This window comes from Eptatretus burgeri, chromosome 8 (assembly GCF_056783735.1).
Source record: "Eptatretus burgeri isolate ZD-2024b chromosome 8, Ebu_testis_v1, whole genome shotgun sequence".
In the NCBI taxonomy this organism is placed as follows: Eukaryota; Metazoa; Chordata; class Myxini; order Myxiniformes; family Myxinidae; genus Eptatretus; species Eptatretus burgeri.
In genome coordinates, this window is record NC_140968.1 from 44,295,291 (window position 1) to 44,367,379 (window position 72,089).

At 42.5% G+C, this 72,089-nt stretch overlaps 1 protein-coding gene across 7 annotated transcripts; it reads left to right on the top strand.

Moving 5' to 3' along the window:
* The first annotated feature begins 11,394 nt into the window (after positions 1-11,394).
* LOC147021630 (DNA-binding protein Ikaros-like) lies at positions 11,395-50,064 on the top strand. 7 transcript variants are annotated; one of them, XM_085891792.1, is made up of 8 exons: positions 11,400-11,768; positions 11,884-11,954; positions 13,559-13,787; positions 17,588-17,851; positions 26,176-26,343; positions 30,898-31,020; positions 32,092-32,220; positions 48,512-50,064. In XM_085891792.1, exons 3-8 carry the CDS (start codon positions 13,589-13,591, stop codon positions 49,252-49,254), a joined length of 1,626 nt encoding a protein of 541 aa, XP_085747918.1. In that variant the 5' UTR covers positions 11,400-11,768; positions 11,884-11,954; positions 13,559-13,588; the 3' UTR covers positions 49,255-50,064. The 7 variants fall into 7 exon arrangements, with proteins under 7 accessions (XP_085747920.1, XP_085747918.1, XP_085747919.1 ...); XM_085891796.1 differs by having other exon boundaries at positions 11,408-11,768; positions 13,723-13,787; XM_085891793.1 differs by having other exon boundaries at positions 11,406-11,954; positions 13,596-13,787.
* Positions 50,065-72,089: the final 22,025 nt, after the last annotated feature.

Here is a 72,089-nt window from a genome sequence, read left to right on the forward strand (position 1 = left end):
TGGTGTTTCACAGATCAGGAATAAACGGCCTTGAACTCACTTCACTCGGCCATGGCCAAATTATATTTTTTGAATGTGCTGGATCTGTTTTATTTTCTGCTAGTATGTCTATTGTAAGCGATTGAGCTTACGTAAAAGAAGATTTTAGGTTTACCACTCAGCTCGGCAATATTTGTGATTGACACAGCGAGAGGAACCATCTTCTGTACTGTTCCACATCATGACTTTGGGAGAGTCAATTGGACCCCGAAGGTGGTGTCAAGGCCCAGCTTGTACTATCTCACACACACACACACACACACACACACACACACACACACACACACACACACACACACACACACACACACACACACACAAACATGGAAGTGGATACTTTGAGACCTAGAAGGGATACGTTCCACCTTCTGAAACCTGCATCTGCAGACAACAACCAACGACACACACACTTTTGCCATTTTCATTCCAGTGACACATGTGATGATATGTATGCATGCCGCCATTCAGCATTGTCGGGAGGTTATTCAACACCTGTCGTACAACCCAGATTCTACCTCATCTGACTATCTTTGGCCCTGATGGATGCCCTCAAGGCAAGCATATCACATATAATAAAGATGTCAAGAAGGTTTTCCGATTGTGGCTACCCAGCATCACTAAATTGTTGAATGCTGCAGGCATCAGGAAGCTGACACTGACATGGGACAAAGGCATCACCCACTCAGTAAATATGTTAAAAGTAACCAGCCATATGTATCCCTCAATCAAGAGCTATGGAGAGCAAAGTGGCAAAATTTGCCTTTTTTTTGGCAAGTCTGCTGTTTGGTAAGTGGCACAACTCTGCATTTTCCTTTTTTATATTAAAAGCACCATCACAGAGCAGACTATCTATGTGCAGGTGTGTTTGCTTAATGTCTGCACAATAACCACTCTTTGATTCCTCCTTACTCCAGCATGTGACCGAAACTGGCATTGTCATAAGTATTGCAGCATCAATGGCTCAACTAACATCGAGCTCGGTGCAGCGGAAGGTTAAAAATCCCACGATGAACCGAATGCTTATAGCTCCTGTGGAGATGTTCCAAATTAATGGTGGACAATGCACGTCCTGGTCACAAGGAGAGACACGAGAACCTTGGCTCTTCTAAAACAAACGGGTTTATTCCTGAACCACAAGCAAGAGAAGATTGATTGGCGGAGGGAATACGACGGCTGGTTGGGAGGGAAGGAAGGGAATGCAACTAATAAACTAGATGGAATTCATAGAATACTTACCCTGCGCAGTCAATGGTTTTGGAGATATAGAGGTGCAACGTGTTTTGTTTTTTTTTCGAAGACAGCACCTGTACCATATCACCTATGACATCATGATTATCATTAAAATATTCTGCAGGAGGAGGTGCTCCGATGGTGAAAATTTCGTGTCCTTCAGACGAAGTTGTTGAGAAAAAAATTCATAATGATTGGATAAGTGTTGTACTTGGCGAATTATGACGTCATTACGAAGGCACTGATGACATCATCATTAGCATATCTTATTCCCCATGGAGAGTAGTTGGCAATGAGCCAGGTCTCAATTTCTCCATCTTGTGGTTACAGACATATAGAGGTGTGAATTTTTTTTTCAAGATGGCGCCTGTACTACGTGGCCTATGACGTCATAATTATAAACTTATTCTATAGGAGTAGGCGCTCCTACAGTGAAAATTTTGTGTCAATCGGACCAAGAATTGCAAAGAAATAAAATTCATACTGATCGAATCAAGCGTCGTACTTGTCGAATTATGACGTCATAATTAAGGTACCGATGACATCATTAACACATCTTATTCCCCTGGGGGGAGTACTTTACAATAAGCCATGTTTCATTTTTTTCCATAGAGCGGTTTTGGAGATTAAAGAGCTGCAACTTTTTTCGATTTTTCCAAGATGGCACCTGTACCATGTGACCTATGACATCATAATTATCATTTAAAAAAATCTACAGGAGGAGCTGCTCATATTCCGAAAATTTTGTGTCCATCAGACTTTTTTTTTCATACTTATCAGAGAAAGCATTGTACTTGTTGAATTATGATATCATAATGAAGGCACCGATTACATCATCATCAAAATATCTTATTCTCCATTGGGAATACTTGACAATGAGCTATGTTTCAATTTTTTCCATGGAACGGTTTGGGAGATATAGAGGTGTAATGTTCCAAGTTGGCATCCATACCACGTGACCTATGACGTCATAATTATGAATAAAAATATTCTGCAGGCGGATGCACTCCTATGGTAAAATTTTGTGTCAATCGGTACAACGATTGCTGAGAACATGAATTTTAAAAATGCAGACACATACACCGCGCGTACGCCACATGCACGCAATCGAACGCCGAACCCTGCTTTTTGCTTCAGGAGTGCAGGGTAACAAAAATAAAAGCTATGGCACCACACTCTGGACCCAATCACAGATGGGAAAGGGACAAAAACCGGGGAACTCACATTATTTACCTGTACACGGACCATGCTACTCTGTACGTTTCAATCTGCTCGAAGGTGATATCTCACCGCCCCTCCCCCCACCCCCCTCTGCAAAGTAATAGGATAAAGGTGGACACATGCTGAGGCCTGGGGTCTTTTGGCTTGTGGAAATCCATTGAGTTCGCAGATGAAACGTCACCTGAGATGAGATATGCTCACGCTTGTGAGTTACCAAATTGGCAGGGTGTGTCTTAGTACATTTTTTGATTGAATGCACTTTTTTATGCATACAGAGTTTAGTATACAGCCCCCAGAAGAGCGAGAACACAGAACGGATCAGGATGTAACATAACAAATGGAACAGCAGAAAGAGAAGGGGGAAATGTCAACAGAAGGGTTGAGGGAGAAAATAGAGACGTAGATGGACAAACAAAGGATGCGGGTAATGATGAGGGGTAGGGGAGAATGCAAGGAGTGGACAAGATGGATGCAGAAGCAAAATTTGGGAGGGGGTGAATGGTTTAACCAGTGTAGAAATACCATGGTTTTCAATGGGGGATTATCTGAGATGGTGGTGAACAGCTGTCTTGAAGACCTGGATGGAAGAAAGAGATTGAAGAGAATGTGTAAGTTGGTTCCACAGGCAGGAAATAAGAGGAACAAATGAGTAGTGGTGAACAGTGATTCTTGATTTTGGGAGTTTTACCAGAAGGGATTGCTGGTGGACTGCATCTTCTTCTTCTTGCATATGGCAGCTTAGCTGCTGGGGTAGCTATAATTTCTTGGAAGTGTGACTGTGTCGCTGATGCAGTGCCCCTCCACCAGTACACACTGGTACTCATTTCGCCCACCTCGGAAGGATGACAGGCTGAGTCAACCCCCTGGTGTATTAATTCAGCGGCCAACGGGGCTTGAACTCAGGACTCTAGGATCCCAAGCCACCACCCTAACCACTAAGCGAACACCAGGCTCCAGGTGGACTGCATGCATCCCTTGAACTCAGGACCCTAGGATCCCAAGCCACCACCCTAACCACTAAGCTAACACCAGGCTCCAGGTGGACTGCATGCATCCTGCAGATAAATGGGAGGGGGAGGCAAAGCTTAAGGCCCGGTCACACCTTGACGTATGCCGATTTTTGAATTTTTTTTCTAAAACGCTGGCACACGTTAATACGTTATGGGTAAGTTTTGATAACATTGAGAGCACTCTGAAAAACACTGCCATACGTCGTTGTACGCTGGCTTTAAGCGTTGTACTTTTTGGTTGTCCTCAAATTTTTTCATGCTTGAAATTTCACGACGTATGCCGGCGTATGACTCACACGTTCCGCTACGCTGGCCACAAGTTTAATGCACGGTCTGCGATCGTTGACAGATGTCAACACATGCTACTTGGAAGTTAATCATAAGTTGAGACACGCCGAGGTAATGTTTAGCGTACCCGAAACTTATTTCTAACCTATGATTAACGTGTTGTTGGCATGTTACGCGATCGTTGCCACACGTCGACAGACGTTACTTTTAAGTTACTCATAGGCTGAAAGACGTCGGTATAATGGATCGTCCTTGTGTCAGCGTCCACGGCCACGGCCAGGACACTTATTTGCAGCATTCTTCAAACTTTTCTTCGGCATGACGAGGATGTTCACACTTCGATGTCTAGCTTGGCCATGATTCCAATTGTCCATCGGCAGCATCTATTTAAAATAGTCGAGTTTGAGCGTTTTAACACGTTCAGAAGAAACGCTTCAAATTTCAAAACCCCAGCGTCAAAAAACAAAGGCGAGTGACAGCAATTTAAATCGTTCATTGTAAACAATGAAAATAGCTGAGTGATACCGTTTAAAAGTCGTTGAGTGTAAAAAAAATCGAATTGTTGAGCACAAGCGTCTACTTTCAATAGTGGGGTTTGAGCGATTTAGCACGTTCAATAGAAACGATTAAAATTTCCGAGCGCCAGCGTCAAAAAACAAAGCGGAGTGACAGCAATTTAAATCGTTCATTGTAAACAATGAAAATAGCTGAGTGGTACCGTTTAAAAGTCGTTGAGTGTAAAAAAATCCAATTGTTGAGCGCAAGCGTCTACTTTCAATAGTGGAGATGCAGCCATTTAAATCGTTGAGTGGCAGCCTATGAATAACAAACCCTACGTCACCGGCAAAGATAAACTGCCGCACGATATGGATAAGTTAGGCTATCGTTGGGCATAGTTTGTGAACGCCGGCTTCACGATAATTATTCGTTGGTATATCGTATCTATAAGTAATCAAAGCGCTCTATGCACATTATTAGTTCATTGTGCATTTGTCCAACCCGTTATGAATAGACCTAAATCGTAAAAACAAGCTATAGCTCATTGTTGAAAAAGCCCCATAAAAAATTAGCCGCGAAGAACTTCAAACAATGGTGAAAAGATGTCTCCTACCCGTGGACACGCGGACGCAAGGACGATCCATCATAACCCACACCCTCCCCCTCACACTCACCTACTACTGCCAACATGAACAAACTACTACTGATACTAATACTAATACTGATACTGATACTGTTACTGCTGACATGGACATCGACTCAAAAAGGACTCGAAAACACTGTTGGGTTCCCCTTTTATGAGCAGCATTTTTATATACCAATTCCCAAAACCGCTGGGAACACGTCTTTATATGGCAGTTGTAAGCTAGAAACACGTTCATTTATTTTTTTGTCGACCAGAAGACGTCATTGGAATACGTCTACATACGCCGATGTGTGTTGGGACTACGTAAAGAATTGGTTCAAAGCACGTCAAACATAAGTTAGAAATAAGTTTCGCGTAAAAAAGACATTACCGCGACGTGTTTCGACTTATGAGTAGCTTATAATTAGCCTTTGTGGACGTGTGTAAGCGTCCACATATCGTGTGTACAACTTATCCCCATCGCATGCGGAACGTGTGTCATACGCCGAGTACGTCCAAAAATTTTGAACATGTTTAAAATTTATTGACGTAATCTACTTACTACGACGTATGATAGCGTACTTTAGCGTTCTACTCACGTATACCAAACTTACTCATACCGTATTTGACGTGCCCCAACGTTTTAGACACATTTTTCTTAGGTCGGCATACGCTGGCAAGATCGCCAAGGTGTGACCGCGATGTTGACACTTCCATTTCTACGGCAGTTATGATTCGAATCGTTGTGCGTCAGCCTTTTAATAGGCTACGTCACGACATCGTCGGCGATGCGTGCAACGCGCTATGCCTAAGTTAGACTATCGTTGGGCATCGGTTGTGTAGGCCGACAACAGGTTCAGCATTCGTTGGTATAAGTTATCTATAACACAACGAAACGTTCTGTGTCCGTTACCAATGTGTTATACATAAGACCAAGTCGCTATGAATACGTCCGAATCTTTAAAAAAAACATCAAAAGTTCAACGTAAGCCAGCGTTTTACATACATTTTAATACGTTGCCATCGCTGGCTAAAACGTCAAGGTGTGACCGGGCCTATAGAGAGGACAGAGGCTGCAAGACCAGAAATAAGGCAGAAGAAAACAGAGCGACCACCGACCTGTTGGCGATGGTGAAGTGATAGGCCCATAGACTCAGCTTCGTCATGAGAAATTCCAATGATCTTGAAAGCCTTGCTTTCCACGGCATCAAGCTAGGAAAGGTGTGAGGCCAGGGTGCCGACCCAGAGGGGAGAGCAGTATTCCATCAGGCTGCCAAAGAAAGCCTTGTAGGTGGATAGGAGTTTAAGTGTGCCAAGGAAGGACTGACTTTGCTTGATGGAGGATACCTAGTCAGTGACTGGGTTTGGTGACCAACTTTGAAATGTGGTTTTCCCAGGAGAGATCATGACTGAGAGTGAGACCCAAGAGTTTGAGTGACTGAACTTCTTTGAGAGGGTTGTTAAGAAAGTAGATGGGAGGGTTTTTGGTAAGGTCCTGTTGGGAAGAGAGAGAGAGAGAGAGAGAGAGAGAGAGAGAGAGAGAGAGAGAGAGAGAGAGAGAGAGAGAGAGAGAGAGAGAGAGAGAGAGAGAGAGAGAGAGAGAGAGAGAGAGAGAGAGAGAGAGAGAGAGAGAGAGATTTCTCAGTGTTATAAAAGACATATTCCAAGTTATGTTCTTTTCTCGCATATGGCATCTTGGGTGCTGGGTACTTAGCATTCGTTGGAAGTGCAGCTGTGCTGCTGATGCTCTGCCCGTCTACCAGTAGACTGGAACTCATTTCACTGACCTCGGAAGGATGACAGGCTGAGTCAATCCCACCTCGTGTTAATTCAGTGGCCAACAGGACTCAAACTCAGGACCCTAAGATCCTAAGCCAGCCACCCAAACCATTAAGCTAATACCATGCTTATATTCCAAGTGCTTGACTAGTTTGTGGTTTTCTTTCAAGGTCTGAAGTTAGGAATGTCTGTGTCTGTGTCTGTGTCTGTGTCTGTGTCTGTGTCTGTGTCTGTGTCTGTGTCTGTGTCTGTGTCTGTGTCTGTGTCTGTGTCTGTGTCTGTGTCTGTGTCTGTGTCTGTGTCTGTCTCTCTCTCTCTCTCTCTCTCTCTCTCTCAAAGGACCTTACCACAAACTCTCTCTCTCTCTCTCTGAAAGAAAGTTGAGGGATGCCACGGCAGAGGGTGGCGTAATCAGCAAAGAGATTAAGAGGATTTTTCAGTGGGTGAGATCATTGAAGAAAATTAGGAATAGGACTGGGTCGAGAGCACTACCTTGGGGCACACCAGCGTTGACTGGGAGAGGAGAAGAAAGGATTCTGTTGAGAGCCACACATTGACTATGAGAGTGGAGGAAGTCACTCATCAAAGAGTGGAGTTGGCCTTGGATTCCATAGGCAGACAGTTTGGAGAGCAAGCAGGATGACAGACTTCTCAAAAGCTCGAGATTTGTCCAGAAAGACGGTCCTGATCTCATGTCTAACATTGAGGGTCTCCATCCATTGTTGGGAGAGTAGAAGCAGCATGTCCAAGATGGAGTGACCAGGTCTGAATCCGAATTGATGATTTGAGATGAGGCTGTTGGAGCAAAGATATGAGTTTCTGTCAACTGTGATGATGGATTCCATGACCTTGATGATGATTGGAAGTAAGTAAATTGGGTTGTAGTTAAGGGGAGCTGTTTTTCTTAACTATGGATAAATTCAAATATATATATATATATATATATATATATATATATATATATATATATATATATGTATATATATATATATGTATGTATATATATATGTATGTATATATATATATATGTATATATATATATATATATATATGTATGTATATATATGTATGTATATATATATATATATATATATATATATATATATATATATATATATATATGTATATATGTATGTATATCTTCTTCTTCATTCGGCTGCTCCCGTTAGGGGTCGCCACAGCGGATCATCCGTATGATCCGCATAGTGATTTGGCACATGTTTTACGCCGGATGCCCTTCCTGACGCAACCCTGGTCGCCTCTTACGACACAGGGATATGGTACACCTATTTTAACCGGGGTATACACCGGCTCAGTACACTGGTACTCATTTCGCCGACCTCGGAAGGATGACAGGCTGAGTCAACCCCCTGGTGTATTAATTCAGTGGCCCAACGGGGCTTGAACTCAGGACCTTTTGGATCCCAAGCCGCTGCCCAAACCACTGCGCCAACACCAGGCTATATATGTATATGTATATATTGTTGCGGATTCGCGCCCGCCGGCGTGCTGACGGCCACGTAACTCGAATCGCGGCACGTCGCCCACCGGACGGACAATCCAGTCGTGACCCTCTCGGACTAACGCCGGGAACCAGTCACGGGTGTACCTTTCGGTCTCACCGCGATCGAGCCAATCAGCCCCCGCGTGGGATAGGGTTGCTCGCCAAATTCGACCTACCTAAGTACCCACGCGGAGGGTAGACCGGGCGATCGCACCTCGCCGCAGGTCGACTTCGGACACGGGCCACTTAAGCGACCCGTTCCGTACTATCAGAATAACCGAGCGGTGTTATCGTCGACCTCGACGGTTCGATTAATCATCGGGCGTATTCAGCCCACTACCAACCCTTTACGTGAAGCAAGATGAGGATTCAATGGGAGAAATGACGAAGCGAAGCGGGAAACAGTTCAACACAAAAGCACATTTATTCGCGGCACACGGGAAGCACACATATACAATTCCACCAAATGCACACAGAAAAGACACAATGCAATTTACACAAAAAGCAAATGTAAAAGCGAAAACACAATGCAGAGCTAATACCGACTACCGAGCACACGGCAACACTTATACAATTCTACCTCACAGACGGCGCCGACAACACATACCCAAAACCAAGGAAAAGAATACCCCCAAGAATGAGGCGGGCCTGAGGCCGAGACCGGGTCGCGCCTACCCGTCTGGTGATGAGACGCGGAGCGGCGATGGCGCCCCAACCCCGCGGGCCTCGCAGGCAGTGTCTGGTAGGGGGTGGGAAAGGGGCCCCCTTGGTCGCACTATCTCAGCGCGGGGGGAAACAGGAGGGGGTTGCTGATGCTCGGGGTATAGAGGATCTTTATTATCCCTGGTGTGCGTCTCCACCTCGGCCAGGTCGCGCTGTCGGCCTCCCTCGGGTGCAGCTCCCTGCACGACGCGAGCACCCCCTCGTCTGGTGTCGCCGCCTTCCCACAGCTCGTCCCCTCCGTTCCGACTCCAACGCACACGACGAGCAGCTCCACCGCCCGCGAAGTCTTGACCCTCTGCTTCCGACTCTCCTACTCTCCGCCTCTGGACTCTCCACTCTGGACTCTCCGACTCTGGACTCTCCGACTCTCCACCCTCCGACTCTCCGACTCTCCACTTTTCCACACTCTTGACTGACGAACACGGTCCTTTTTATCCCCCCGTAGCTTCGCCTTTGACCCCCTCCCTTTGACCTTTCACCTCGCTCCCCATTGGCCCGAGAAAAAGTGGGCGTGAAGGCTTTTTGATCCACAAATTTGCATATATCGATCGTCCTGGAGGCGGGGCCAAATCGCCCCTCGCTCACCGATTGGACGGCAAAAAGTGGGCGTGTGTCGTTTTTGATCCGTTTTTGAAGCACAAAATCCGTGATTTTGTACACGCTGTTCGACGCGCGCCCTGCACGAGTCCAACACCGGTACCCACAGCGGGGCAAGAACGGTGGCGATGCTACGGTTGCGAGGTGTGACGTGAAGGTCGTGGCGGTTGTGGTGAAGCGGCGTTGTGGTTGGTGGTTGATATTGTGGTTGTGGTGGTAATCATGGTGGTTGGTCCAAAATAAAGATAGTAAAAGAAAAACGGCTATCCTGAAGAGTCGCAGCTCGCATAAATGACATGTATTCCCACTAGACAACGGGTTTGGGCCTAACTACACATATACTTGCCGAGATACCTCACCTAAGGGACCTGAATGGTGGTTTGTGAATTTGGTAACCACAACAATATATATATATATATATGTATATATATATATATTTATATATATATATATATATATATATATATATATATATATATATATATATATATACATATATATAAGCCTCCCAGAGCTGATACAGTATATACATCAACCATGCTTGGTGTTGGTCGAGCACGACTTTACAGAACGAGACAACTCTATGTGTGTACATGTATATGTAAACATCTTGTGAAAAATGTAATATACATGACATGGTTGGTTTTTTTAAAAGATGTTTTCAAATGCAGGTTCGTTTATGTTAAAATGTCTGAAAATACTGATTAATACTGATACACCTTGGTCCCTCCGTTCCCAGCCGCAATGGACAACCATTGAAGACAAGTTCTTGAAAGCAGACCTATTCATGTATAGTCCACGCTCTCTCTGTGCTGTATTCCCATTAGTGTGCCGTTTGAAAAGAAAACGAGCAGGAATGTAGTTATTCCGTGACAAAACACATATCCAAATCGCAATAAAGCTGCAATAAAAAATCCCATTACATGAGTTATTGCACTGTAATTACTGTAGTTACGACCATCCCGAATTCAAAACATCAGTCATAAGACTTCAAGCAAAGCCACCCCCCCCTACTAATCCGTCCCCCTGCGATTCAAAATGCTTAATTACATCCGATAATTCACTGCATATACTCCGAAAATTGCGGCCTGTAATTGCCTGCGAAACACTCGCGTGTGAATGAGGATCTCCCTGATTTGCTCGGCATCGATAAATGGCATCACGGATCCTTGGATGCCAGTGCAGAAAAATGGCAACCTCTTTTGGTCAACTCGATCTTCAAACCTGCAGCCATAAATGAAAATATAGTTTAGTAGTCTTGTTATTTAATATTCAAAAGGTGAACTAAATCATGGAAAGGAGCAACAATTGACTTACTGGGGCCGTTCAAAAAGTTATAAGAACGAGTGGCCAGAATCGATATTACAATTGGCAAATAAATAACGAAGTAGAACAAGGTGTCATTTTGAATAAAACGGTTTGATAATTATTCTCACGAGTTATATCTTCACTTGTATGAGTACATGCAGGAAGATTTTTGAAAAATTACGTTGGCGTCTCCTGGACTATTGCGAGCATCCCATTCGCAGAACTTTTGATTGAGTACGCCCCTGGAGAACACTTGGTAAAGCGTAGAGTTGATTCATCGCGCGTTAAAAAGTCTGGAAGCATTGAGCACGGAACGGAAAGAATATGGAAAATGTAACCACGGGTCGCCCTGAATAGAATAGAACACGCGGAAAAAATTCACACAAATTTCAAAGGGCAAACCAGGCGAGGGAACGGTACGGTTAATATATGGCATTATCATGAAAAAAGAAACGATAAACATGTGCCGAATGAACCGACTTTTCTGAAAGTTTAGAAGTACGTCATTTGAAATATGCTAATCAAAGTTCGGCACAACCACAAACGCGCGGAAACTTTCGTCGTTATCCCGGGTTGACGGGATCTTTCCCCCATCACCCCCTACCCCCTCCCTTTCTGTTCCCAAAACGGCTATCATCAGCCCATGGTGCGCCGAACGTCGAGGGATCGCGTGATATCCAAATAGAAAGGGGAAATGAGTAATGTTAAAACCAACTGTGGGGATTCCCCTGACGAAGGAGCCACGCGGTGCTCCCTCGGCGTGAGGACAAGATCGGGTTGTGCGCGACGGACTCGCACCAATGTGAAATAAACAAACAATTAAAAGTCGAAACGTTACACCTGACGAGGAGCCACTTGTACGGTTCCGTGAGACAGCCAGCGTCTCCCGGTTTAGCAACACCTCGGGCGACCCGGAGGGTTCCAGGACTCGTGGGAAGCGCCCCAGGTATCTATATCCCTGCGACGTGTTGTGATTCGAAGACGGAGTTTGAGGAAGAAGTTGCAACTCCAACCTGGAACAGTCTCTTTCCCACAGGCTCAGCACTGCTTTTCGCTTTCAGAATCCTTGAAGACCTGTGGGAGACTGTCACGCTTTAAGGAAACCCGTGCGTTCTTCTATCAAACTCGACAGGTGAGACCGTGTGTGTGTGTGTGTGTGTGTGTGTGTGTGTGTGTGTGTGTGTGTGTGTGTGTGTGTGTGTGTGTGTGTGTGTGTGTGTGTGTGCGTGCGTGCGTGCGTACGTGTGTGTGTGTGTGTGTGTGTGTGTGTGTGTGTGTGTGTGTGTGTGTGTGTGTGTGTGTGTGTGTGTGTGTGTGTGTGTGTGTGTGTGTGTGTGTGTGCGTGCGCGCATGTGCGTGCACACACATATATGTATATAATATTGAGGTGTCATGCAAAGGGTTTCTATGAGACTGGTCTCCACTACATCCAGTCCCGAGCATGCTCTCTCGTTACATTTTATCCAGTTGAAACTCCACCGGTGCAGATCATCTGGTTCGGTGACTGATATAGTTCTAAAAACATAACTTCACCTCCTCCCAGAGCCGTGCTGTTACCCCTGCACGATCATCAATCATCAGAATTGGGTGAAGCGTCTTTCTAACGACGCTAATGATTGGCCACATGACGTTTGCTACAAACGTGATATATATTTTATTTGGGTACTTTAACGTATATCAATGTATGTATATGTGTATATATACATATTATGCATTGCATATGTGTAAATATATGTGTCTGTGTATGTATGTGTATATATATATATATATATATATATATATATATATATATATATATATATATATATATATATATATATATATATATATATATATATATATATATATGAATGAGATATGCATCGCATCTTTGTCAGATATATAATCCATGCAGGAGTTGAAAGCAGACTTGTAATCATATTTGCTGCTCACACATATTATCGTACATCTCCACAATGTCCCAATTATATAGTATTTACAGGTATGGCTCAAATGATTTCCATAATGCGGGTCCTCATCATGCATCCACATTAACATATTGAAATATGTTTGGCGCGGATGGCCTGGAAGTAGAAACTTGTTATAACACTTGCGTGTATAAGACACAATGAAATTCCGTAATAGCCCAGGGGACGAAATAATGTGTATTGTAATCTTTTTGGCTTGATAAGCTCTCTTATAATAAGGTTAGCCGTGGCAGCCGAGTTTCCTTGCCGCCCCGTCCTGCGTTCTATTTTGCCGCGTGACTTTCCGCGCTGAGGTCCCCACTACATCAACAGTTCAGCGGACATGATTTAAGGCCGGCCCTTTCTTGCACGTGCAATAAATTACACTCTCAGAAGGCCTGTTCTGCAATGTGTATCTCTGACATTCCTTCTGGCAGACAATGACAGCAGTTAATGTGGAGAGATGCAAATCGGGGCGGCGGGCGCTTTGCCGTACAGTGGTGCGGACATCGCTTCATTTGGGCCGCATGATTGTACAAGTACCGGGGAGCTGACTCCGGCATCTTGCCTGCTTGTTCTGGAAATTACACACCGCATAACCGCAGATTAAGGAGCGAGCAAAATGGCATAATTTTAATTTTGCACAGTGACCTGCGGGCCATTTAATTTTCCATTTAATTTTTCTTGGCCTTTGTTTGCATTCACTCTGTCATTACGCGGGAAGATTTTACAATGCATTTTAAACTTCGCGGACCTCTGGCAGTAATTAAATTTCTGGAAATGACTGTAGGCGCCTCATGAATGTGCAGCCGTCATCCCGATGGCAGGTGGCAGGGTGCGGAAAGCGTGCGCCGAGGAGGACACTTCGCGCCGGGCGTCCCAGGCAAACCGTGTCCGCGCCGTCGGGTCGACCATCCGGAGGCGCAGCCAAGACGGAATGCTGTCTCTGTGCAGGTTCCTGGCAGATCCTTGGCAGGCCATGAATGCTGAACACCCTCCCGGTGGCTCCGGGAACTCCGGTAAGTCCTGCGGCATTTGCTTATTCTTGAGTTGGAAGTGATAATGGTCAGTAAGACCTCATCTTTTGCTTGATCAGAGCTTTGAGGTGCTCACTTGGTGTTGCTCTCCACATGTCCAGTTGGTTGTCCACATAATTCTGGTTCCTGCCTGTACTGCGATACACAAGTCATCACCGCTGGTCATTACCACAGCAAGCTCATCACTACTTTCATTAACTTACAGCATTTGTTCAAATAATTGTTTTTGGCATTGTGTAGGTGAGGCTGCACTAGCAGGATGGCTTAGAGGTACGCACACTTACCTCTAAACTATCTAGCCTCGGTTTGAATGTTGGCCCAGCTCTAAACTGTCATCCCAGTGTTTCACAGGCAGGGTGATTCATCAATGTGTGTGCCGTCCCTCGGATGGACGTTAAACCGGGCGTCACGTCTGCCGGCATTAGTTGGTGGACATTAAAGATCCTGCGGTGTCCTTCACAAAGAGTAGGTGAGCTATCACCAGCACCCTGAACAAATTCCAAATTCCTGCCCTAACTACTGCTGGGAAGGCAATGGCAAACCACCCAGTATAAGCCTTGCCAAGAAACTGCTTTGGCAGCACCAATGCTCTATCAGAGTATGGTTCAGCATCATCAGAACAGCTGAGACTAAATATCGAAAGAAGCATCCGTTCTGACTTACTATGGATCATAATTGTTTTGGGATGGGTGTTCAGGTGTAAACCAATTTAGTTCATCATGCTGGTATACCAGATCCTCGTTTTTCTGGATGACAAGTTAAGTTATAGCAGCAGTCAAGGAGCAATCAAGCTACCGTAACTTCATGAGTTTTAACTTGTTGTGGAGCATTCATAAATGTGACCAAAATTGTACTCTATCTTTGATGTTAACACAAAACCTAGTTTGTCAATGGTGTCCAATGAGCAAAAACCAAGCACAATATCACTCTGAAGATGATAAAGATAGCTGCTGAAGCGTATTGTCTGCTGCTTCATTTGACAAGCACCAGTACTCGTGGTATTAGGTGACATTACATGCAATTAAGGGAATGTGTTGGTGCATTCATTACACCTCTTCGGAAAATATTTCCTTGAAGTGTTTTGTTTTTTTGACACAATGATTCTCTCAGAAACACTGAGGTTAAAAATGCCTACCTTGTTTGGAAGTGTGTGATACGTGTCACTCAGTTTGATTATATGTCCTTCGGTGCAGATTCCAATAAAACGAGTGAATAGCAGTGATTTCATCCATGGTTTTTATCCTTGTAGTAGCCCTTGAATGTCCGACAGGATGGTGCAGAAGTAGCGCACTTACTTATGACCTGTATTCATCTTGGATGATTGCCGACCTAACTATAAACCTTCACACTGATGCTTCACATTCCAGGTGTTTATTCTTCACAGAGTTAATTCTCCAACCATTATCCCACTGAGTCTGATATGTATGTTTGTTTGTATGACCACAACGATTTCTGAAATATATATATATATATATATATATATATATATATATATATATATATATATATCTTCTTCTTCTTTCGGCTGCTCCCGTTCGGGGTCGCCACAGCGGATCATCCGTATGATCCGCATAGTGATTTGGCACATGTTTTACGCTGGATGCCCTTCCTGACGTAACCCTGGTCGCCTCTTACAACACAGGGATATGGTACACCTATTTTAACCGGGGTATACACCGGCCCAGTACACTGGTACTCATTTCGCCGACCTCAGAAGGATGACAGGCTGAGTCAACCCCCTGGTGTATTAATTCAGTGGCCCAACGGGGCTTGAACTCAGGACCTTTTGGATCCCAAGCCGCTGCCCTAACCACTGCGCCAACACCAGGCTCAAGTGTATATATATATATATATATATATATATATATATATATATATATATATATATATATATATATATATACACAAAAAATGTGTATATATATATATATATATACAAAAAATGTATATATATATATATATATATATATATATATATATATATATATATATACATATATATATACATTTTTTGTATATATATATATATATATATATATATATATATATATATATATATATATACACATTTTTTGTATATGTATATATATATATATATATATATATATATATATATATACACATTTTTTGTACATATACATATATATATATATATATATATATATATATATATATATATATATATATATATATATATATATATATATATATACAGTATATATTCCCTCGGATGGACATCAAGCTTGATATTCCTTCTGCTGGCGTTAATTGGTCGAGGGTAAAGATCCCACTGTGTGTTTGGTGAAGGATAGTGGAGTTGTCACAGGCATCATGAACAAATTACAAATTCCTGCCCAAATTAGTCCTCCAGTCAAACCTCAACCCTAACCAACTGGTTCGTGAAAGCCTTGGGGGAAAAATGTTCCCCACTGACACCACAAGAAGGTGGGCCATTGTTGTTGGTGTTGTAGTAGTAGTAGTAGTAGTAGTAGTAGTAGTAGTAGTAGTAGTAGTAGTAGTAGTAGTAGTAGTAGTAGTAGTAGTCGATCAGTCTGAGTCTGGAGTTCATTTTCGTTCTGTTATTAAACTGGAGATCATGGAAACCCACGAAGATCCTCCGAGTAGTACGTTTGCTTATGGCAGATACAAAGGCAACTGGATGATTGTCAGTTTACTCGTAATTGTTTCTCAGTTAATTTTTGAGCTAATTATTCAGCAAAAATATTCATTATTATTGAAACTCATTGTGACGTAGCTCACGGCAACTGTTTTCTTCTTCTTCTTCTTCTTCTTCTTCTTCTTCTTCTTCTTCTTCTTCTTCTTCTTCTTCTTCTTCTTCTTCTTCTTCTTCTTCTTCTTCTTCTTCTTCTTCTTCTTCTTCTCCCTCCTCTTATTCTTATTTTCTTCTTTTCTTTTTCTTCTTCTTCCTCCTCTTATTCTTATTTTCTTCTTTTCTTTTTCTTCTTCTTCCTCCTCTTATTCTTCTTTTCTTCTTGTCTTTTTCTTCTTCGGCTTCTCCAAAACAATGTTGATGTTGTCATGTTTCATGGTGGAAATAGCTTCTTTACGTATGACTGGTACATATCATCTGCTGAATTTTCTGGTATATCCAGTTTACAAAAAAAAATCTTTACATATCTCACGCTTTAACAATACTGTCATTAAAAAAATATGTGAAGTGGAAATATTTATCGAATCCACGATACAATTCCATATTTCTTGACCTGGCTTTCCGGTTTGATCACATTGCGGCACTTCAAGGTTGTAAGAATCGAGTTTGGATGCAACCGTCGCGGACGTAGTTGCGGCAAACAAATACAAGTTTTTATTTTTCAGAACATCTTGATCTTGGTGTTACTTTAACTGTCACTTTAAATATTTATTTTTAAAGGATGGAAACAGGTATGAATTTACTTTACTTTATAGGTTTTTGCTTCTTAAAGTGGAACTTTATGTAGAGCTTAGTAGGCAATATACACTGTTGGCATCGTTTCAGCATGTAAAATGACAAAAGTACCAACCAGGAGATTTCTGATGTTGATTATTGTACATCTCAATTGTTTATAATTTTATGAGCCTGAGATTATATATTTCAATTGTTGTCATTATATATTTTCACCAAGGTGTTTCTTGAGCTGATCTTCACCTTTAACATATTGTATTTTAACCAAATGGGGTTGGCTCGGGAGTTTCGTGTCTCGGGGCTTGCGTAACTGCTGAAACAAGGTGATTATGGACTGTCATGGTAGACTTGATTTGAAAAGACCGCTGCGTGTTTACAGAAGTTCCGACTTCCATCAAGGTGGAACACAGAGAACGCAATGAAGAAGATGGACGAAGCAGCGAGAGCGGTGTTGGTGATTCGCCCGCTGCGGGACGTGGAGTGCATTCTCCTGATGCTGAAGGGATTGCTGCAGCTTCTAGCAGCCCTGAGAATGATGGCAAGGATAAGGCTCAGATGTCTGGCATGCGTCTCACCTGTAACATCTGTGGAATGGCCTGTGCCAGTCCCAACGTGCTTCTTGTCCATAAGAGGAGCCACACAGGTACCACAATAGGCAAATATGGGTGGCCACTCTAATATCAGGGAAATAGAACTGGTGGGATAGCTTAAACGTATGTGCAGTTATCTCTGTGCTGCTAAGCCTGGGTTAAAATCCCGGTGTTCCACATTCAGGGCGATGCATCGATGTGTGTGCTGTACATCAGAAGGATGTTAAGCCAATGTAGTTGTCTGCCTGCCGCACTGGTTATTCAAAATCTGACTGTATCCTTAGCGAAGAGTAGGCGAGCTATCGCATGCACCCTGGACAAATTCCTAAATTGTGTCACCTTCAGTCGAATATCAGGCTTAGTCTGCAAGGGTGTGTTCAGTTACGAAGTTTATTGAAGAGCGCTTGCCAAGTGGCTGAAGCACTCAAGAAAGCACTCCATTCAAAACCATTGATAAGGAAAGGCTGGCATGGCAAGCGCTTGCGAGCTGCTTGGTAACTAAACACACCAGGAACCTGGCCTGGCCGACCAACAAGAATATGGGATTGATTGGGGCTTATAAATTACAAGGATAAGTAAACTAACTGCAGGGAAATGTGAAGACCTATTGGGATTCTGTGTATCTGAATTTTTTTTAACTCGTAATTAAGCAGGGAATTAAATTTAACTCTTAATGTGGAAGAAAATTATATATATATATATATATATATATATATATGAATATATATATTTATTTATATATTTATATATAGTATATATATTTATTTATTTATATATTTATATATATAGTATATATATTTTTATATATTAGAATTTATATATATATTTATATATATATATATATATGTATATATTTATATATTTTTATTTATTTATATATATTTATATATATATATATATATATATATATATGTAAATTTATTTTCTACCGAAGCAGTTTCTTAGATAGGGTTATAATTGGTGGTTTGCCATTACATTTCCAGCATTGTTGTCCATGTGCTATCCTTTTAAATACCGAGCGTCAAGCAAGTAAGCAGCATGGACTGTACCTTAAAAATATATTATTTGGTATGACTCGGCAAGGCAATTTAAACCACCCACCTCCCAGACTCAAAGCAGATGCTCCAACCATTATCCCACTGAGTCTGATATGTATGTATGTTTGTATGACCACAACAATTTCTGAAATATATATATATATATATATATATATATATATATATATATATATATATATATATATATATATATATATATATATATACATGTACATATACATACATATATTAGTTCAAAACAGGAAAGCTAGCAAATAACACAGGCCAACTTAATGTTTTCTCTGAAGGCCAACATACTGTGGGATGCAACAACGGAGTCATCGATGTCACAACAGCAGTCCTGGACCCTTCAATGAAGCAAAATCTTGGATTCATGGACAGTGACTGCTTGTAATTGGTTATTTCTTCTCCAGGACTCAAACCCAGACTTCAGATAGACAAAGATGATAATGAAGCTAAACACTCAGTGCAATAAATTATTGAATGGCAATAAGGAAACCATTGTAAAGTTAACTTTATTTGAATGAGTTTTATCAATTGAAAGCCGAAAATAATATGTTAACCTCCGTGGGAAGTGAGGTTTGACAGACGTTTTGAGTGTTCGCCCTTCACTTTTATGCTGATGAAGAGTTCAGGACTGCTGCTCTCACATCGCAGAAAAGTCGGTGGTCTCTCTGTTTTCACGGTCTCTCCTTCGTGCATTTATCTTCACCTGCTCTCCAGCCCTCCAATCCTCTCCAGCAGCACCAGGATGTTTGCATTCTTTCTGGTTAAACATCCAAAATCCAGACTGACTGCACACTTCAACTCTTTTATTGTTCACTTTCTCCCATACGTAGAATCTCCTTTCCGCATCTGTGCTATCCCACTCTTCCCTCCAAGGCCTCGAGCATGTCATCCCCCATCCTTACTTACAATCTTTATTACTCCGTGAATACTTCCAAACACAGCCCTCTTACTTGCGGATTGCAGAATTTCCTCCCAACATAGTCTGTGGTTGATCAGTGCCCCAGCCGAGATACTCTTCTAGTATTGGGGGATTTCAATGCATTGACTGGAACTGATAGGGATGGTTATGAGATATGTGTTGGTCCCCATGGAACTGGAACTGTGAACCAGAACAGCACGAAGTTCCTTGATTTTGTAAGAAGTCATGGAACTAGGGTGGCTGGTTCATGGTTTCACTGCCCACAGGCTCATCGCTGGACTTGGTATTACAACGCTGGTGGTGTGGCAAAAGAGATTGACCATGTGCTCGTTTATGGTCACTGGAGGATGATCCAGAACTGCAGGGTTGCCCAGAGTGCTCAGTTCCTCAATACCGACCACAGGCTTGTTGTAGAAAGTCTGAAGTTGCAGCTTAAATGCAGGAGAATGGTACCATCCCAGCGGAGGCTGGATGTTGGAAAGCTCAAGGATGAGAGGGTAGCTGAGGAGTTTGCGAACAGGCTGAGTGGAGATTTGGGGGGTCTGGGTGCTTTGAGGGTTCCTGAAGAGTTGTGGCGTGCCTTCAACACCACCGTCCTTGATGTTACCGGTGGATGTCTGGGAACTCACCGTGGTGCGGAGAAGAATTTTATCTCTCAAGGGACACTGGATACCATTGACCAGATTTGCAGGGCCAGGTTGAATGGCAGAGCTGAGCTGTTCAGGGAGCTGAGGCATAAAACTGTATGTGTTCTCAGGGTGGACAAAGAGGCCCATGTGTGAGGAATCTGTGAGGGGGTAGAGCATCACCTGTGGTCAAGTGATTCTCGTCCTCCTTGCAGGGGAATTTGCGCATTGCGTTCCACCAAGTCCATCCCTGGGTGTACTGCAGTGAGAGCAGAGAGTGGTGGGCTCTTGACAGAGGAATCTGAAGTGAAGGCCCGCTGGGCTGGTTACTTTGAGCGGCTCTACCAGGCTGATCCACCAGCTGTCGAGTTGGATGTCAGGGGTGTTACGATCCCAATTGCTGACACTCCAATCGACTGTGGTCCACCTTCGTTTGTGGAAACACAGACTGTGGTGAACCGGTTAAAATGGCGTGAAGCTCCTGGGATCTATGGCATCCATGTTGAACTTCTCAAGCATGGTGGAAATGCTGTACTCATGTCGTTGCATGCAGTTCTGTGCTCTGCCTGGAACACAGGCATCATCCCAACTGACTGGAAGAGGGGCCTTATTGTCACTCTCTGGAAAGGGAAAGGTGATCACCAAGACTGCAACAACTACCGAAGGGTGACGCTGCTCTCAGTGCCGGGCAAGTCCTTGCTCAGATAATTGTTGATAGTGTTCGCCACCATCTGCTTGAGCACCAACATCCAGAGGAGTCAGGCTTTACAACAAAGAGGTCAACGATTGACTGTATCCTTGCTCTTAGGATCCTCACCGAACGCAGATGAGTTTCGGCAGGGGCTGCTTGCAGCCTATGTTAATCTCTGTAAAGCATTTGATTCAATTAATCGGGATGCCCTCTGAAGCATTCTTGGCCTTCGTGGGGTGCCACCAAAACCGATCAAACTGATGTCTGAACTATACTCTGGTACTAAGAGTGTTGTCACATATGGTGATACCATCTCTGACTTATTTGCAGTTGTTCCTGGAATTTGTCAGGGGTGTATGCTGCACCCCACACTTTACAGCACTTGTTTGGACTAGATTCTGGGGAGGATGTCGGAAGGATAAAGCTGCAACGCATCGTTTGGGAATGTCAAGTTCTCTGACCTTGATTTCGCAGATGAGGCAGTCATCTTTCCTTAGACTCTAGATGTCCTTTTGGGGGTCTTCGAGGTGCTGAATGCCTGTTGTTGGCTTAATGGTTCGGCTGGTGGGCTTGGGATCCTAGGATCCTGAGTTCAAATCCCACTCGGCTGTTGAATTAATACCAGGTGGGGTTGACTCTGCCTGTCATCCTTCCGAGGTTGGCAAAATGAGTGCCAGCTTGCTAGTATCCTGTGTCGCAGTGGCAACCCATCCAGGATTGTGTCCAACAGCCAAGGAGACTGCTTCGGCAGCGCCAATGCTCTGCACAGAGTATGGTCCCAATGGATGGTTGGATGGAGGAGCTGAATGAGGAGTCATAGCCTGTGGAATTACGGGGTTCCTGGGTCAAAACTAAGATCCAGACTTTCAATGACATCTTGGATGCTGCTATCTTGTCTGTACCTATTTGTGGCAAGGATGTTGAGGTAATGGAGAGATTCACTTACCTTGGCAGTGATATTCATGTCTCTGCTGGCTGTGAGCCAGAGGTCAATTGACGTCTGCGTCGGGCCTGAGGTGTCATGGATTCAATGGATCATGGGGTGTGGCTTTGTCGGTACCTGTGTGGGAGGACGAAAGTCCGATTCTTCAGGTCCTTGGTGCTTCCATTCTTGCTTTGCAGATGTGAGACTTGGACTCTGACCAGGGATCTGAGACGGACACTTAATTCCTTTGTTACCAGGTCTCTTCGGAGAATCCTTGGCTATTACTGGTTGGACTTTCTGTCCAACAAGCCGTTGCTGAGAGAGACTCAAATGAGATTTATTACCTGCATAGTCCATGAGCATCAGCTGCAGCTGTATGGACATGTGGCTTGTTTTCCAGACACTGATCCTGCTCATGAGATTCTCTAAGCAAGGGAGCCTTGTGAGTGGAGGAGGCCAATGGGCCAACCACGTGACTCGTGGTTGCATTGGATTGATCAGCACCTCAAGCAGATGGGGATGGGCCAGGAATCTGCCTGGAGAATGGCCAGACGGAGGCCCCTGAAGTACTGGCGGAAAGTGGGCGCAGTGACATGCTGCTCCAGCACCTGCTCCCATGTCTGACCTGACCTCCCAACCTCTTCCTCTTCCTCTGTTTATTCACTCCTTTTGTTGTTCTTTCTAGGAATCACCCCACTGCCCAGTTATCAGTTTATACCCTTCATCGCCTTTCTCTTCCCTGAGCCACGATCTTGCGAAGATTAATTCTCGCAATATCATCTGCACCTTATTTTTCATGCCAGGAGACCTACTCTTATCAACTTTCAGTTTAGAAAATCCTTTGTTGCACTTGTCCACTAACGCTGACCAACATTTGTCTTCATGTCAACTTTTTTTCAATTAAGACTTTATTTCCATTCAGTTCAGTCCCATTCAGTATTGTCACTCGTGCTCACAGCAGATCTCCAAGGTTCTTGCTATTATGCTTCTTCGAGTTTCATATACATCTCTCGGCCTTATTTTTTTGATACTGTCAATCAAAGGTGTTTATTGCTTGCTTCTCGATCGCTTACTGTTGAGATCATCTGCCGCCAAAGTATAACCATGGCCTACTCTTGTGAAAATCACAATAACGTTTTTAGCCATCTACAAGTGAATGCTATCAGGTGAAACTGTCAACTTAATATACACTTCAACAGAACTGTGTACTCTATGATGCAGCATCCTGCTTACAAAGCCTTTGAGTGACAATTCGTTTTCCGTTGGGAGTTAAGCTAATATGAAACGTCTCAATGGCCATTAGTCTGTGGTATCCCATCTGAGTTGTGTCCATAGGGTTAACTTGCCAAGAGGTTAACATAGGGTTAATACTATTACTACAAAGGCTGAGGTCAAAGAATAGGCACGATCATTTACAACTGATGTAGTCTGAGAAGTGGTGCTTTATACATAATTGTGTCTGTGCATGCAATCAATCAATCAATCAATGATATTTGTTTCTTATTTAGCACCATTCGTGAATGAGAGAGATCGATCGGAAGGAAAGAGAGAGACATCGGAAGGAAAGACAGAGCGGGGTGTAGGGGGAGGAGAGCAAGGGAGCAGAAGAGAGAGAGGACAGGGGAGAGAGACTTTGGGGGGAGGGGAGAGAACAAAGAGAGGGGGAAAGAGCAGGGAGAGGGGGGAGAGAGCACAGAGAAGATAGAGAGCAAGGGGAGGGGAAGAGAGCAATGGCAGGGTAAGGGAGCAAGGGAGGGGAAGAGAGCAAGAGAAGGAGAAGAGGGCAAGGGAAGGGGGAGGGATCAAGGATAGGAGAAGAGAGCAAGTGTAGGGGAAGATAGCAACATGAGGGGAAGAGAGTAAGGGGAGGGGAAGAGAGCAGGAGGAGGGGAAAATAGCCAAGAAAGGAGAAGACAAGGGAAGGAGAAGATAGCAAGGGAAGGAGAAGAGAGCAAGGGGAGAGAAAGATTACGTTTGTCTTCTGTTTGTTTTGATTATACTTGGACCATATCCTGATGATGTTTCGACTGTGTTTCCCCACTGATGGACCTGTGGTAATATATATATATATATATATATATATATATATATATATATATATATATATATATATGTATGTATACGTATGTATACGTATGTATACGTATGTATACGTATGTATACGTATGTATACGTATGTATACATATGTATATATATATATATATATATATATATATATATATATATATATATATATATATATGTATATATATATGTATATATATATGTATATATATATGTATATATATATGTATATATATATACACATATATATACATATATATATACATATATATATACATATATATATATATATATATATATATATATATATATATATATATATATATATAGCCTGGTGTTGGCGCAGTGGGAAGGGCAGCGGCTTGGGATCCAAAAGGTCCTGAGTTCAAGCCCCGTTGGGCCACTGAATTAATACACCAGGGGGTTGACTCAGCCTGTCATCCTTCCGAGGTCGGCGAAATGGGTACCAGTGTACTGGGCCGGTGTATACCCCGGTTAAAAAAAATAGGTGTACCATATCCCTGTGTCGTAAGAGGCGACCAGGGTTGCGTCAGGAAGGGGATCCGGCGTAAAACATGTGCCAAATCACTATGCGGATCATACGGATGATCCGCTGTTGCGACCCCGAACGGGAAGAAGAAGAATATATATATATATATATATATATATATATATATATATATATATATATATATATATATATATATATATATATATATATATATATACATAGATTATATAGTGTGCATTTTTCTAGTATAATATATATATATATATATATATATATATATATATATATATATATATATATATATACATCTATACATATATATTGATTGTATATATATGTATATAGTGTATATAGACTTCTCGGGCAAGAAGAGCAGGGGGATTAATTATGCAAAGATTTTAGCTACTTGTGGATAATTGATGAGGTAAGAGCTGATTGGTTGTTCCCTCCATTCACATGAGAGAGATGTAATTCCATCTTGATATATATGTGTATATGTTTAACCTGGTGTTGGCTTAGCGGTTAGGGTGGTGGCTTGGGGTCCTAGGGTCCTGAGTTCAAGCACCTGTTGGCTGCTGAATTAACACCAGGGGGTTGACTCAGCCTGTCATCTTTCAGAGGTTGGCGAAATGAGTACCAGTGTTGCAGCCAAAAGGCTGCACATGAAGGGCAGGGGTATTGACGGATTCAATAAAAAAAATCTGGTATTGGTGTGGTGCAGGCATGATGGGCCGAATGGCCTCCTCCTGTGCATAATTTTACTTGTATGTATATATGCTATAAATGTGGGGAAAAAAATCATGATTTTCTTTATTCACGTTTTTGGTAAGTTCAATCTACCTATTCATTAGCAATCTACTGAATTGATATATTTCCTTTTATGGTCTATCACATTCAGTCCATTAATTTTTTTTATCATACTTATATCTATCTGTCCTTCATAACACCAAGGAGTTTTTTTTAATCATTAAACAACATACTCATGGTCGTCTTATTCATTCATTTGCAGCACGTCATGGCTGTGAGTTGGCATCATTTCTTGCAGGGGCACAGTAGTGGCACTGATACAGTTCCCCCTCAATGTTTGAGTAGTGATTAGTAATTTGTTTAAGTTCAGGGTGCCGGCGATAGCTCGCCTACTCTTTGCGAAGAATATCGTATGATCTTCGATTTCCACAACTAATGCTGGAAGATGAGACACGCAGTTTAACATCAGTCTGAAGGACGGCACACTCATTGATCCCTCACCCTGCCTACGAAACACCACTAAGGCAGTTTATAGCTGAGTTGAGATTCAAACTCAGGCTAAACAGCTCAGAGGCAAGAACATACTTATCTATTATTGTACATTCCATTATCTTACACACATTGGGAATCTTTGTATCATGAATGCATTCGATTTGAATGTATCGTCACCTTTTTGTACACACCGGTTGCTTAACGACGATGTAAAAAACATGCAGAGCCTCTAGAAGTCTTTAATGATGCCTCCTGGCAATACTAATAAAAATAGCAAAGGCCTATCAATAGCAGTTTTACTTCAAGCTTCTCCATGTGGCTGTTGCACTACCAGGAGAGCGTCCCTTTCAGTGCAACCAGTGCGGGGCATCGTTTACGCAGAAAGGCAACCTACTACGCCATGTGAAGCTCCACACGGGGGAAAAACCCTATAAATGCTCAATGTGCAGTTATGCGTGCCGGCGGAGAGATGCTCTCAGTGGTCACCTCCGAACTCATGCCGGTATGATGTCCTGCCTTTTATGCATTTGCATTACCAGTATACATTGACATTACCAGTATACTTTTATGCATTACCAGTATACATTGACATTACCAGTATACTTTTATGCATTACCAGTATACATTGACATTACCAGTATACTTTTATGCATTACCAGTATACATTGACAAGTTGATTTACATTTTTTATTACACACACACACACACACACACACACACACACACACACACACACACACACACACACACACACACACACACACACACACACACACACACATTCTGTTAGCACAGTAACCTACCTTGTATTAATATCAATTCTCTTTTATCCAAGCACTCTTACGATTATAACAACTTTCGATGTGTTGTCATCCTTTTGTCCATTTTTAAAGTTAATTTAGTCTGGTGAGTACAAATGGTGTGAAGATTCCATGGCATTCAGTTGTCAGGAGACAGTTACAACTACTATGTAAGACATGGTTAACTGGAGCAATTTTCGTTTGTGATGTAAGACGTGTGTAAAGGTTTCAAGAGAAGTTTCTAGCCCTGGAAGGTCAAAATGTTATCATGCAGGTGGAGACCACTTTCTGTGAACCTATCCTTTCCCCTTCAACCTGGGTCCAAAAAGGATTCCATGACACATCCAAGGACAAAATATAAGATGGTTGAAGAGCATGTTTTTCACTTAATGAACTGGAGTTCACAGAAATTAACTAGAGAGTTTATAGAACACCTTACCCTGTGCAATCTTGAGAAAAAAGGTCTTTTCAACTCTTGCTTTGCCTTTCAGAGCGCAATCGAGATTCGCTTGGTTCCTGAACTTTGAATAAAAGGCACGATGACAACCATAGGAAGCTGATGGGTCAAACAGAAGAGTCGGGAGCTGAAGCTTCTGCCAACTCTTCTCAGAGAAACTGATTCTTTGGAACAACCTTTGAAAATAAGATGCACAAAAGAAACAGATCTTGTGGACGAAGTTATCTCTGTGGTTGCATCACGAGATGCCGCCATTTTTGAGTGAATCTCGCTGTTACTCCACCATCAGAGTGCTCACAAATTTGATTGGTCGAGATATTTCTCATTATGGTGCAGACAAGCAAAATGTTGGAATGCATGAGAAAATTAATAATGTTGGCGCACAAAACAAAAGAGCAGTCCAAAGAGGTAAATAATGGGGCTCATGGAGGGGTGAGGTGAAAAATCATTTCAAAGCAGGTCAAGATGACCTACATGATGAAAAGGTTGATACCATGATTTAAATCAAATGTGGAAATACAAGATCATTCACTATAAGTCACAATGTAAAGTGCTGAGGTGTCGTCCACTAGACGGCGGTATCCTTGGGTTAACCTGAGGCAATTACCCACCCACCTTGGGGTGGGTGCTTGGAATGTCCTTTCCTTAAGAGAGGATGATCACATGTCTCTGTTGTCATCTGAGATCAAGCATTTGAACATCAGTGTTGCAGCACTCTCTGAGGTTCGGAGACCGGATAGTAGCGAGATCATGGTGGGTGGTTACACCAACTATTGGTATGGTTGCTCTGATGGTTACCATGCCCAAGGAGTTGCTGTCACTGTGTCAAATAAGCTGACTCCAACTCCAATGATAATTGAGGTAACACTGGTCAACGAGCATATAATGAGACCGAGGCTTCGTCACTCCTTGGGTGTCGTTTCCCTAATCTCTGTGTATGCTCCGACTAAGGTGAGTGATCTCACCATGAAGGACACATTCTATGCCACGCTTGAGTTTGTGGTTGATCAGTGCCCCAGGCGAGATACTCTTCTGTCTTGGGGGATTTCAATGCATCGACTGGAATTGATAGGGATGGTTATGAGAGGTGAACCAGAATAGCACGAAGTTTCTTGACTTTGCGAGCAGTCATGGAGTTAAGGTGGCTGTTTCATGGTTTCAGTGTCCATAGGCTCATCGCGGGACTCGGTATTCCAATGCTGATGGTGTGGCAAAGGAGAGTGAACATGTGCTCGTTGATGGTCGCTGGAGAATGATCCAGAACTGCAGGGTCTACTGGAGTGCTCAGTTCCTAAAATTCGACCACAGGCTTGTGGTAGCAACTCTGAAGTTGCAGCTGTTACCCCTAACCCTAACCTAACCTAACCCTAACCCTAACCCTAACAAATCCAGGAAAAGGGTACCATCCCAGCCTAGGCTGGATGTTGGCAAGCTCAAGAATGAGCAGGTAGCTGAGGAGTTTGCAACAGACTGAGTGGGAATTTGCGGGGGGGCAGTGTGGGTGCTTTGGGGAATTCTGAGGAGTTGTGGAGTGCCTTCAAGACCACCAATCTTGGTGTTTCCGGTGAATGTCTTGGAACTCACCACAGGGCGAAGAATAATTTTGTCTCTCAAGGGGCACTGGATACCATTGACCAGAGTCGCAGAGCCAGGCTTAATGGCAGTGCTGAGCTGTTCAGGTGGTTGAAGCATAAACCTGTACATATGCTGAGGGTGGACAAGGAGGCCTATGTGCGAGGAGTCGGTGAGGGGGTAGAGCAGAACCTGTGGTCAATTTTTGAGAGGGTTCACCACCGTCTGCTTGAGCACGAGCACCCAGATCAGTCAGACTTCACACCAAAGAGGTCAACGATTGACCATATCCTTGCCCTTCATGTCCTCACCGAATGCAGACAAGAGTTTCAGCAGGGGCTGATTGCAGCCGAAGTTGATCTCTTCAAAGCATTCGATTTATTGAATTGGGATGCCCTCTGGAGGGTTATTGGTCTTTGTGGTGTGCTACCAAAATTGATCAATCTGATGTCTGAACTATACTCTGGTGCTGAGAACACTGTGAGATGTGGTGATATCATCTTTGACTTATTTCCAGTTGTTTATGGAGTTCGTCAGGGGTGTGTCCTGGTCCCCACACTTTTCAGCACTTGTATGGACTGGATTCTGGGGAAGATTGAGGCATTGTTTATGCAGATTGAGATCAAGCTGCGGTGCATCGCTTGGGAATGTCAAGATCTCTGACCTTGATTTCACAGATGATGCAGTCATCTTTGCAGAGACTTTAGATACCTTTTTGGGGGCCCTTGAGACACTGAATGAGGAGTCTGAGCCACTGGGATTACGAGTATCCTTGGTCAAAACTAAGATCCAGGCTGTCAATGACATCTTGGATGTTGCTATCTTGTCTGTACCTGTTTGTGGTGAGGATGTTGATGTCACAGAGAGATTCACTTACCTTGGCAGTGATATTCATGTCTCTGCTGGATGTGAGAGAAGTCAATAGACATTTGGGTCAGGCCTGGGTAGTCATGGATTCACTGGATCATGGGTTGTGGCTTTGTTGGTACCTGTGCGGGGGGACGAAAGTCCGATTCTTCAGGTCCTTGGTGCTTCCAGCCTTGCTCTACAGATGTGAAACTTGAACTCTGACCAGAGATCTGAGATGGAGACATAATTGCTTTGGTACAAGGTCTCTTCGGAGAATCCTTGGCTCTCACTGGTCAGACTTTGTGTCCAATGAGTGGTTGCTGAGAGAGACTCAAATGAGATTTGTTACCTACATAGTCCGTGAGCATCAGCTGCGGCTGTATGGACATTTTGCTCATTTTCTTGACGCTGATCCTGCTCAAGAGATTCTCTCAGAGAGGGAGCCTCGTGAGTGGAGGAGGACAATGGTCCGACCATGTTCCTCGTGGTTGCAGCAGGTTGATCGGTGTCTCAAGGAGATGGGGATGTGCCAGGCATCTGTCTGGGAGATGGCCAGACGGATGCCCCTGGAGTACCAGCGGAAAGTGGACGCAGTGACGCACTGCTCCAGCGCATGCTCCCATAACTGACCTGACCTGTAAAGTTTCACGATATCAAATTGGTCTTGTAAAGTAGTTAAGCAAACATTGATTATCAAAAGAGCTTTATTATTTGTATGGAGTTACCTTGCATTTGATAGCACACAAAATCAAGTGTTGAATCCAGATCTGATCTCACATTGGAAGCTCACCATTGATTACGTTGCCAAAGAGGTTACAAACACACAAGAATCCTCATCTACTTTGTACTAAACTCCTCAGGTGTTTTTGGATCTGCTCAGGTGACCAACACAAATAATTTTGTAAACGCACCGTGACTCCTTTTATTCTATCTTAAAACTAAGCATGATACCACGAGGCTATCCTACCAACTTTTGTACTCATTACAACAAAATGTTTTGTCATCTATACTTTGGGATGACGTAAATTCCATTTAAAGCTTTATCCAACTCGGCAGTGACTTCTGGAGTTTCATTTTTTTCAACGCAATTAAATTTTTAATAGTTTTTAAAAGTCCCTCAGGTTGTATTGGAATGAGGCTGAAACCAATGCTATTACAAAGAGCATAACATACATGACGTGCAGCATACATTCCTCAACTAGTGACATCACCTTCATTCCTTTTGTCTTTCTCTCCCTTGTTATCCTTGTCATTATCAATTTTTTTGAAATGATGTGATTAATGAAATTATATCAAGAACCTCCTCCCCCACCCCCAACTTAAACACCAACAAATTTTCCTACCCCCCCTCCCCCACACCCCCACCTCCTTCCTGCAGTGGGAAAACCTCATAAATGCAGCTTCTGTGGTCGGAGCTACAAACAACGCAGCTCATTAGAAGAACATCTTGATCGCTGCCATGGTTACCTGCAGCGTTCCCACCTTCTATCTGCCTTTCCAAGTAAGTTTAAGAAATAGTTATCCTGCAGTAGTTATCGTGGAGTGTTGTTTTATGTTTTTTGTGATCTTCTTGTGTGATCTTTGGGCAAGCTTGGTGGCAGTTCAGTTGATCATGTTTGCCTGCCATTGAGCTGTCTTGGGTGGGTTCTCCGACTGTAGGAAGACTTGAAAAAAAATTACATTATGAGCCTGGTCATCAGGAGCATGCCTGGCGCAGTGCTCCTTCAGATGAAGAGGTAAAGTCGGCTGTCCTCCATTTATTTTGTAGATGTTAAAGATCCCAGGATATATTTACAAAGTAGTGGGACATTGCATCCCAGGATACCGTGGCAATACTCATTGTTTGAGTTCGCTGTATAATTAGCACTACTCACAGCTGTAGGTGCTTGGGTGTGCATGGCACAGGCACGATGAGGACAAGCCACTAAATTGTCTCCTCTTGTTGCTTCATTGTCTTGTATTTCTAGTAGTTCACCTGTAGGGGTTACAAAAGATGTGATGAACTCCGGACCTGTGATACAATACCTTGATAGACATGTATATACCATATATTGATATATTTTTGAAATACAAATATAGCAAAATACATGAAAATAACATTATTATTTCTGGTTGTGATTAGTAATAATAAAATCTCTGACCCACAAGGAAATGTTTTCCAGCAAAAGCACTCTTGTGGTGTTACAAATCCCTTACTAAGCACTTTTACTGCTGACATTGTCAGATTGCTAGGTGTTTGAGGCACCAAGAACAGCAATGATGTTTCATTCCTTATCTGATCAGAGTAAACGGTATTCACACTGTTTACCTATTTATTACGTGACGTTTGCGACAATTAAAAAGGTCGGTCTGTTTATTTTCACATTATCTGAGCACCTAATCCAGGACACTGGGATCCCAGCTTCAAATCCCATAGACCATTGTGTCCTTGTAATTCATGTCAAAAGTACACTGATATTTCCAAATATGTCCTTGTCGTGCATGTGATAGATGTACGACCTCTTCCATGAGCCTCAGATCTCGATGTTAAAATATGATGAATTTGCCAAATGATGTGCATTTTTGAACACAGGTGGGCCAGATGGTGGGGATTGTAACGAGGCAGAACAGGGCACAAATCCAGTACTAGAATCTTCTCTCTTAAACCACTTGGCTCACACCAGCACTAAAAGAAAAAGCTCAGTACCCCAAAGGATTGTGGGTAAGTGCATTGCATTCCATAGCCCTTCCTTTCACAGCTTTAATGATTATGCTTAGATAATGATTTGACTTTTATGATCGCTAATATTGTTGTGTGATGTCAGTATGTACTGTAGACGGTTACCTGCCACATCACTAACTAAAGTGATGACCCCCACCTCATCAACTATCTGCTGATGAGGTTGGAGGTTGAGCAGTATGCCCAATGGAACAAAAAATAATATTCACCATCTTCATGAAGGCGAACACAGTGTACATTAGGCTCCCCATCTGGAACATCCCGATCTCTGAGGCCAGCGTGTAATAGCAAGATCACATAATTCTGTTTCAATTGGAAAGAGGTCTTAGTCCAACCAAATTAATTTAGACTTTCAGAAATAAAGACTATTTCTGTTGCCCGAAACAAAACTAATTGTTTGACTGTACCCTTGCAGTGATAAGAAAGGACCTATCGACATATGTATTATTCATGCAAAATGGCAGAATTTTCACACTCACTGCTTCAGTTTGTTTTCTACATTCCCCTTCCTTCCTCTACTATCACTTCAGTCACCCTCTAGCCTCCTTTCCCTTCCTCACGCTTCTCTCCAACTTGCATACTCCTCTATCCTCTCACTCTGTAATCACTTGTATGAGAGGTGTTCAAAACGTTCTCGGAACATGGTACTCCAACCTTTGTCAATTTTCATCAGATGGACTAAAAATTTGAACAGGATTTACATATCAGGCCACTGAATTCAACCATCAATTCTTTTTAAGGTCATCAGCCAAAAGGTCAGCACAGGCCAAATTTCTAAAATTGTCAATTTTCATCCAATTGACTTAAAATTTGAAGTTGCATATTTGGTCATTCAATTCAACCACCAATTATTTTTGAGGTCAGCATAGACCAAAAGGTCAACAAAGGCCAAAGGTCAACAACTGAGGTGGAATTTCTAAAATCCTCAATTTTCCTCCCATTGACTTGAAATTTGAAGAGGATTTGCATATTAGGTCACTGAATTCAATGAACAAGTATTTTCGAGGTCAACGTAGGCCCAGAGGTCAACACAGGCTAAAAAGTCGACATAGGCCAAAAAGTCGACAAAGGATTTGCATATTTTGTCATTTAATTCAACCAACAATTATTTTTGAGGTCAAATTTGTTTTATGGATTCTGCAAGTATCTTTCTCCGCATGACGTCTTTCTTGTTTGTTACTTGCAAAATCGAAGATTTTTCAAGTATATTGGTCAGTCGATTTTGTTATTCTATCTGTCTGTCGAACACCTACAGGTCACAACTCTAAACCGATCGTCATGAAACTTCACCAAGTTGTAGAGGTAGCCTCAACTGAGAAGCCCATTGATTTTGAGGTCAAAGGTCATCTTGAGGTCAAAGGTCATCTTGAGGTCAAATTTCTAAAATTGTCATTTTTCATCCGATTGACTTGAAATTTGAACAACATTTGCATATTGTGTCACTGGATGGGGAGACAAACTATTTTTGAGGTCAAAAGGTCAACTCAAGGTCAAACTTCTAAAATCATTAATTTTTATCTGAAAAATCGTCAAATTTCATCTGATTGACTTGAAAAATAAACAGCAATCGCAAAGTATTACTGAATTGGGAAACCAACTATTTTTTAGATCAAAAAGTCAAAGGTAAACTCAAGGTCAAACTTCTAAAATCATCAATTTCAACTTTAAAACTAATCAATTTTCATCCAATTGACCTGAGCTTTGATTAAGATTGTCAATTTTAATCTTGATGAAATGGACAATTTGATGTATTCATGGCAACCTTTGGAGAGGTGGGTGGATTTTGCAAGTATCGTGCTCTGCCCATCTTTTTCTTGGTTGTTTATATGTCTCTTTGTGTGAGGGATATCTCAAAAAGTTGTGGACGGATTTGAATGAAATTTGCTGGGCTGTTTGGGTGTGTTACAAGGATGAGCTGATTATATTTTGGTGAGGATCCGGATCCAGATATGAAAATTTTTAATTCTTAAAGTGATTCTTCACCATTGAGAGATGGGTCCAAAAACGATATACAGTGCCTATAGAAAGTTTACACCCCCTTTAAAATTTTTCACCTTTTGTTGCCTCATAACCTGGAATTAAATTACATTAAATCATACTTTTCCCACCTTTATTTACACATCGTAACCCACAACTTCCAAGTGAAAAACAAATTTCAGAAAATTAATTAAAAATACAAAACTAGAATATATTGGTTGGATAAATGTCCATCCCCCCATATAATATCAACTAGCAGGGGTATCCAACGTTGCCAGGCAATGCCGGGTCCATCGTTCCACCCTATCCCTCCCCTTGCCTCCTCCCACCCCATCTCTTGAGAGACGAATTCATCGATATCGCTAAAATAATGATGCTATGGATGTTTATCCTCATTGCTATGTTATGAATCTGGGGTGTGTTCAGTTACCAAGTTTCTTGTAGAGCGCTTGCTAAATGGCTTAAGCACTCAAGCAAGCACTCCATTAGAAACCGTTGATAAGAAACGGCTGGCTTGGCAAGCGCCCGCTAGCTGCTTGGTAATTGAACACACCACTGGACATCTCAACAGCACACAGTACATACAAAACCCCGACAAAAGGACATTTTTGAAAAATTAAAGACTTTAAATGTTAATCATGAGTATTCTCATTGTAATGAAAACGTACCTTGTTCAGACCCACACATCCACCCATAGACACAAACTCAGCTTCATATGTTAGTTTAGGTGACAGTGAGACACCTCGCACGAAACTGCCATGTTTGCATGATATTTCCTACTCTTGTTAATATATTCTTCTTCTACTCCCTCTCATAGTAATCAGCAAATAATCTTTCTATCCTCTATGATGTCATTTTTCCATGAGTTTTCGGATGTTATAAAAAAAAGGCTCCAATTATTAGTGCATTCCTGCAAATGCAGACATCGCTGCGTGATGACGTCATGGGTAGGGACGTCTTTTTTCATACTTCACATGGACGCAAACATGGGATATTTTTGCTTGTAACAGTCATTGCAAATTCTAGTAAGCAAACATTGAGTTATAAGTGACACGTAAATGTCTCGCAGACAGAAAGTAACTGCTTTTGACGTCCCACAATTTTTTTTTTAATGAAATATCATTATTTTCTTTCCTTTGCATAATATGAGAATTAACGTTCCTTCATTGTGCAGTGTATATAAGACAGCTGCCACGATCGCTGCAGACAAAACATGCATTATCTCGTTTGAGCTGATATCAAAATGTGACTTTTTTTCCTCAAAACGGTATCTTAATTTAATAATAGAAGATGCGTTATTTAGTCTTCAAATGTATATGAGGCCTTTAAAACAATCTGAGCTACATGGCAAGAAAAAGATGGTGGCAATTTCTGGACGGCTGGACGGCGTGGCCTGTAGAATGGGTGGTGCTTATGACCCACAGACAAACAGAAAGACAGACCCACAGACACAAGCTCAGCTTTATATATTAGATAGTAAATTAGGTCAGGTGTAACCATTCACCTTCAAAACCACAAAAGTTAATTGGCCTCCAGCTGTGTTAAATTGCAGAATAAAATCAGCTATTCCTATTGGTTTCCTCTGCTGGGTAGTGCATTTCACAGAAAAGACTCAACCATGAGTACCAAGGAGCTTCAAAAGACCTCCAGAATAAAGTTGTGGAAAAGCACAGATCAGCAGATCGGCATAAAAATATTTCAAAGGCCTTGAATATCCCTTGGAGTACAGTCAAGACAATCATTAAGAAGTGGAGGTATGTGGTATTGCCAAGACCCTGCCTATATTAGGCCGACCCTCCAAACTGGATGACCAAGAAAGGAGGAGACTGACCAGGGAGGCCACCAAAGAGGTCAATGGCAACTTTGAAAGAGCTCCAGGCCTTTATGGAAAAAACTGGTCACTGTGTGCATGTAATAACAATATCCCAAGCACTCCACGAGTCTGGCCTGGATGGTGAGGTGGCAAGAAGGAAGCCATTACTCAAAAAAGCCAACCTTGAGCCCCATTTGGAGTTTGCAAAAACCACTTTGGAGATTTTGAAGCCATGTGGCAAAAAGTTTTATGGTCTGACGAAACCAAGATGGAACTTTTTGGCCTAAATGCCAAACATTACGTTTGGCACAAACCCAACATAGCATATCACCCAAAGAACACAATCCCTACTGTGAAGCATGATGGTGGCAGCTTCATGTGATGGAGATGTTTCTCATCAGCAGAGACTGGGGCATTTGTCAGGATAGAAGGGAAAATGGATGGAGCAAAATATTTTTTAAATCCCAAAGGAAAACCTGCTGCCCTCTGCAAGAAAGCTGAAATTGGGACAGAAGTTCACCTTTCAGCATGACCACGATCCAACGCACACAACCAAAGCTGCACTGGAGTGGCTGAGGAACAGAAAGCTAAATGTCCTTGAGTGGCCCAGTCAGACCTAAATCCAATCGAAAATCTGTGGCATAACTTGAGGATTGCTGTCCATCAACACTCCCCACACAACTTGATTTGGGAGTGTGGTGGGCTTGGGATCCCAGGATCCTGAGTTCAATTTCCATTCGCTGATGAATTAATACCAGGTGGGGTTGACTCTGCCTGTTATCCTTCTGAGGTCGGCAAAATGAGTGCCAGCGTAGTGGTATCCTGTGTCGGAGTGGTGACCTGTCCAGGATTGTGTCCAATAGCCAAGGAGACTGCTGAAGCAGCACCAACGCTCTGCATAGAGTATGATCCCAATCCATCCATCCATCCATCAAGACCAGACTGTGCAGAGTGTGGGTGCTCCTTCAGCAGTCTCCTTGGCTATTGGGCACAATCCTGGGCAGGTCACCCCTCCGACACAGGATACCAGCAAGATCGCACTCATTTTGCCGACCTCAGAAGGGTGACAGGCAGAGTCAACCCCACCTTGTATTAATTCAACATCCGAATGGGACTCGAACTCAGGATCCTAGGATCCCAAGCCCACTACCCTAACCATTAAGCCAACACCAGGAATAACTATTAACTCAGGCGATGGATACTTATCAAACTAAGGCATTCTAGTTTTGTATTTTAATTAATTTTCTGACATTTGTGGAATTTCTTTTTCACTTGGAACTTGTGGATTACAATGTGTAAATGAAGTTGGAAACGGTCTAATTTAATGCAATTCGATTCCAGGCTATAAGGCATCAATAGGTGAAAAATTTGAAAGGGGGTGTAGACTTTCTATAGGCACTGTATAATCGCATGATATTTCAAAAATTTATTGGGCCCGATATGTTCTATTGGATCGGGTATTGTGTGGCGGAGGTGTGTTCTACTGAGTGCCATTCCAGTTATATATAATTGTACATCTGAAAATAAGAAAAACTATGGCGTTTCTTCTACTACTGTGAGTATCTCATTTTGCTCACTTTTTGAACGCCTCACATACATAAAACTGATTGTCCATTGAACTGCTTGTGGAACTCTGTTCCACGCATCGTTTTCTCACTGTCAAATTATGTATCCCTCCCTCCTTCCCACTTTTCTCCCCCAAGCTTACTTTTCGACATTCACAATTACACAGTAATGTGACATTCATAGTCAACCGTCAAATTGTTTTATTCGGTAGAAAAATGGATGAAATCAACAGGACGTTGATTGAGGCTTGCCAAAACTGCCTTGTTAGGCAAGGAGAAGCTGGCACTTTGGCCGTTAATCCCTCTTTTGCTCCAATGAAGGGTTAACACCCAAAATATCAGCTCCTCCTTGTTTCCTATCAGCTTGCCTTCCTTGCTTCCCAAACTTCTTCACTTGATTAGTATTCCTCAATCAACGTTCTGCTGGTTTCATCCATTGTTATACACATCCACTGATGCAGATCGACACTCGTCTTCACCAGCAAGACTAGTTCTTCATTCTACATGTTTTATCAGAGAATTTGTTATTGCTGCTGCTTTTCCACAGTGAAAGTTATCATTTAAGTAAGATGTTATCAACGCAGCACAGAATGTAGTGAAATTATCTGTTATCCTGACCATCCACAAAGCCAATAACATTTTGCAAACATTTATAAGTGCCGCATTGTGTTGGCATCAAGCGAAAAGGGGTGATGTGGGAGTTGGAAGTGCAGGAGATGGAAAGGTGGGAAAATCCTTATGTACCTTTTATTACTGATCGGGAAAGCATTATTATGTAACATGTGTGGATGTACTCTCATGATGTGTGATGCATAATGTCAGCCCAGTGAATTGCATCCTGACATCATGCAGCTATAGGGTTCATACAGAACAGTACACTTACCTTTGAGTTGTCTATAGTCTGGGTTCTATTCACGACCAAAGTATAAACTGTCAGATAAAATAGTGCTTCGCAGGCAGGGCAGTTGCATCACTTGGGTGGACCTGAAGCTGGCCTAATTCCACATTACTGCTCTGACTACTACCACAGGGAAAGAAATGGCAAAGCACCAAATGTATTGACCAAAGCTGTCATGAGACAGCATTTGCCAGCATCAAGGGTTTTCACTTTAATGCACTGAAAAGGTTTTGGACTCTAAAAAATAAGCATCAAATGGTATCCTTTTGAAGGGCAGGCAGTTTGAGATTCTTCTTCTTTCCTATGCTGCACAAGGATGTGGGGTTGCATCATTGGCTGAGGATGTGGTTGTGCTGCTGATGCAATGCCCTCTGATTAGGACAGGAATTTGGAATTTGTTTCATGGTGCTGGCAATAGCTCACCTACTTTCCACGAAGTTCATTGTAGGATCTTTCACGTCCACCAACTCATGACGGAAGACGGGACACCCGTAACACCATTCAAGGGACAGCACACACGTTGATTAATCATCCTGCCTGTGAAACACCAAGGTGACAGTTTATAGCTGGATCTGGATTCAAACCAAGGCTAGACAGCTTACAGATGAGAGTGCGTATCTCTTGGCCATCCTGTCAGCCCAGTTTGTGCTGATGGCGCATCTTAATTGCAAATACATTAACTTAAAGGTTGGGAATGGAGTCGATAGCCCTGTTTCATTTATTCATCTGGATTTTGTAATTTTAAAAATCTTATTTTTTATGATACAATATGGACGCAATGCCTGGTGTTGGCTTAATGGTTAGGGTGGTGGGCTTGGGATCCTAGGATCCTGAGTTCAAATCCCAATCGGCTGTTGAATTAATACCAGGTGGGTTTGACTCTAACTGTCATCCTTCCGAGGTCGGCAAAATGAGTGCCAGGTTGCTGGTGTACTGTGTCGGAGTGGCGACCTGTCCAGAATTGTGTCCAATAGCCAAGGAGACTGCTCAGGCAGTACCAACGCTCTGCACAGAGTATGGTCCCAATGGATGGAATATGGATGCTCATCAATGAATGAAGTCATAGAGGGTAAAAGGCCAAAATAATTGACAGTGAATTAGTGAGGCTACAGTTGGACACAACAAGGAAGGGGATGGATGAATAGAGAGAGAGAGAGAGAGAGAGAGAGAGAGAGAGAGAGAGAGAGAGAGAAAGAGAGAGAGAGAGAGAGAGAGAGAGAGAGAGAGAGAGAGAGAGAGAGAGAGAGAGAGAGAGAGAGAGAGAGAGAGAGAAAGAGAGAGAGAGAGAGAGAGAGAGAGAGAGAGAGAGAGAGAGAGAGAGAGAGAGAGAGAGAGAGAGAGAGAGAGAGAGAGAGAGAGAGAAAGAGAAAGAGAGAGAGAGAGAGAGAGAGAGAGAGAGAGAGAGAGAGAGAGAGAGAGAGAGAGAGAGAGAGAGAGAGAGAGAGAGAGAGAGAGAGAGAGAGAGAGACAGGTGAATTCTTTGTGATGGTGAATGAATAATCCAATACTGTACCCCTTAGCGATCATTAAATTATCACATTATTTGGGAATAAAATAAGTTCAAAAAAAAAATTCAAGCCACAGGACCATATGTGCAATAACTTTATTTTGAATATAACATTTGTGGTGGAAGCATGATGAAATTCCCACGACATGCATGCTGCTGTGTGTGTATCATAAATGGAGGGTGTGCTGCTCTTCTATATGGCAATACGGAAACAAGAATTTGAGACCATGGTGCACCAAACGTGGGGGAGAGAAAGTATTTTAGCTTGCTGAGAGGGAAAGGTCATAGAACACACAACTGGCTCTAACGGCATACACCGGGATCATCGAACACCCAGACGTCATTATGGGGAAGTGATGACAAGATCAATTCAATGCATGACGGAATAAAGAGAGGTGTAGAGGACGCAAGTGTAGTCAGTGTGCACCTTCGATTTAGCGTCTTCCGGATTGCACCTAAAATCAGCAATTTCCTTTTTTCATATAAGTACCATCATCTTCCTTTCTTTTTGTCCTCAGTTCTATTATTTATTTTTATTTTGTTGCATTTGACCCCCACCCAATCTTTTTTTTAAGCTCTGTTGATTTGCATCCCACAGTAGTTGCATAAGCTATATTCATATTCATTATTCTCAGACCATTATCTTTTACACCACCCTTGTAAACTCCGCTTTTAATGGTTAGAGCATCCGCTCTGAGTCTGGGAGGTCGGCGCTTCAAAGGATTTTTTTATACAGGGTTGAGGCTCATAGAAGAGCTAGTACACTGAATGGATCAGGATGTAACAGGTAAAAACAGAATGAAAAACATGCAAAAGGAACAGTAGAGAGAGGGAGAGAGAGAGAGAGAGAGAGAGAGAGAGAGAGAGAGAGAGAGAGAGAGAGAGAGATAGAGAGAGATATAGAGAGAGAGACAGACAGACAGAGAGACAGATAGAGAGAGAGACAGACATATAGAGAGAGAGACAGACATATAGAGAGAGAGACAGACATATAGAGAGAGAGACAGACATATAGAGAGAGAGAGACAGAGATATAGAGAGAGAGAGACAGAGAGAGAGAGAGAGAGAGAGAGAGAGAGAGAGAGAGAGAGAGAGAGAGAGAGAGAGAGAGAGAGAGAGAGAGAGAGAGAGAGAGAGAGAGAGAGAGAGAGAGAGAGAGAGAGAGAGAGAGAGAGAGAGAGAGAGAGAGAGAGAGAGAGAGAGAGAGAGAGAGAGAGAGAGAGAGAGAGAGAGAGAGAGAGAGAGAGAGAGAGAGAGAGAGAGAGAGAGAGAGAGAGAGAGAGAGAGAGAGAGAGAGATCAACGGTTGAGTTGAAGGCCAAGATTGAGGCATACTTGGACAAACAATGGGTGTGAGGAAGAATCGGGGGCAAGAGAGGATGCATGGGGTGGACAAGATGGATACATATGGAAGCTCCAATGAGGGAAAACAGGAATATTGGAAGAATGAGGGTTTGGGGTTGGGGTTAACGAGGGTAGAAAAGATCATGGCTTAGGATTGTGGGTGATCTCAGATGGTGCTGAACAGCTGTCTTGAAGGCCTGGAGAGAAGAATGAGATTGAAGAGGATGTGGAAGTTGATTTCACAGGTGGTAAAAAAAAAGAGGAACAAAGGAGTGGAGGTCAGCAGTGATTCTGGATTTAGGTAGTTTCACCAGAATGTTGATGGTGGACTGTGTGAGCCCGAGGGAAATGTGGAGGGTGGGGAGGGGACAAAGCACAGAAAGAGCAGAGGGTACAAAACCAGAAAAGATGCGGTCCAAGATAGAGACCACCATCCTGTCTGCGATGGCGAAGTGATAGACAGATAGACTTGGCTTCATCACGGGAGATTCCAATAATCTTAAAGGCCTCAGTTTCCACGACATGAAGCTGACCAAGATGTGAGGCAGGGGAGCCAGCCCAGAGGGGAGAGCAGTACAACATAAAAAGATAGACCACAGACAAACAACCATGGGTTGGCAACCAATGCAAGGTTGATTGGGCCTAATGGCTTCCTTTTACATTGAAGTTCCTTGTAAGGAACCTCATACTGTATATTATATTCATATTATATGTTACACTTCTTTTATCTGCCAATCCTGCATTCATTCTTGATATTTTCTAATTCATTATATTTCCATTTCTTGTTAACTTACTGTTTAATGAACCCATGAATTGAATCGAAAAGGCTTCAAAGAGGGTTGACATCTTTGCCAGTGTAGTTGCCGCCATGTTCGTAATCGTGTTCGCGCTTTTGGTTGCGGTGGTCTTCTTTCATACGCAGCACATATTTGCGGGTGGCATCATTTGCTGTGGGTGCCGCTGATGCCCTCTGTAGGTTCGTACAAGAATTTGGAATTTGTAAGGGTGCCTGCAATAGCTCGTCTACTCTTCGCAAAGGACACAGTGGAATCTTCAATGGAATCGGTACACACGTTGATGTTGATGAATCATCACTAGTGTTGATAAAATATTGGCGTACGACTATAAAATCCGCTCTTTACAATGTCCAGCTTGAGTTTGTGCATTTTGTTTGATATTATTTTCTTTATTGGTTTGAAGCACATTATTGATTCATTTCGCAAATGAGCTACAGAAGAGTAAACTGCATGTTCGCATAAGGATTAAACCACCATGAAACAAATTTCTGTCAAAGAGGTTTCAAAGTTAAACTTGCCATTTAGAATGTCAGTCAACCCCATTGAACAAAAATCAGTGTCAGCCTTTCACGTTTTCTAGAAAACTACCATTAACACCAAATGCATCTTCTGACTTTGAAAGATTACCTTAATGCACTTAACTCAATTTGATTATCGATGTGGGATCGTCTGGTTTACATCTCATGGGTTCAAATAAGTTTTAAGCATTTGACAAACAAAGTGGGAAAGAGAAGATCAAGGGAATGGTAATGGAGTAATAAACACAGATCTGAGAAAGCAAGGGGGTGTGGTGATTGTGGTGGTATTGGTGGGGGTTGGGGGGGGGAGTGTGAGGGGAGGATAACTATATTTTAATTTCTGGGGAGAACCTTGTTATCGATGTGTAGGAAAGTTTATTCATATCTTGAAACAGCTGAGCTCCAGAATAAAAGGCCATTCTTTGGATGGTTCTGGTTTGTTTGTTTTTTTTGTATCTTATTTACAACAAAACAATACCAAGTGCTAAGCGACAACAGGAATATCAAAGATGATCAAACCAATAAGAGCAAAACATGACAGGCAGCTGTAAATGCGGGTAACGCAATTAACCCTTATAATGGAAAACTAGTCTTTATCGTGAAGGCGAGCATCGTTCTGGCCTTCAAATGACTTCAGGCATATTTTTGTCTGCATGTGGACAAAATGCACTTCTCAAAGGAAACTTTTCTTTTTTTTATTGGATTTCCTACTAGCTATTGCTCAATTAAACATCCTTGACAACATACACAAAATTTCCATGATATCCAGAGCACCGGCGATAATTTGCCGACTCTATCTGTGACGTCCACCAGCTAATGCGAGCAGATGAGTGAGGGTTGGCGCAATGACAGCACACTTCGTGATGCATCTCAGTGCTTGCGAAACACCAATCCTACAGTTTATAATCTGGTCAGGAATCAAACCCACTTGAGACGGCTCAAAAGTGATTATGCTGCCTCTGGTGACACAAATTCAACAATGACCTGAACAACAATTCGGCAACACCATATTTACTTGATGCTTGCTGGATATTTTCTTTTGGAGACAATTTAATAAGGGCTTCCCTTCCAAGTTACTTAATGTAACTGGGTATAAATGGGACGTTAGGTATTTCATGAAAATGGCATTTCACTTCTCATGGGACCCCAAGAGGAAATCACTGTAATTTAGTTAAGATCGGTATAATATCTAAATGTTCCTGTGCAACTACAAAACCAAGAATACATTAATGTCACGTTTGCAAAATGGGTGCTTCTGCCTCTTGCATAAACAACTGGAAAGTCATACTTATCCCTCCTACTGTTCTCATCTTAACTGTGGGCCTTTCGTTCGGTTGTGGTTTTGCCAGAACCGAGAGGAAGGAATCGAGGTAAGGGCCACGGAGTGGTCAATCTATTTGACTCAGGCACTTTTAATGTCTCTACCTTTAGGCTTTCAACTAGTTTGTTGAACATAAACATGAAAAATAACTTTTTGGGACATGGTCTAATGATATTTTGATTTTTAAAAGATAAAATGTTTCTCATGTCATTTCCAGATGGGATTTCTTAACAGAGAAACAATTAAAACTAGATATTTGTAATCACAAAGCGATCGCCAAGGGTAAGCCTCTCCCAGGTCAGGGGAGGCTTACCCTTGGTGATCGCCCACGATCCAATGATGGCTATATTTTTTTTTGGACCGCCATATGACCTTGACCTTAAACATTTCGGAAGAGTGGAAATTAAGAAAACGTGTCCCCATATACAATTTACCGATATATAACACTGTATTTGTCTGTCCCCATTCATAAGGACGATTTAAGTAGGGTTTTTAAAGGCCAATCTTTTAACATAACTGTGTGTTCAAAATGGTTTATTTTTAAGGACAAAAATACTAGAAAATTATTTTCCATAAAAGAGCAATTATTGGAATTATAGATGGTGACTTGCAAACCGAGCCTCAAGGGCAGTGAACAGAAACTTTTTTTTAAATACAAGGCGCAGGGAGGTGAAATTCGCTGCACATGACAAACTTTACTCCACATGCGCACAGAGTAAAACAAATGTTCATTTACAGCCGTAGGATGTCAAATAAATAAAGAAGATATAAGCACACCTGATGCCAAGCCGAGGCTTCAGAGTTTGGCACGCTCACGAGACTGTATCGTTGAAACAAAACGTCCAAGAAGATAAAGAAAATAGAGTCAGATCTGTACATGCAGTGTTATAAAATAACGTTTCTTGCTACAAAACATCATATCTTCCAGTCTCCTTGAATATTTTCAATAAAATAACTCCCCCAACCCATCATTTTTGACTTGGTTTTTATACTCGTCTTGCCATAAAACTCAACATCATGACAATCGGAAGAAAATTGTTCAACGTATGATCAAAAAGGTGTTTTTCGTTAATTAGGTCACAATCCGAAAAAAGTAGGTCAAGGACGCTAATCAAATATCAGGTGCACAACTTCAGTGCAGATCAACCATTACGATGCAAAAATATCTTGGAAAGCCAAGCGGTCTTTGAGATTCCACATTGGCAAAATTGAGTGGTGACAAAAAAAATTGTTTCCTTTTCCGATCGCCATTTGACCTTTACCTTTAACCCGGAGTGGCATGATGTAAATTAAAGTGTAAATGTGCCTCGCTCTAGGCCATCGAGAAAGGGCAATTTCATTCGTGTATATTTTGAGACCTGGGAGGACTCCGTTCCACCTTCTGAAACCCACATATGGAGATAACAACCAACAACACATATATACATGTGTGTGCACTGTGCATGCGCACATACGCACACACATATACAAACACAAATCGCCGACAGGTTGGTGGTCTCTGTTTTCTTCCGCCTCCTTTCTGATATAGAACCCTTTGCCCTCTCCATGCTTTTCCATCCCTGCCTCCCCCCTCCTCCTCCCCTCTGCCCTCCCCCCACCTCCCCTCCCCCCGCCCCACCAAGGTATCTGCAAGACAATTAATATTCTATTCCTTTTCAAGCGAAACCTCCATTCATTCATTCCTGCAAGTGAAGCTAAGAATCAATCCATCCATCTCTCACTCACCTCCATCAGCCCACCCCCTGTCGTCCCCACACACACTCATCGATCATTAAATAATTGTGGCCTTCCACAACGTAAGCCATTGTGAACTGGGAAGGAGCTGAAGTTCTCCATGGATATGGAGATTAAGCCTTTGTTTACCAATGGGACTTTAAAGTACCACCCTGTATTTCTTGTTTCCAAGAAATACGTAGCTACTTACTTCAACTACTTATTGAGACTCCTTAGTTGTTGTAGGCATTTAACAGAAATAATTTACAACAGACTATAATCACTGCATCTGCAGAATATCAACTCCTTATATGTGATGAGATACTGGAGAAGGATTTCTACCTATTATTCTCCCATTTATTTTCTCCATTGTTCTTCCAACAATGGATGGAGGCCTGAATATCAGACTTGAGATCAGGGCTGTCTCTCTGGACATATCTCGAGTTTTTGATACAGTCTGCCATCCTCCTGCCTTGCTCTCCAAACTGTCTTCCTGTGGAATACAAGGACAACTCCACTCTTCGATTCCTGAATTCCTCCGCTCTCGTAGCAATGTGTGGCTCTCAACGGAATCCTTCCCTTTCAAGGCTGGAGTACCCCAAGGCAGTGTTTTAAGGCCCCATATTATTTCTAATCTTAATCAATGATCTTACTGACTCTCTGGAAAAGCCTCTTTATCTCGTTGCTGATGACTCCACCCTCTGCCATGACATCCCTCATCCTTCTGACAGACAGGCAGCAACCCCTTCCCTCTCCTCAGACCTTGACAAAAAATTGGACCTATTACTTAGTCATCGCCGACAGGTTGGTGGTCTCTTTGTTTTCTTCCACCTCCTTTCTGATATAGAACCCTTTGCCCTCTCCATGCTTATCCATCCCTGCCTCCCCCCCCCCCCCCCGCCCACCAAGATATCTCCAAGACACAAGTGGTTCACCAGCATCCGCCTCCTCGTGAAACCGTCTAAATCCACAACCATTGATCACCTCTACTCATCCTTTTTTCCCACCTGTGGAACCACCTTCCACACTCTCTTCAATCTCATTCCTCCCTCGAGGTCTTCACGACAGCTGTTCAACACCATCTCAAATCATTCCCCATCCAAAACCATGATCTTTTATATACCCATTAAACCACCACCACGCCTCCCAAAACTATGCTTCTGTATCCATCTTTTCCAACCGTTGCGTTCTCCCTTATCCCTCATCTTACCTGCATCCATTGTTTGTCCATCTCACTCTATTTTCTCCCTCCACCCTGCTGTTGGTGTTTCCCCCTTCTTCTGCTGTTCCTTATGTTATGTTATATCCTCATCCATTCTGTGTTCCAGCTCTTCCATGAGCCTTTGACTGTGTATACAAAAAAACTACTCCATGTCACTGTTGTGGTATTAAATTAAAGGTCAAACTGGAATGATGCATATTTTTGTTACATCCTGAAGACCTCAGGCACATGCAATACAGCTTGGACTTGTCTGTGCACAAGGTGGTGGTTGTAGTACTTTAGCTACAAAGCAATTGTGGTTTCCCTTGAAAATCTTGGTAGGTCTGTTACAAGATAGCACAAATTAATAACCACAATCACATGCTGACACATGGGAATTCTGAATTTGCATGAGATGGACACACGAAAGCGGACACGTGCGACCTGGACATTATAGGAAGCAGGCATGCGGGATGAGACATGGGAAATGGTTGGGGAGAAGGCACGCAGAATTCAGATGTTATCAATTGGCAAATAATTGGGGAAGTATTCAGTATAACTAACAATGTGAAATAAAACGGGGTAAACCTGAGCCTAATGCATGTAATGTCTCTTATGATGCATTGACATGTTAAAAGAATGCTATATCGTGAAGCTGGAGGAATAACTAAATTCTCTTGTCGTATGGGAAATAAGTAAAGAACAAACTTTATTTTACCCATCACTACCGAGAGACCCTTAGACCAACTCAATTACAATTACCACATTGTGTTGAGTTATAAGCATGCGCTTGCATCAGCTGAGTATCTTTCTCAATGCTTATTGTGTAGTAAGTAAATAAGGGGGTCAATAATGACACAATAAGCTGTGTATATCCATAAGGAGGAAGGATCGGATAAAATACCATAAATTTTGGATACATTCAAACAACTTTTATGCATAAATAGAGAAATAGACTTGTGCACAATTAAGTAGGAAAGTTTGCTTCTTTGTATTTAAAAAGGATATAAAGTACAGACAAACAATCACGGGTTGGCAACCATTGTGCAGACTTGATGGGGTAATTGGCCTCTTGTGTTAAAGTTCCTTCTCAGGTATAACACATAATTTTTTTATTCTTATTAATTGTATTTTTATTATTACTATCTTTTCTGGGTTTTTTTTAAAAAGTCAAACATATTTGATATTTGTGAATCAGAGAAAATTGGTTTTGTGTAAAGAATCATTGGCATGCTCCTACACCTTTTGGTGAATAAAATGAAAATTGCACTCGGGCCACGTCTGGTAACATTCCATTGTTGAAATGGCTAGACAATTCATCACTGGCATATAATTTCAGAATATTTATTGATGACAGCCCTGCTCATCATTAATGTCATGTACGGCATAGTAAGTGTTTAAGAAAAGAAAAAGAATAAAAAAATTAACCTTATCACTATTTTCTCTGCAGATTTTGCTTTCCAAGTGATGTAGGTTTTGCTTTATTTTGTTAGGGGTCACAACAATAATGACCAGTTGCTTCAGAAAATACTACTTGTATTATTTGTTTTACTACCTTTTGAATTGCTAATGAAGGTGCATTGTTGGTCAGTTGCTTCATATTGCTTTTGTTGTTGTTAGGAACTGGAGACTGGCCTATGCTACTAAGTCCCCATGGATACAACGGCTTGTCAGAACAGGCACCAGCTGCTACTCGAGTGAGTGAGCCTTCAATTATGGGCTCCATGCCATATTCTGGCCCCGATTCCTTGAGGCCAGTCATTCAGATGCACAGTGCACCTTCACCAGACCTACAACCTTCATTCCCCAGCCTTTATTCTTTATTTTACCCACGAGGCCTGGCAAATCCACAGACGTGCACCTGTCCGTTCGGCCTGGAAAGTTATATTGCTAACGCAGGACACCAAGTGGGACTTTCCCAACTACAGAACGATGGGAATCAGGCCTTGTTGCAAGAAGATTCACTCGGACGAAGCAGCCGTGGTCCGACCGATCGTGAGAACGTACCACCACCAGAGCAATGGCCGACAGCTTCGCCCACAGACTATTCACTTGCTAATCGACAGAGAGGGCAAGATGTGGGTGAAGACAAATTAACCGCAGACGAGACGCCTCGCACAGCGAACGACTGGCCACAGGAGGTGTTCCGCGTGGTGAGTGGCAGTGGGGAACAGCTGCAGGCTTTTCGTTGCCGACACTGCCGGGTGCTTTTCCTCGACCATGTCATGTTCACTATCCACATGGGATGCCATGGTTTCCGTGATCCCTTCGAGTGCAATGTTTGTGGACACCGCAGTCACGATCGCTACGAGTTCACATCACACATGGTCCGTGGAGAACATCAAGCCAGTGGGCCCAAGTAATCATTCGAGACTCGAGCCTCTGTACTTACACCACAACTCTCTGTAAAGTGCACTTCATTTCACTATGTAAACAAATGCTACCATCTTTGTCAAAGTACTGTTTACAGCTGTAGGGGTGCAACAGGCGCAGGGGGCTCATCAGTGGTTCGAGAGATGATTTCACCTTGCTTCTCAACTCTGTAAACTGCCAAGCTAAAAAACATTCAGATCTCGAGAAAGGTGTCAGTTTTGCCCAATATTTCCCTGAAAAAAGGATTCGTTTAATGTTGATTTTTTTTTCCTTGTTCGAGAGGTATTTGAACTTTTAAATTAAGGCTTGTTTCCATTACAATAATTTTGGTCACCACTTTTGCTGCTGCTGGTTCCTTCTTTTGTCAGGCAATTTCACAACATCAACTGATATATGTTGCCTGAATTTTAAGGACAATTGTGTTTACAAAAAAAAGAGCATTAAGTAACATTCCAAAATACTCCCTTGTAATCGGCTTCTTCAAATGGTTGCCTTTTAGAAACCGACTTGGAGATACGAATGGAAAATCTCCACGGGTTGCATAGCGGGGTTGCTCCATTTTGGGTACAATTTTTCCAACTCGGTTACAGAAAGTGGGGGGCAGGGGGGTATAATTTACATTTATCTGAATTCCAGCTGGGTAGGAAATAATTTAAAGTTGTAAAGGAAACATAATTCAAGAGAGAGAGAGAGAGAGAGAGAGAGAGAGAGAGACAGAGAGAGAGAGAGAGAGAGAGAGAGAGAGAGAGAGAGAGAGAGAGAGAGAGAGAGAGAGAGAGAGAGAGAGAGAGAGAGAGAGAGAGAGAGAGAGAGAGAGAGAGAGAGAGAGAGAGAGAGAGAGAGAGAGAGAGAGAGAGAGAGAGAGAGAGAGAGAGAGAGAGAGAGAGAGAGAGAGAGAGAGAGAGAGAGAGAGAGAGAGAGAGAGAGAGAGAGAGAGAGAGAGAGAGAGAGAGAGAGAGAGAGAGAGAGAGAGAGAGAGAGAGAGAGAGAGAGAGAGAGAGAGAGAGAGAGAGAGAGAGAGAGAGAGAGAGAGAGAGAGAGAGAGAGAGAATGAGAATGAATCAAAAAAAAAAATTGTGGAACTTGAAAATTGGATTCTGAATAACCAGATATTCACAGATATAACCGATTGCAGGATGACGTAGATGTCTATTGTATATAAACAGTTAGATGGTTTAATAAAGAAACTCTACAAGTTATTATTTTGTGAAAAGAATACACTGTGAAGCTAAAAAAAAAATTCAATCTGGAGTATTAATTGCTTTTGCTGGGTGTAATTGCCAGCAAAGATGCTTTCTACTGTACGAGTCCCAGAGAACGGCGAAATTCAGGGAACATAATCAGTGTTGTAGCATGACTGTAAAACATAAAACTGCTGCTGTAACTATAAGCACAATACGATTATTCAAGCAGTGAGTACTTTTCTGGGAAATGCACAATGCGTTACGCAATGTACATGTACTTGTGCACACAGTGTTCTTGATTTTTTTTTTAAAGAAACCTACAATCCATACTTGTGGAAAGAAAAGGAGAGCGAAATAAAATGTAAGCATGCATGCAATAAGGATGTAACTTTTGGAGGTTTATCATACAGTATGTATAACAATATAGAAGAAAGGACTGGCAGGATAGCCTTGAGGTATGTGCAATCGCCTCTAAGCTGTATAGCCTGGGTTTAAATCTTGGCCCAGCTATAAAGCGTCATCCTGGTGATTCGCAGGTTGGCGATATGTCATTGCGTGTGCCGTCCATCGAAAGAACGTTAAGCCAGAGGACCCGTCAGCCAGCATCGGTTATGAGTGCAAGTTAAAGATCCCACAGTGTCTTTCGCAAAGATTAGGTGAGTTATTACAAACACCCTGAACAAATTACAAATTTCCATCACCTTCAGTTGAAAATGAGGTCTGGCCAGAAAGTTTGTGAAAGAACAGTGCTTAATGTTTCCTGGCCGGCTTCACAAGAAGGTGGGAACATTTTGGGGGCGTTAAATAAAGTGGTAGAAAACATAGAAAATATTAATAAAGCAATTTTATTGGCAAGCTTTTGAGCATCTATTGAGCTCATAAAAGACAGGTGATCTTTCACAGCAGCCAGTGTTTCATGAATATAATGATCCTGTAACTTGTAATTACAGTAATGTTCTTAGGAAAACCTATTTCCCATTTATTCCTCAAACAAAAAAAAACCTTTGAAAATTGGTGTGACTCCAATTTGTGTACACATGTGAATATGATAATACTGTATTATTTGTATGCAACTCAACTGTCGGAACTGTTGTACAGTACAATGTAAATGGTCGGGTTCTGTTGTACTTTATAATGTCCAGCTTTCTGGTTATGAAGCATTATTTATTTTTGTTGTGAAGTGCTGAGATAAGATTTTGAAGACATCTTTTATTACTGTTACCTGTGAAAATTGCTGGCTAGTAAAGCGGCGTGTCTATCCTCAAGGTGCGATACAGTGTTATCATTTGTACCAGTGAAAACTTGCTTTCCAAAGGGACTGTGGTTACGGTTGGAGTGGTTCAAATTTTCAGTCTTTGGAAAGAAGGTGCCAGACTCCATTCACCGACCTTCTGTGTTTGTGCCAGGATATTAGGCGGATTCTACAGGTCAGCCATTTTGAACTGATTGGTGCCATGATAGTCGTTATAAAAACAAAAAAATCTTGTCCCTGAAAATGATTCAATCTGTTGGAGGCAAGCAAGCTTTAATTAACAAAAGGTGTCTGCCTGGAGGTGTCGCTGCTGAAGCAGAACTCAGAGGGACAATTTTGACTTTAAATAAGCCCCGGTTGGTCAGTTGGTCGCATCGGACACCGTGGTGAATGTACATTGAATTGCCTTACAATGTTCAATTACTACTGGAAACGAAATTGATGCTGTTACCGTTGGCCCGACATTTTCAATAACAGCTCTCACAACTTATTGATTACGTTTGTTGAAATCCAATAACATCATCACCATTTAATTTTCCTTGTGTACTTATAGTATGTTTCAAGAAAATGCATTCGATGTGTTGGCACAAATAAATGAATAAATAAATGAAGAATGGCAACAGCTTTAACACCGATTTTATCACGGTATACACCAGTGCAATACTTGTTCAGTTGATTGTGCAGCCATGATATATTAAAGAAATGTTACCTGGTGAATATTTAATGTAGTCTCGGAAAATGTTTTCTTTTTCACTTTGCTTATATTTCCATCCACGTCGAAACGACACGGTGTTGCCTTTTTCTTATATTTGTGTACATGCTTTGTAAAAACACATTCCATAATTCTACTCGATCATTGAATTATTGGCACAAACCTCACAAACGCTTCATTGAAGACAGCCAATCACAAACTCGAATGCTGACAGCCAATCACAAGCCCACTACAAAAGAAAACCATAATGGATATGATGATTTCCATCAAGAAGACAGAGTGCAAGATGTTTCTTTTATGAACATATTCTCACTCAAATAAAATATGAATTGCTGGTCTACAAGTACTCTTGATTGGAGAATTTTTTTTGGGGGGGGGGGCATGCAAAAATCGAGGCTCATATGGAAGAGTGATTTGACAAAGGGGAAAATGCAATGTAGTGACAATCGTGCCACTGTTCGATACAACAAACAAGGGAAAGAGCTGAAAACAAAAGAGAGGAGTGGAGGAAACTATAACCTGCAAGTAAGAGGGTTGAGTGTGGTAGGGTTAATTGGGGGGGGGGGTAGAAAAGATTGAAGATGGGGATGGGGAATGGCATGAGATGGTGGTGCACTACTTGATTGCAGCCCTGGAAGGACGAGTGGAATTGTACAATCTCCAGAAGACAGTTCCACAAACAGAAGAAAAGAGGAACAAAAGAGTCATCATTAGTGGGTGGAAAGCCTGGATTTTGTAAGTTCAATATTAACAGGAAGGATGTGTGTGTCCTCGAGAAGCTGGCGGGAGAGAGAGAGAGAGAGAGAGAGAGAGAGAGAGAGAGAGAGAGAGAGAGAGAGAGAGAGAGAGAGAGAGTGTGTGTGTGAGCGTGAGATAGACAGGAGAAGCAGCAAATAACAGAGGCCATAGGATTGTCTATGATGTGAGAGTAATTGGATTATCTGCGATGTGAGAGTAAAAGGATTATCTGCGATGTGAGAGCAACAGGATTGTCTGCGATGTGACAGCAACTGGATTGTCTGCGACGTGAGAGCAACAGCATTGTCTGCGATGTGAGAGCAACAGCATTGTCTGTGATGTGAGAGCAACAGCATTGTCTGTGACGTGAGAGCAACAGCATTGTCTGCGACGTGAGAGCAATGGCATTGTCTGCGACGTGAGAGCAATGGCATTGTCTGCGACGTGAGAGCAATGGGATTGTCTGTGATGTGAGAGCGATAGAATTGTCTGTGACGTGAGAGCGATAGAATTGTCTGTGACGTGAGAGCGATAGGATTGTCTGTGACGTCAGAGCAACAGGATTGTCTATGATGTCAGAGCAACAGGATTGTCTACAATGTGAGAGTCTTGTGCTTCACTCATATTGGAGGAGATGCCAATAATGTTGAGAGCTTTCGATGCCAAAGATTTCAGGGGAGCCAGAGGTGATGGTGGGGCACCAGTCCATTGGGGGAATGCAGTGTTCCATTGAGATATGGACCATGCCTTGTTGGCTGGGAGTCGTTCTGTTTTATCAAGGAGTGACTTAGAATCAATCTGCAGCTGCGTTTGTTTTGACCAGTTTTGATATGTGGTCATCTATGAAAAGTTAAAATTCTGATTTTCATGTTTCATACTGTTTCAAATCGTCAGTGCTGCTGAAGTAATTTATTTGCAAGGTTTTTACTCGGTGGTTTGCCATTGCCTTCCCAGTAGTAGTTCAGGCAAGAATTTGGCCAGGGTGCTGGTGATAGCTCACCTACTGCCCATGAACGACACCCTGGGGTCTCTAAGGTCCACCAACATATTTTTTTTTTCATTTTACACCCTGGGGTCTCTAAGGTCTAAGGTCTCTAAGGTCCACCATAATGCCAACGGATGGGACACCCAGTTTAACGTCCATCCGAGGGATGGCACGAATCACCCTGTCTATGAAACACCTGGATGATTGTTTATAGCTAGGTCGGGATTCAAACCCAGGCTGGACAGCTTAAAAGCGAGTGTGCATATTCTTACCTCAAGGTGATCCTGCCAGCCCATAGTTAAAATACTTTTCAACAAGGAGGAAAAGACATAAAATGTCATAGTCCCTGTGGTTTTAGTAATTTAAGCTGTACAGAGTTAAAGGTGTAGCCCATATTCGATTGATGTGCATGTGCAACTGACTTGATTGGCCACGTGACATGGAAGAACATTTGTGGCAGCAACTCCAAATTTGAACAAAATTGGACAGTGCATGACCGAGAAATGGTTGGGGGACACTTTTAAGTAATAAAATGGCCACCAGTCGGCCATCTTAGATCGTATCTTGAAACAAAATTATGTGCTTATGTATACCATCATATGTTGTCTTTGGCCCAAGTATGAATAAAATCGGTCCATACGTGTCCAAAATATGGTTGCGGACGCACACACGGACATGAAAATCGAGACCAAATCCATAAGCCTCCGTTTCAGACTAAGTCTAATGGGGGGCTAATAATATATGTGTTTCACTAAAGCCCTGAGCAACTACATTTAGCCAAACGTCGAAGCAAATTACACAAAAACTCAACTGCACTTGTTTGACCACTTTTGTCTCAACGTCCCTTTATTTATCATGTTGCTAAAAATTAAAAAAAAAAACATTTATTAAACTATTCTCCCGTAGTCAACAAGCAGCTGAGTTCTCCCCAAAACGTTTTGCCCTGTTTACATCTCAGGATGAAATATTCCTCCTGAAGAAATCTTGTTTTGCAGCATATTTTTGTGCTCCAAAGAAAAGTCATCAAGCATTGTCCACCATTTTACCAACAATTTCATTTGATTTCCAAAAATACAATGCCTTTACAAAAAAAATTGCTATTGTTCTATGGAGTTCGTAGCCTCATGTATCGTCCAGTTTGCTCAGGCAGCAGCAATCTCATCACATGTGACAATATTAAATGTCTCAGAAGCAAAAAAAAAAAAAGAGTTAATTCAACAGGATTGGGTGATGGAGGTGTGTTGGGGAGGGGGAATGTGGTGGAGGAGGAGGAGAGGGTTGTTGGTCATTGTGGTTTATTCGTTAAAAGTTGGGGCCTTTTATGGCATGGTTATGATATCGACATAGCCTTCAGGAGACTGTTGAAAATATTCAAACATCGCCAGGTCTTGTGACTGCAGTGGAGCCTTTTCCAAACATGTTTAAACCTTTAACAGCAATGGACTTTTTCTCAAACTCATGAAGCAAGGAGCACCCTTTTGGTGAAAGGTAAAGACTATAGTCGTTTGATGAGGGTAACATGGTCAAAATGCATTTCTGAACATTATAGCTGATCAGACTTTGAAACGAAATGCACTAAGGTTCTCAAATCCTACTCTTGACATCCAATGTTTAGGTAGGAAGTTCAAATTTCACCTTCACTAACCTATAAAGAGGCCCTCGGGATTGCCGTGCGGTACTCACACACCCCTCTAAGCTGTCTAGCCCGGGTTTGAATCTCTGTCCAGCTATACAGTTACTCCGATGTTTTGCAGGCAGGGTGATTCAAGAATATGTGTGCCATCCCTTGGATGAATGTTAAACTGAGCATCCTGGCTGCCGGAATTAGTTGGTGGATGTTAAAGATCCTACGGTGTCCTTCGTGAAGGAGTCGACGAGCTATTGTCGGCACGGGGGACAAAATTCCAAATTCCTGTCATAATTACTGCCAGGAAGGCAACGGCAAAACACCCAGGATAACCCTTGCTAAGAAACTGCTTTGAAATCACCAATGCTCTGCAACAGACTATGCTACATCAGAATCTATAAATATACTTCTGCCTTTTGTTCAGCTCAAATTTGAACCACAGAAGTACTTCCCGATGATACAAACCTTTCCTTGAAAACATAAATGTTGTTGATTTTTATCTTGTTAACTCAGGTTATGTCTGTGTGTGTGTGTGTGTGTGTGTGTGTGTGTGTGTGTGTGTGTGTGTGTGTGTGTGTGTGTGTGTGTGTGTGTGTGTGTGTGTGTGTGTGTGTATAGTATATATATATATATATATATATATATATATATATATATATATATATATATATATATATATATATATAAATATATATATATAAATATATATATATATATATATATATATATATATATATATATATATATATATATATATATATATATATATATATATATATATATATATATATATATATATATATATATATATATATATATATATATATATATATATATATATATATATATATATATATATGTATTGGATTTTGTGTATGATTTGAGTGAATATCCTAAGTTCCCTCAGTGCATTTATAAATTAAACGATAAGGTATGAACTGGCACAACCTGTACATTAGTCTCAGAGGAGCAGGTGAGAATCTCCTTGTCGAAGAGCATTCATGGAGCCAGCTTGGATGTTTTTTTGTTTTTTTAAGATAGTTGACAACGATAGCGATGTGCTCATTTATGTGGGACTAGCTTGGTGTAAAGTGACATCCTTAACTCAAACCGCACTCGAACTGCGACATTTTTCGCAATTTTTTTCGCAACCGCTGGGGATTTTGAATTCTCCTCTCATGTCTTTTTTCTCTCGGGTCTTGCGCACATTTTGATACCACATACGTCAAAAGTGGATTTACCTGCCGTTCAAGTGTCCCATGACAATCAGTAGTCACGTCCTAAAAAAATTGCAATTTTGCAAAAACCGGCCAGGGACACAAGGGAAGGAAGCCGTCATATGTGTTTCTTGCCGTCAGAAATAATTTTCATCAAGAAAATAAAAAGGAGATTGACACTGGAAAAGAAAATGGTTGTTGAATGGTCGTTTTCCAAAAGTCTGTTTGTACTTTGTGCAGGTTTATTGGGTGATGTGGTGAGATGATGGTACATGTAATGCTATACATGTACTCTGAAAAGCTTGATGACATGAAAATATGATTGTGTTTGTGTGAACTGAAGAAAAACATTTCTCCCACTTCAAAATGCTACCTTGCACAAACTCACAAAGTTTCTATACTTTGTAACAGGAATAAAACAAAAATACTTCAAAAATTGCATAAATTATCATCTCAAATTACACTCATTGATTATTCTCATGTCATGAACATTTCTCTCTCTCATGCCTACACCTACGAACAGTGGAGTGTGTCCGATATTTTCAATTTTGTGCCTGTTATATGTTCAGAAATGTCAAATTCATCAATCGACATCATTTGTATATTCATAACTTATGCAAAATGAAACAAACATAACTTATGCAAAATGAAACAAAAAAAAAACATAACTCTTTTCTGTTGTACACTTTTTATGTAATCTCATCTATCTATAATTCCAGCAAGGTGTGTGTGTGTGTGTGTGTGTGTGTGTGTGTGTGTGTGTGTGTGTGTGTGTGTGTGTGTGTGTGTGTGTGTGTGTGTGTGTGTGTGTGTGTGTCTGTGACCGCTGTTTCTTGACAACCGCTGGTCCGATCTAATTGAAACTTGCCAGATATATTGCTGGGGACCTGAGGATGTGCCTTTTCAAGATTTGATATTAATTGGACAAGTGATTCCCAAGTTATGGCCATTTATTTACCAACCAATGACAGGACACGTGCTGCGTAGGCGTGGCCGATGCGCCATTTAGTTACCAATAACAGGACACGTTGCTGCGTGGGCGTGGCTGCGTAGGCCGGTGCACGGCCGGCCGACGATGACGTCACGTGCCGTGCTGGTTATGATGGGGATCGATCAGTGCCTTAGTTACCGTGGGGTAGGAGTGCCAATGGTAAGTGGCAGCGAATGTCATGGCAAGCAAAGACAGGGAGGTAAACTTGATTTTAATTAACTCTGTGTGTTTAAGTATCACAGCAGTTGTTACTTCAATGCAAGCAATAATTCGTGGAATGATGTGAATATTCTCTACGGGCACGCACTACTTTTGGATAGTGATGAGTTATTGTATTCAAATAATTTCTCGATTTCTTATCCGCATTTATAGATAAACACAATGCCCAAATCCAGTCGTCGTTTATGAGAGCGAAGGAATGGCCTGTGTGGTTGTTTGAAAGTTTGTTTTTTTTTTTTGCATGTACGGCCACGCACATATGGGCACGCGAGAGCGAGGGAACGGCCTGTGTTGTTGTTGTTTCTGGCACGCGGTTTGAAAGTTTTTTTTGTGTGTGTACGGCCACGCACGTATGGGCACGCACGTACGGCCACGCGAGAGCGAAGGAACGGCCTGTGTGGTTGTTTCTGGCAAGCGGTTTTAAAGTGTATATATACATACATATTTTTATTTTTATTATTTTTTTTGCACGTACAGCCACGCAAGTACGGGCATGTGAAAGCGAAGGAACAGCTTGTGTGATTGTTGTTTCTGGCACTCGGTTTGAGTTTTTTTGCCAGGGGGGGGGGGGAGGGTTTGCACGTACGGCCACGCATCTACGGGCATGCACTAGTAATTGATGAATGCAGGACAAGTAAACTCAATACACTTAAAAATAAGCTCTTTTTAATAGATGTAACTTGAAAAGTTTGCAAATGAAACCACTTAAAACATGTCAATACAAAATCATTCTACCCTGAAAATGGTACTTTTTGGCCATTTTCTGGAGACAAATGACACCACAACACGAATGAAACACATTCTAGAAAAAACATTAAAAAAAAAACATATTTAGAAGTCACCAATTATGCTTTCGTGTCATACTTCACATTGTTATGACATTGTAACTGATGAATCAATGTGACCTTGAGATATATGATGAGTCTGAATCGGAGCATTCTGTCTCACAAGATTCTGAATCATCAGATTCCGATGAATCCCCCCTCCTCCTTTGTTCATCATCATCTCCCTCCTCATCCCCTCCTTGCTATCATCTTTGTCGCTCTCTTCAGCTGGCCCTGGTGCAGGTAGATGGTTGGGAGCTCCTTGCTGCGAGTCATCCTGTGAAGGGTGACGGTGGCATTGATGGCGGTAGTGGTGGGTCGCTTTGTGATGTGCTGTGTGATGAGGGAGGCGAGAGAGAATGTGCTGGGAGACAGATCTACCCCCTTATTCCCCTGCAAAGCAGATAGCAACTGGACCAGAAGAGGCAAGGGTTCTTCCTCCTCTTCTAGCTCCTCGACTCTCGGCGACCACAGGGTGAGTTTGATTGACTTGACGTCATCCTTTAACCGCTCAGCCACTTTGCACACCAGTTGCAAACTGCTGACACCGATGGCGGAGAGCGCTGCTTCAACATATGAACCACCCCAGATGTGTCATAGACTAGGTCACTGGTTCCTCTGAGGGCGGGAGGGGAAGCTGATCTTGCCCTCAAACTCCTGGGTCAGGATATCTTTGATAAAGAATGACTTCACGCTAGATGTTGGGAAGCCATACCGAGATATGATAGAGCTGTAGTCTTTGAGGAGGTAGTCAAAGAGAACTGTTCTGATGTGGGCAAAGAAGATAGTCTGAGCCTCACGGAGATTGACGTGCATGCGTGGGAGTTTGTCATCTTCACTCATTTTCTGGTAACTACACACACATTTCAACTGGCATTTGTTGTGATATCTGATCTCAATTGCGTAGGGGTCATCAGCTGCATAATCGATCACACAGTTGATTCGATCTCACATTTTCTATTCTTCAAGGGCCACCGTGTGGCTCTTGAAAGCTGCCCATGCATGATCGTACAATATCAGGGACAGCTTTGATTCAGGGTGCTTGGCCGACTCTGGTTTACAGCACCACACACATTTTGTTTTTTTTCATGCATCAGTCCTTCTACACTCGATCGCAGCCGCTTGGCAGGTGGAGCGGCAGCTGAGGAGAAAGCCTCAGACATGGATGAAGACTGAGATTGGCATTCCTCGACCTCTCGTTTTTTGTCTCGTCTTTCCTGTTCCAGTTTCTTGGCATTCCATATGGTCAACTTACATGATTTATGGACACATTGTACGCCAGGACCATTATCCCAATCGACCATTGCGTAGACGTCTCCAAACTTGTCAAGACCACTCCATAACAGGGCCTTTTTCTTGAGATTTTCCCAACTCCCAACAGAGACAATGGTATCGGTGGCTTCATTGCAAAGCCCGCCACACTGGAGGACACACGGAACGGTGGGCATTGTCTTGACAGCTATCTCCTCAATACTGTGCTTCTCAGTGCTGACTCGTACGCTCGTACATTCCCTGGAAAGACAGAAATAAGTATATGAATAATATGTGCGTGATATGAAATTACACATATACAAAAAAATAACAATTCACGAAGCAGGGTCTCAATTCCATGACCATTATAGATTTAGCAGAAATAATGTGTTAATTCATGATCCTAGGTGCTCCCATTGAAAAGTTACATTTTCACTCTACTGGATGGCGGCCATTTGGATTTCTGGGTCAAAATGATGTCATAGTGTCAAACTAATGTCATATTCGGAATCCTCATGGTCGACTGACCCGAAAGGTTTCTTTGTACATGATTCTCGGTGCTCTGGTTCAAAACTCAAATTTTTTTAAGATGGCGCCACCAGCCATCTTGGATTTGGGCCTCTGGCAAAAAATGCCGGGATTTTTGGGTGGGACATGGGGGCTAAATTTTTTTATAAAAGCTCAATAGAAGTCAAATCAATCGTTAAACCTCACTAGCCAGAGAATGGTCACGGAATTGAGGTTCTTGACCTAACTACATTAGTTTAATTCGTAATGCAAGTCAAGGTTGCAGGGAAAGAGTTCATTACAAAAGGATGGGGGGTCTTTTTCGTCTTCAAAAATGTGAAAATTTATTTGAAAATATTTTGTTCAAAAGTCAGTTATTGGTGTGTTAAGCACCCTTTGTAACTTCACAACCTTTATAATGCAGTTAAAAACTTTATAACGCAGATTTTTATTAATACAGTCTATCGAGCTTAAAACTTACTAAAGAAAATACACCGCATAATATCCAGAAACCTGAAGATGTTTTTTTTTTAACATTCGTTTAAGGTTTACAGTGGATATTGTACATAATTTACATGAAAGGCATAGATACATGTAGATTTTAGTGGATGTACTTTAATATGAATTCCAAGAATGGGAGTCGATAATGGACAAACACATAAGATTTGAAACTGAGTTTTGATCATCATTTAGCCCTTGGTCCAGGTGAGGATGTTAAACACGAGGTCGACCGATTATCCAATACGTTTTGTCAGATATCAATATCATTGCATCATGCTGTCTTAATCAGTTTTTAGCCAGCAACTGAGCGTTAGCCCAGGTGGGAGCTTATATTTTGGGTGCTGGCTGTCCATCAAGAGCCTCGACTTGAAAATGACTGGATGCAATTCTTAACGACATCTTCGGCTCATTTACTGAACAACATCTGGATGTGAGGCACATCAAATGATTTTACGATCAGAGCCAAATGGAAGTTTTGGTAGTTCACTATTTTTGATCAGAGACAATGGTACAGGATTGGATTTGCTTTGAGAACTATGTAAGTACAAAGGGAAAAAGCCTGCCAAAGTGATGGGTGCGCAAAACTCTACACAACACAGAGGATTACAGGAAATACAAAGTTATGGACTACGTTGGATGAATTATTTGCAATGAATAATTCAGTCCAAGAATGACACTTTCGCTGGGGAGGATTCACAGTGAAGTGAGCAATTTGTCAAAACATTGGATATTGGAATGAGTGCATTGTCATGGCCCAAGTCGAGGAGATCACTGGACAGCACAGACACAGACCTTCCATTCACTCTTCTTGTTATGACAATAGGTTGTGCAGCGAAATGCTCTTCCTTTTTTGAAGAAAACAACTGTCATTAACCCAACAGGTGTGTGTAAGGGAATACACACACACACACACACACACACACACACACACACACACACACACACCTGAGACGGCTCCATTCCACTTTCTGGAACCCATATTTGGAGATACCAGAGATTGGATGTGTGACAAGGATGAAATGATTAGATTTTGGTGAACATCCAGATCCAGATCCGGCTAATCGAATTATTTTGTGATTCTTCATCATTCAGAGATATTATGTCAATACCGATACAGTATATATCATGATATTTCAAATAGTTGTGGACGAGTTGGGAGAAAACTTGGTGGATGAGTTGGTAAGGTGACAAGAACTAGCCGATTCGATTTTGGTTCAGGTCCAGATTCAGATCCGGCCTTTCAAGTGGGATACAATCCGTAAACTAAGGTCTGTGCTCAACCGAGTGCCCTTCCAGTTGTATTATGTATTGACTATGTGTGTGTGTATGTATATATATGTATATATATATATATATATATATATATATATATATATATATATATATATATATATATATATACTTGCCCATGGACTGCGTCCCCCCCCCCCCCATTGGTTGGACAGCTTGCCCAATTCCGCCCCCATTCAAAATCATGCACTGTTATATTGTGAAGCAACATAGGCCACAGGCTTTGGCCTTAGGCTTGGGTGTGAGACCATGTCCTTGTGCAATTGTAATGATCCCAGGTATATAACCACGATGTATTATGTAAGCAGTACGCATGTTTTTGCTTCAGGTATGTACACCGGGTTATTTTTGTTAATTTTGGGACCAATCACGACAGCGATCTGTGGTATTATATATATATATACAAAGCCCAAATTAAGGGATCAGCAAATTATTGTCCAACAAGTGAAGTTTTTTTTTTTTAAACGTAATTTTGGTTTGAGCCCGACGTTTTAAGGCTGAATGGTGTGAAAACGCAGAAGGGGATGTAAGTGATGTAGCGTACGTAATTCAAGTAAAGTGATGAGCAACTTGTCTAATTTTTATTGCTTGTGGTTGTTGTTGTGTGTGTGTGTGTGTTTGTGTGTATGGGTTTCATAATGTGGAATGGAGTCCTCCCAGGATGGGTTCAAAGTACCCACCTTCATTTCATGAAGGGGTCATGATTCATGGACCAAGCTGTGAAGTTTTCTGTTTTCAAAGTTTTGTGTACAGCTGTTCTGACAGGTTTTTTTTCATGTTCAGTCATTAAGCATCACATATCATTCTCTTTGCGAACCCCTCCTTGATTCCTCACCTATCCTTTTTTTACCCCTCCACTCCACCCTTCTTTCTCACTCTGTCCCCTCCTCGCTCCCCCCCCTCATAAAATGTAGCACTCTCCACCCACACTTCTGTGTCTCTGTCTCTGTCTCTCACCTTCCTCCCGCAGTGAATAGCAACATTTGGTGAGGTGTTGCTCTCCCTACCTCCCCCTTATTCATCTTCTCTGCCTTCTCTCCACCCTCTCACCCCACAACTGGTCTGCGTCTGTGTCTCTCCCCTTTATTGTCCCCATCAGCGAAGCGACAGGTTGTAAATTGCTGGTATAATATGTAACGCATGGCACAGATCAATTCCCATCACAGCGCTTGCTGCACGACCTGTGAGCACACCGTCTCTGCCCTGCTGGTCACCAGTCAGGAGGTTTGCAGCCAGGAATATTAAATTCAACCAAAGAAACAAACCGATTGTGACACGACGCTGACGTCATGTATATAAATTATACCAACACGTCACCTCCAAACTAGGAGGCATCTGTATAGTATTCAAGCCTTTGTAGACCGAGATTAAAGCCGATGATCACGAACAGACAAAACCAGAGATGTCGATTTGGATTTCACCCTTGTTGTGTGCTCGTCAGGACAACATATTGCCAGCCAATTTATTCGTGACCATATTAGGCTCATTCAAAGGGAAAACAAATTCAAATTTCACAAACTGCTGACTATTGGACCTGATTGTTGTTTAATCTTTCATTCTCTTTTTTTTTTACTAGATGCAGACAGACCTGTCTTCACTTGGAGGGTATTTCATGACTTTCCCAACCAATCAGGGACCTTCAATTGCACCATAAATTGCAGTGAAATGTAAACAGTGGTGTTTGCTTCTTAACCGTTCATTAATTACCTTCACCACCGAAGCTGGACGGAGGTTGTTTTCATCCCTGTCTGTCTGTTTGACCGTGAGCAGGATACTTCAAAAGGTTATGGACGGATTCAGACGAAACTTGGTGGGCAGGTTGAGCGTGGGACAAGGACGAAGTGATTCGATTTTGGTGAAGGTCCTGTTTCAGTGATTCTTCAACATTCAGAGAAAGGGCCAAACACGATATATAATATAGCAATGATATGTCTCAACCTTGTGGACAGATTATGATAAAACTTTGTGGATGAGTTGGGTCTGACAAAAACAAGCCGATTCGATTTTGGTTGACGTCGGGATCCAGATCCAGGATCCCATCCCTTAGTTGGATACTGAACGCGGTAAACTGTTCAACCTGCCGGAGCCATGCGCTCTGCTGAGTGCGTCGCTCGGACAGGCTGAACAGCTCACTCCACCGAATCATCTCATTTTTAAGGTAATATTGAGAATTTAAAATCCCATCATGTTTAGATCTGTAGTAACTCCCAGTTCCCAATTTACAGTTCCATTTCTCTTTAACCTGCAGTGCCAGATTGATCCTTCTTCTTCTTTCTTTAACGGCCACAATTATTCCCACGCTCTTGTGGAGTTGGCCAGAGGAGGTTTTTGGCCCATGTCTTTCACGAACAGACTGGCCAGTCGTGACGTTCGAAGAAGTATAGTTCGGGCAGGAATTTCGAATTTCGAATTTAGCCATGGTGCCGGCGATAGCTCGCCGCTCTTCGTGTTTGGCATCTTTCATATCTACCAACGAATGCCGCAGACGGGATGCCCAGTTTAACGTTCATCCGAAGGACAGCACATACATTGATGAATCAGTTCTGTTCTTGCGTCTGACAGCTATCATTTATTGGAAGCGTGGCCATGCTGCTGATGCTGTCCCCCCTCTACCAGTATACTGGCACTCATTTCGCCGACCTCAGAAGGATGACAGGCCGAGTCAGCCCCACCTGGTGTTAATTCAGCAGCCAACGGGGCTTGAACTCGGGAACCTAAGATCCTAAGCCATCACCAGGCCAATGAATCAGAGCGCCAGATTGACACTGCGAGGGAATATTTTACACAATCACGTGGTACAGTTCGGTACGACTCGAAAACCTGATACAATTGTGGATTGTCCCTTCTGACACCTTACCCCACTCCCTTTCGATTAGAAAGATACCACTTCCTAATATTTTTCTTCTTCACAGAATAATGGCACACCGATGTTCCTAAATCCCCTTGTTTTCATGAATTGCGTAATTATAAAACTGCCTTCTTCCTGCTGTAACTTCAATCGATTTGTTCCCCTTTCGCAAGTTTCTCACATATATCGCTGAAGGTTTTCCGAAGCCACTGCAACACTTCATGTATTGCAATAATAACCAGAGCGAGAATTCAATAATAAACTAGAAGGGCACTCGGTAGAGCGCATACCTCCGTCATGTAATGCCTGATCCACGAGAATATATCGAGCACATTACATGTTTGAAATATCATGCTACACAGTACTATATCGTTTTTAGCCCTCTCTCTCAATGGTGAAGAATCACTTTGAAAATTAAATAATTCTCGTATCCAGATCCGTATCCGGATCTTCATCAAAATCGAGGCAATTCTTCCTTGCCACACACCCAACTTGTCCACCAAGTTTCATCCAAATCCCTACACAACTTTTTGAGATATCCTGCATACAGACAGACAGACAGACAGACAGGCAGAGAGGGGTGAAAACATAACCTCCTTCCACCTTCGGTGGTGGAGGTAATGAACAGGCAAACAAACTTAATATGTATATGTGGGAAAAATACGTTCCGAGACAAGGAATACCTGGGTTCGATTCCTGGTCTGGGCGCATATTTTTTCCCACACATGCGTATTAGAAGTGAGAATTGATTTGCAATACATGTCCCCCGACCAATGTGATATTTTCATAGTCCAAAAAAGGCAAAACGCTGAAAAATTGACGAAACACCCTGAAACTCGAACTTGTTCTGCAACTTATCATAACAAAACCATGTACCAAGTTTCAGTTGAATATGTTAATGGGTGTGGGTAAAAAAGTATGAAAAACCATTGATGGGACAGATGGACGGACAGACAGACAGAGAACAAACTGAAGTGCCCTCCGGTAAAATTGGTAGGGCGACTAATAACTAGCAGGTTCCCGTATAAATCCCACAGAATGGAAAATATGACTTCGACAATATTATGTAAAAAAAAATAGTTAAAAGCAAGGGAATTTTATACTGTGCGCTCCTTAAAGATGTTGCTTGATTAAATGAATTCTTCTCCCCCCCACCCCCCCAGCCACAAGTCCTCAACCCCAGGTCCTCAATACCCTCCTCTCCCCCCCTCCCAACCCCACAGATTTAGTCCCCTTCCCACTCCAAGTCTTTAAACCCCCACCCCCGACAGAACACTAGGGATTCAATCCCCTCCTCAATTCAAGTCTTCAAGCCAACTCCCCACCCCAAGTCCTCACCACCCCTCCCCACACCAAGTCCTCACCCCTCCCCCCTCCCCACCGCCAAAGCATCAACCCCCTCTGCTAACTGTATGTACCTTCTCTTGACCCCACCCCAACTCTGTCCTCCCATCCCCCTTTCTTCCCATCCTTCAAAGCAAGAGCATTTTTACATCATTACATATTGTTGTAGTCATCGGACTCATCCCAATCGCCTGGTTCGAATCCGGGGAGTCACGTCAAAGTGACCGCAGCAGGCAGGTGAGTCTGTGCTTCCAGGCCGGATCATGGCCTTTCCATTTCCAACACCGTACCGATAGGACTGCCGAGCGACCCAAGTCCGATGTCGATAGGCAATCATGTGACTGATCTGATCTGGGACAAGCGAGCGTGAGTCACGTGATGCGGTCCAGCAACAATAATGGCACAGGGGAAGGAATTTACAAGAAGAACTCACAAATAATCAAAAATTAATCCTCACTATCATTCACAGACCGGTGTGTGTGAGTGTGTGCGTTGTGATACATCGACAGTTCTGGGCTGATTACATCCAGATTTGCTACATAGGATCACCATAACCCCAGTTAGTGCATGGGGGTGTTTTTTTCATCTTTGTCAGTGGTCTTGGGGGGAGGGGGAGGGGATGCAGATTCTCTCGGTAAATGTGTATCGTGTAGCGCCGCCTCCAGATGGGTGAAGGTATTACAAGTCTCCACCATTTACAGTGCAGTCTTCCTGTCCCCACGTTTTCAGTACAGTGAGGTGTTTTGCATTATAAGCAGTCGGTATGTTTTTTTCTTCATGCATGTAACCCCGTTTTTTTTGGGGGGGGGGGGATTTGCCTACACAGAGCTGTCAGTTTCTTATATACCACGAAAATAAAGGTTTGCTTCAGAAGAATGTGTTGCATGCTTGGAACAAGATCGCCCATAGGACGGGTACTCTGCGACTCAATAATAAAACCCTTTACCCTCTACTGAATATGTGCCCTCAGTACCAAATGAATAATCGGTAGATTCTTAATTATTCTAACTTATCAAGGCCCATCCGACATGCCACAAGAGATAGACAGACAGTAAGTTTTGACAAGACAGGAAGAGATGGTCGTCAATCCCGCCAAGGCTATGGGGGAGTTTTGGAGGCACTTAGACTCCATGGCAGGTCAATAATTCCATGGCTAGAGGGGGGGGAGAGAGAGAGAGAGACAGACAGACAGACAGACAGACAGACAGACAGAGACAGACAACGTGGCTAGATTCGTGGGTCATGATGCAGCCGTTACCCTCGTTGGTTTGATGCAGCGAGCCATCCAGTGATCAAGGAAAATTCTTCCATTCAACATCAGCACAAGGCTTGTGACAAAACAAGCATCACCGGTGTGCAGCATTCTGACTTCCAACCATTTGCAAATGGAACACAGCCTGATGTCGGGTTGCAAACATCTGCCTTTGTTATCACTTCTGTCATGTGCTCTGTCTTCTCATTGCCGTTGGCGGCGATTGGACTGGTGGGCGGGATAACTCGGCTATCAGCACAAGTCATAACTGCTGCAGCATGATTCATAATGGCATTCACCTCGAGCTCTCTGAGATGATCAACCTGTCATCAACTGAGGTTGACTTGTGCTGCAATGCCTAGCAAGTGCTTTAAAGAGAAATAGTTAGACAGATAACAGGATTAAAACATTAAATAAATGAGGACAAAGGGGTTGATAATTCCAGACACAGACATTATGGAAGGTGGATATCGCCGATCTAAACATAACAGCAACTCATCGAAAAAGACAATTACTTCTAGGTTTATGTAAAACACAAAACTAAGAAACAACTAGAGTTATATTAAGCATCTATTCACCCCTATGAATCATTCCCACAACACTTTATGAACTCATTAAAATTATGGCATATTTAAAACCCTTTCGGTAAAGGTTTGAAGGACGAAGAATAGGATCATACATCCCTGGTGTTGGCTTGATGGTTAGAGTGGTGAGCTTGGGATCCCAGGATCCTGAGTTAAAATCTCACTCGGCTGTTGAATTAATACCAGGTGGGGTTGACTCTGCCCGTCATCCTTCCGAGGTCGGCAAAATGAGTGCCAGCTTGCTGGTATACTGCGGCGGAGTGGCGACCCGTCCAGGATTGTGCCCAATAGCCAAGGAGACTGCTGAAGGAGCACCCACACTCTGCACAGTCTCGTCTTGATGGATGGAATAGGATCATGAGGATGGACCTGAGGGGTTACAGGCTTGAAAGGTGAACATGGCAAGGGACCAATGATGAATGGACAGGTAGACAACAGAAGAATCAAAAAATGGACTGATAGATGGAGGGATTAAAGAGAACCCAAACATTCTAACTCGCTATGCATTTTCAGAATTCTATCTCGCATGGGGAAAATCCGATGTATCTCTGAATGCATATGGGGATCTTTTCCATAACCTCAACAATATACTGTATTGCCTTGCAAGGAATTTCAAAGCAGGAAGAGGAAATCAGGCCTCTGACACAGCTGTCATATTGTGTACAATGGTTATCAACCTATGCTTGTTTGACCATGCTCAATCCTTTTTAAATGCTGAGCATCAAGTAAGGAAGCAGCATGTTCCATTTTTAGGGTCTTTGGTATGACTCGGCCAGGGTTCGTACCACTGACCTCCCAGACTCAGTGGAGAAACTTGAACTATAAAGCCATCAAGCCTGGTTAAGGCCCAATTCCAAAATGCTGTCAGATTTAGTTCATTCGGTCATACTGTACTTCATCATATATTTGTTTCCATACTTCGCGCAGTCTGCAGTGAGGGTTTCATACCAAAGTCAAGACCTGACAACAAACTAGTTGTTTTCAGGCAGCTTGTTGGATCACAAAGTGAGTCGTCCCTTGGATGGAAGTTAAGCAAGGTGTCCCATTTTCCAGCATTAGTTGGTGAGTGTAAAAGATTGCATGGTGTATGTCACAAAGAGGAGGTGAGCCATCACTAGCATCCTGATAAAATTCCAAAGCCAACTTCAGTCACACTTCTGACCTGGCCACTCCAAAGACACCTTCGGTCGAACGCCTGACCTGGCGAGCCGGTTCATGCAAGACTTGGGCCAAAAATACTCACCAACCGACACCACAAAGAGATGGGAATAACAAAATGCCATGAAAGGTAGTGGCAGTAAACAACAGAATGATGTAAACATTAAATGAATACGAGAGTCAACATCTTTCCAGCATTCTGAAAAGATTTTAAAGCCAACTTGAGATTAGAAACAACATCTTTCTAATCTCAAATTGGAAGCTTCAAACCGCCCCCTCCTTCAAATCCCAGTAGCATTAGTTAAGTCTGTTTCTGGTAGATGTTCCCCCTCCATGTCGTCCCTTACATCCCGTTATGTGGCTCTTAATGGAGTTCTCTCATCCCCACTTCCTAGTAATGCTGGAGTTCCTCAAGGTAGTGTTCTGGGCCCTGTGCTTTTTCTGGTTTTCAATCAATGATCTCTCCAACTCTCTGGAAAATCCTCTATCTCTGTGCTGATGACTCTATCATCCGTCATCCCTCAGATCAGGAAGTTGCAGCCTCGTCACTCTCTGCAGACCTGGATAAAATCACAAGCTGGTCCAACAAGTGGAACATGTCTTTCATCCTGACAAATCTCACACTCTCATGATGTCTCTCAGAAAGGACAATCTGAAACCACCCCCCCCCCCATCTACTTTCTCAACAATCCTCTTGAAGAAGTGCCTTCACTCAAGCTTCTGGACCTCACTATCTGCCATGGTCTTTCCTGGGAAAGCCACATTTTCAAGCTGGCCTCCAAAGTTAGATGCTGACTGGGCATCCTCTGTCGTGCAAAGACCTTCCTTGGCACATCTGAGCTCCTGACCACATAAAAAGGTTTCATTGACAGCCTGATGGATTATTGCTCTCCCCTCTAGGCTGGTGCTTTCACCTTTCTCAGCTTCATGCTGTGGAAACCAAGGCTTTTAGGATCATTGGATCTCTACGGATGTGAAACTTGGACTCTGACCAGGGATCTGAGAGGGAGACTTCATTACTTTGGTACCAGGTCTCTTCGCAGAATCCTTTGCTATTGCAGGTCGGATATTGTGTCCAACGAGCGGTCGCTCAAAGAGACTCAAATGAGATGTGTTTCCTGCATCGCCCATGAGCATCAGCTGCGGCTGTATGGACATGTGGCTCATTTTCCTGACGCTGATCCTGCTCACCAGATTCTTTCAGTGAGGGAGCCTCATGAATGGAGGAGGCCAATGGGCCAACCATGTGCCTCGTGGTTGCAGCAGGTTGATCGGCATCTCAAGGAGATGGGTATGGGCCAGGTATCTACCTGGGGGATAGCTAGACAGAGGCCCCTGGAGTTAATGTCTGGGGGTTCTCTCGGTGCCATGTGGACAAAGTGGACACAGCAACGCACTGCTCCGGTGCATGCTCCCATACTTGACCTGACTTGTATCTCCCGCGATGAGTCCGAGTCTTTGGGTCTCTCACTCTATCACTGCAGGTAGGTCGGTGGTCTTTCTCTCTGCAGACTGTCTATCTATCTGAAGATTCTATCGCCTTCTCTCTTTCCTCGGTCCCCCCCGCCCCCCACGCTGTGTCTGTGATATCCCCTTGAAGAAGTCCTGTCATCCTTCCAAGGTCAGCAAAATAAGTCCCGTCTTGAAGAAGTCCTGTCATCCCCCCCCCCCCCCATATTTGCATCGGGCACTCAGTCCGCAAGCAACCCCTTCCTGGTAAAACTACCAAAATCAAGAATCACTGGTCACCTTCACTCTTTCATTCCTCTATTTTCCTACCTTTGGAACGAACTCCCACACTCATTTTAATCCCACTCTTCCCTCCAAGTCTTCAAAACAGCTGTTCACCACCATCTCTTTTCTTCCCCCATCCAAAACCACGATCTTTTCTGCCCCCGCTAATCCACCCCAAACCCACCTCCTTCAAATTCCCTGCTTTCCTTCCTGTAAGTCCCTATAGTGCAAGGATCTGAAAGTCCCTGTGGTGTCCATCTTTTTTATCCTGTGTACCCCACCCCATCTCTCTCTCTTCCTTCCACAGATCGCCTAATGTCTCTGCTCCCCACTGTTTTGTGCTTCCCTCTCCCACCTCTCTTGTCTCCTGCTCCCCTTGTTGTACATTCTGTGTGTTAGCTCTTATACGAGCCTCGACATTGTATACAAAAAAAATTATAATAAAGTGTCCTGAGTGATATTTTAAAGAAACATTAACAGCAATGCTTCCGTACAATACAAGGTCGGTGATGTCCTTCTATTTGCTATATCCTATACTGGAAGGTTGGATTACATGACAACACCATTTCAAACAACTCCTCAGCACGATGTACCTGGTTAATTTTTT

Bases quoted from the DNA above. Each gene is read 5' to 3' on its own strand.
- LOC147021630 (XM_085891792.1), top strand. From the start codon at position 13,589: ATGGCAGGTGGCAGGGTGCGGAAAGCGTGCGCCGAGGAGGACACTTCG. The intron at 13,788-17,587 runs GTAAGTCCTGCG...GCGTGTTTACAG, and splicing joins CGGTGGCTCCGGGAACTCCG to AAGTTCCGACTTCCATCAAG. The intron at 26,344-30,897 runs GTATGATGTCCT...TCCTTCCTGCAG, and splicing joins TCACCTCCGAACTCATGCCG to TGGGAAAACCTCATAAATGC.